Source organism: Lissotriton helveticus, chromosome 4_1, assembly GCF_964261635.1.
Source record: "Lissotriton helveticus chromosome 4_1, aLisHel1.1, whole genome shotgun sequence".
Taxonomy (NCBI): domain Eukaryota; kingdom Metazoa; phylum Chordata; class Amphibia; order Caudata; family Salamandridae; genus Lissotriton; species Lissotriton helveticus.
Window position 1 is genome coordinate 479,028,546 of NC_136063.1, and position 72,089 is coordinate 479,100,634.

The following is a 72,089-nucleotide window of genomic DNA, read 5'->3' on the forward strand; positions in this document are numbered from 1 at the left end:
TAGTCTGATTCTTATAATAAGTGCGTCGACAACACACACAAGTGAAATTAGGCCTCTCACTTGATTTCACCTGAAACGTCGCAATTTCCCTCTGGAAATTATCTGTACTGGAAACCTGTACACTATCTTCCACATTACCCTCTTCTTCTGGGTCAATTTCAACATTCTCCTCTTTACTTCCAAAGTAACAAAACTCAATTTCTTCACATATGTTCTTCACATCTATTTCAGAACCATGCAAAAGAGCAGCGCATAATTGTTTAAGCATAATTGCTGGACTCTTAGCATAATACAACATTCTAACTAATTTCCTCACTTTATTATGATGCACTGCTAGCATCCTGAAATGATGAAAAACACTCTGGCATACTCTCCTGGAAAGACAAGCCAGTGAATGACCATGCAAACCTGTCACTTCTCTCACTCTGCAAGGATCTAATTCTTGCAACAACTTCATTTTCTGCTTCAAACTTTTCTTATTAAATGACCGTACAAAATCACAAAGCAAATTGATGGAATCCTGTCGCACACTGCAAATACTACTACACTTCCAGGTGTACACAGGACCCTTAGCACGTCTTCCTAAAACCTCATTACCTAACACCTCTTCTGCCTCTGTTGTCACAAGTTTTTCTTTTTCAACTGGACAACCATCTTTCACTTCATAAGCACGACCACTGGTGTCAACTGCATGCACCAAATCATTATCCTGGAAATAACTCTCCTCATTAAAAAATGCCTCACAGCTTGAACTATGCATCCATTCTCCAGAAAAAACTTCACAAAAATTACTACGATTAACTATTCTCTTCCATCTACTATTTCTTTTGAAATCATAAATTGCCTTGTTTAGCTTCCTAATTCTATTGATTATCAAAATAAATAACTTACGTTTAATTTCAAATGCCTGATCAATAGCTTTCTCAACTTTTTTTTTTCTCTTATAAAAAACCAGTTTCTGTTGACCTTTCTTAATATTTTTTAACAAATTGCCAATTATCCTGTTGCGGAACATTCGTTTACGAATGTCCCTAAACTGTTGTTTCCTTCTACTATCATGCACAGAGTTATCTCTTGCTCTAGCAGTAACATTTTTGATTGGCCTTTCCTTTCCATTTGATTTGCTTATCTTTTTATGGACTGAAACATTTTCTGTAGTAATATTTTTTTTACTACACATATTTCTTATGAAATATTTTGTGCTCTTACCCGGTGCTTTCTTCGTGACTTGACAAATCTTTTTGTTAGAGGACTGCTGCTTATTTTGTTTCACCTGCTGTCTTTGACGTTTTGCAGCCTTTCTCTGTCTTTCTATTGTTGGCATGGTGAAATCTTGAAATGATCTGCAGTTGAATCTGTGGTAAAATATAATAAAAAATGTTAATAACCATTATTACCAAACAGTAAATCAATAACAATGATCAAAAACTTAACACACTACTTGACATTTTAAATAGAAGATTTTTTAGTCCTTGGCAAATTTACAATACAGAAATAGCAGAAAAGAAATGACATTTATATTTATGTTACCTGTGCTATTTTATATGTGAATCTGATCTAATTTTATGAGCATATTTTAATATTTTATTGAAGACACTACACATAACCTGTTTTTGAAGGTGTCTTTATTTTTAAATTAAACGGTTTACATTTTTACTTTTTATTAATTATACATTTTAAAAATAAATGTTTATATTTCCATAGGCTCAAGCAGGTCAGCTTCCCACCCTATGTCATATAATTCGGACAAATCTGCATCCTCATCACGCTCTTCTTCATCCTCAGGATTTAAATCATCCAATGGATCAACATCCACTGATGTTTCAATTACAAGTTCAATGATGAGGTCAAAATCAACTGATTGCAGATTGTCACTCATGTTGATGTTGTCTTTATCTTTAAAGAAAGATAACAACAATGAGATGTTGCAGAGTAAGAGACAAATCTCAGAGATTATAATAGTAAAATTGTTTAACAAGAGTAATATTTTGCAGCTATTATTTAGCCATGTCCAGCAATGCTGATCAGGTGAAGACTATGTCTAATTTTTCAGTGAACAGGACTCATCTCTTCTTAACCTTGGATAAGCCTCACCGACTCTGTGTGTCCTGCACATACTTAAAGTAAAGGGGCAGATTTATGTTAAATGGCACATCCCCAGGCATGCACCAGTTAACGTGCACCGCTGCTCTGCCACCCATGGTGTGCCGTATTTACAATCAGATAGGAGAAAACTGCGTCAAAACCCTGCGCCTGCTTTAAGCAGGCATAGGTCTTGACGCAACATTGTGGAGATGGGGCACCCCTGAGCCTTGCTTGAGCTGCATCGCACTTGCGATACAACTCCAGCAATCACTACCTTTACATCACAGATACATCACGCATCTGTGCCATTTTTGCCCCATGATGCCCCGCATTGTAAATGCAGCACACCATGGGTGGCGGAACAGCGGCACAGGATGACTGACACATCCCTGGTGATGCACCAGTCATCATAAATCTATCCCTAATCTTCTTATCTTGTTACAGATGAACCTCCATATGTACCATCAAACTATTTTGCATTTCCTAAATAGCGAATTTTAAGGAATAAATAGCAATTCTTTACCATTCCTAATTTGCAATGAGCAAATTGCTAATTGCAAGTTACCCATTCATTTCCATGGGCTAGGAGCCTCATAGGAATGAAGGTTTAATTTGCGATTAGCAATTTGCTCATCACAAATTAGGAATTTTTCCAAGGGTGCAGGGGTGTCTCAAGAACACCCTGCTGCACCCCTGAAAAAGAGATTTGGGGGCATATGGCACACATACATGCCCTAAGGGCATGTGTTGGTGTCATATGGGACCTTTTGTTTTTTTGAAAAAAAGCTTTTTGAAAAGAATTCACAAATTACCACCAATTTACCACAATAGTTTCCAAATCCTTAATGTCATTTTTTACATATTTTTTGTTTGATACATTGCATTTAAGTAATCGCAAAATTTGCAAATCCTTCAGTGCAATCGCAAAATAAGGAATAGCAAATTTTGCTATTCCTTATTTTGCATCAAACTTGTTTGATACATACCATTTGTCTAATTAGCATTCGCAAAGGCCGAAATTCGCAGAATTTTGATCTTTGCGAATGCTAATTAGCTTGATACATATGGCCCCAAGTGAGGCCTGTCTTGCAACATGGTGCATCTTTTGCATCCCTGCTGCATCGGTTTCATGTGGTACGTTTTTTTTACACCATGACATATCTGCCTAAAAGCATCAATTTGTAATTTTGTCGCCTCATAGCAAATCTTTTGCACCGCCGCTGCATCATAAAAGTGACGCACAGTGGCGCAAAAGAGGCATACACCTATCATAAATCTGTCCCTAGCATTTTAAATGATTAATCCAGGATGACGATAAGGTGTGGCCTATCCAGAGGTTTGTTTAAGGTGAGGCCTACTCAGGATTGCAGATTAAAGTTACGCTTGATGAAGAATACAGAAGAGATAATACATGTAAAGGCCTACCAATGAAGTAAGTGATTTGCACTTTATTTCGCCAGTCATCATAAATGTATCCCTAAGCTTCTTATCTTGTTACAGATGAACCACCATATGTACCATCAAACTATTTTGCATTTCCTAAATAGCGAATTTTAAGGAATAAATAGCAATTCTTTACCATTCCTAATTTGCAATGAGCAATTTGCTAATTGCAAATTACCCATTCATTTCCATGGGCTAGGAGGCTCATAGGAATGAAGGTGCAATTTGCGATTAGCAATTAGCTCATCACAAAATAGGAATTTTTCCAAGGGTGCAGGGGTGTCTCAAGAACACCCTGCTGCACCCCCTGAAAAAGAAATTTGGGGGCATATGGCGCACATACATGCCCTAAGGGCATGTATGGGCGTCATATGGCACCTTTTGTTTTTTGGAAAAAAAGCTTTTTGAAAAGAATTCGCAAATTACCACCAACTAGAAGTTGATGGTAGTTTCCAAATCCTTAATGTCATTTTTTTACATATTTTTTGTTTGATACATTGCATTTAAGTAATCGCAAAATTTGCAAATCCTTCAGTGCAATCGCAAAATAAGGAATAGCAAATTTTGCTATTCCTTATTTTGCATCAAACTTGTTTGATACATACCATTTGTCTAATTAGCATTCACAAAGGCTGAAATTCGCAGAATTTTGATCTTTGCGAATGCTAATTAGCTTGATACATATGGCCCCAAGTGAGGCCTGTCTTGCAACATGGTGCATCTTTTGCATCCCTGCTGCATCGGTTTCATGTGGTACGTTTTTTTTACACCATGACATATCTGCCTAAAAGCATCAATTTGTAATTTTGTCGCCTCATAGCAAATCTTTTGCACCGCCGCTGCATCATAAAAGTGACGCACAGTGGCGCAAAAGAGGCATACACCTATCATAAATCTGTCCCTAGCATTTTAAATGATTAATCCAGGATGACGATAAGGTGTGGCCTATCCAGAGGTTTGTTTAAGGTGAGGCCTACTCAGGATTGCAGATTAAAGTTACGCTTGATGAAGAATACAGAAGAGATAATACATGTAAAGGCCTACCAATGAAGTAAGTGATTTGCACTTTATTTCGCCAGTCATCATAAATGTATCCCTAAGCTTCTTATCTTGTTACAGATGAACCACCATATGTACCATCAAACTATTTTGCATTTCCTAAATAGCGAATTTTAAGGAATAAATAGCAATTCTTTACCATTCCTAATTTGCAATGAGCAATTTGCTAATTGCAAATTACCCATTCATTTCCATGGGCTAGGAGGCTCATAGGAATGAAGGTGCAATTTGCGATTAGCAAATTAGCTCATCACAAAATAGGAATTTTTCCAAGGGTGCAGGGGTGTCTCAAGAACACCCTGCTGCACCCCCTGAAAAAGAAATTTGGGGGCATATGGCGCACATACATGCCCTAAGGGCATGTATGGGCGTCATATGGCACCTTTTGTTTTTTGGAAAAAAAGCTTTTTGAAAAGAATTCACAAATTACCACCAACTAGAAGTTGGTGGTAGTTTCCAAATCCTTAATGTCATTTTTTTACATATTTTTTGTTTGATACATTGCATTTAAGTAATCGCAAAATTTGCAAATCCTTCAGTGCAATCGCAAAATAAGGAATAGCAAATTTTGCTATTCCTTATTTTGCATCAAACTTGTTTGATACATACCATTTGTCTAATTAGCATTCGCAAAGGCCGAAATTCGCAGAATTTTGATCTTTGCGAATGCTAATTAGCTTGATACATATGGCCCCAAGTGAGGCCTGTCTTGCAACATGGTGCATCTTTTGCATCACTGCTGCATCGGTTTCATGTGGTACGTTTTTTTTTACACCATGACATATCTGCCTAAAAGCATCAATTTGTAATTTTGTCGCCTCTTAGCAAATCTTTTGCACCGCCGCTGCATCATAAAAGTGACGCACAGTGGCGCAAAAGAGGCATACACCTATCATAAATCTGTCCCTAGCATTTTAAATGATTAATCCAGGATGACGATAAGGTGTGGCCTATCCAGAGGTTTGTTTAAGGTGAGGCCTACTCAGGATTGCAGATTAAAGTTACGCTTGATGAAGAATACAGAAGAGATAATACATGTAAAGGCCTACCAATGAAGTAAGTGATTTGCACTTTATTTCGCCAGTCATCATAAATGTATCCCTAAGCTTCTTATCTTGTTACAGATGAACCACCATATGTACCATCAAACTATTTTGCATTTCCTAAATAGCGAATTTTAAGGAATAAATAGCAATTCTTTACCATTCCTAATTTGCAATGAGCAATTTGCTAATTGCAAATTACCCATTCATTTCCATGGGCTAGGAGGCTCATAGGAATGAAGGTGCAATTTGCGATTAGCAATTAGCTCATCACAAAATAGGAATTTTTCCAAGGGTGCAGGGGTGTCTCAAGAACACCCTGCTGCACCCCCTGAAAAAGAAATTTGGGGGCATATGGCGCACATACATGCCCTAAGGGCATGTATGGGCGTCATATGGCACCTTTTGTTTTTTGGAAAAAAAGCTTTTTTAAAAGAATTCACAAATTACCACCAACTAGAAGTTGGTGGTAGTTTCCAAATCCTTAATGTCATTTTTTACATATTTTTTGTTTGATACATTGCATTTAAGGAATCGCAAAATTTGCAAATCCTTCAGTGCAATCGCAAAATAAGGAATAGCAAATTTTGAATTAAGGACATTTTAAGTCATTTCCACATGTGCAGTGTTTTCAAATTATGATTTGAAAATCGTTTTTGGGGAAAAGTAATGGTTTGCAAATTTATGACAAGGACATAATGGTGTATGCTTCTCTATAAGGCATTTCAGTGTCTCTGATGTCATTTTTCCCATATTACATTATAAGACCTTTCCCCATGGAGCACATTCCTTGTAAATATGCTCCCACCTGTGCATGGTGAATTTAGATTTTGACTGTTTGAGTCACATAGCCATGTTAAAAGTGACCCAAAAAAATTGCAAACGCTTTAAAAAAACACATTCATGTGTCTTAAGGACATTTTAAGTCATTTCCCCATGGACAGTGTTTTGTAAGTGGCGCAAAAGAGGCATACACCTATCATAAATCTGTCCCTAGCATTTTAAATGATTAATTCAGGATGACGATAAGATGTGGCCTATCCAGAGGTTTGTTTAAGGTGAGGCCTACTCAGGATTGCAGATTAAAGTTACGCTTGATGAAGAATACAGAGGACATAATACATGTAAAGCTCTACCAATGAAGTAAGTGATGTCCACTTCATTGCGCCAGTCATCATAAATCTATCCCTAAGCTTCTTATCTTGTTAGACATCAACCGCCATATGTATCATATAACTATTTTGCATTTCCAAAATAGCGAATTTTAAGGAATAAATAGCGATTCTTTACCATTCCAAATTTGCGATGAGCAAATTGCTAATTGCAAATTACCCATTCATTTCCATGCGCCAGGATGCCCATATGAAAGAAGGTGCAATTTGCAATTAGCAATTAGCTCATCGCAAATTAGGAATTTTTCCAAAGGTGTAGGGGTGTCTCAATAACACCCTGCTGCACCCCTGAAAAAGAAATTTGGGGGCATATGGCGCACATAAATTTTAACAACATTCCTTTACCTCAAAAACGATTTTCAATTCATAATTTGAAAACACTGCCCACAGGGAAATTACTTAAAATGTCCTTAAGACACATGAAAGTGTTTTTTTATTGCCTTTCCAGCATGGTTGGGTCACTTTTAACATGGCTATGTAACACAAACATTTAAAATCTAAATTTGCCATGCACAGGTGGGAGCATATTTACAAGCAATTTGCGCCACAGAGAAAGGTCTTACATTAAAATGGGAAAAATAACATCAGGGACAGTCAATTGCCTTATAAAGAAGCATACACCATTATGTCCTTGTCATAAATTTAAAAACAATTCCTTTTCCCCAAAAACGATTTTCAAATCATAATTTCAAAACACTGCACATGGGAAAATTACTTAAAATGTCCTTAAGACACATAAAAGCGTTTTTTAATTGCCTTTGCAGCATGTTTGTATCACTTTTAACATGGCTATGTAACACAAACATTAAAAATCTAAATTTTCCTTGCACAGGTGGGAGCATATTTACAAGCAATTTGCGCCACATAATTCATAATTTTCTCCTTAAAGCACACTATTCTCTATCTAAATTAAAGAAATATTTTCTTACCTTAGCAAATATTTTGAGTTTGAAAACAGTCTCAGAAACACACCAATTTGTCTTCAGCAGAGCAAAAGGTATGCACTCCAGAGTCTGCAGCTATCAAAAGCACAGAAATGCTGTAATTCTTCACACATATCTCTCATGTCACCCAATCAAAACTCTTCCCTCACTTTTTTTCAAATGAAAACCCTTCCCCCCTCTGCCCTTTCTGCCTTTTCTGCATGGCAACCACCTCTTGGAAGACTTCTGGTGTTTGCAAGTTCACACAACAATGTTGCAATTGAACTCTGAACTCTCAGTGCACCTGCATATCCAGTGCATTCTTTCATTTAATGATTTATTATTGACCATTCAAAATACATCTTTCAAATAACTCATCCGTGCACCCTAACTTTCTGTTTTCAGCAATCAAAATCCACCAATCACTGTTACTGCTTCATGAACACAGAAACTCCACAGTTTTTTTCATTTTAAACTCTCATTTTTTCAACTGCCATTTCATTGCCACACTTCATCTGACTGCAGGAGAACCTTCTCTCACCATGTTTTGTCGTGTATTTCTATAGGTTCTGAATCAGTCCCCCTATTCCTGACCCTATTCTGGTTAAACTAACTATCAAGTTAACTAACAGTCAGCCCATGAGGCAAGGAAACCCCCATGATGCAGATACCGTTATCTGACGCAGTCACACTACGGCACAGGAACGTGTTATCTGATTAGGTCATAACGCTTGAGATCTAATTAGACAAGCGACATTCCTCCAGCCCCTGATAAGGCATACGACGTTCTCATAACAAATCAAACCTATGACAACCTGGATAATCCGTGCGGCCATTGTTTTGATTTCACAGAGAACTTTAGTAAAGAATGTGCTAACGAGCAAGTCGTATGACATCTTTATTGACGTATCTATGTCCATCCTTACGTCAATCTCGGCACCTTTAAGGCATAAATATTGCCGACCTTGCCCTATGCAAACACACGCGTGGTGACAAGACGGAGCAGCCATACTTGCCGAAGCCGAGAGCAGAAGCAGACCCCGCTGGCAGCAGCCCCGCCTTCCTGACGCGCTGAGAGACGCGCTGCTATCTCAAGCCGAGAGACCCAGCACCGGCGTTTCTGGGCAGCCCTCGCAGGCAGCCTGGAATATCGAGAGCAGAGAAAGAGATACTATTCCTCATCCATCCTAAATTCCAGGTACAGAACTGAATAACCCCTCACAGAGAATTCTTTAGTTATTCACTTGGCAAAAACAAACTTAACTTAAACTGTAACTTTCTATTCCCGCCCACGCATTAGACTTAGGTCAGGTACACGGGGTAGGTGTATTTAGAAACACCAGTTGAGTACGTTTAGTCAAATGTATATGTGTATGTAAATATATTTTAATCATTTTAAACATCATATGGCTCAGAAACCATATCAATGTTTTTACAGTATTATTTTATACTATTGCTTTTAATGTATGCACTTTACTTAACTATAAGTATTGCAATAATATCGATCCATTTCTCATGTATGAGAAAAGAGACTGATCAATAAATAACACCTTTTTATTGAACACGCCCGTCTCTTCCTTTTCTTTACATTCTGATGAGACTAAGAATGCACGTACTGACTGAGTAAAATAATTGCCTTGTGCTCACACGACTCTCGAGATTGACTCTTGATTAGGGGAGAGCAAAGTTGTCATGTTCTATGGTTGTCAGAAACTAAATCCCTTCTTGTCTAATCAGGGGAGTTAATTCCTTCCTTGAACATTCGAAAAAGTTTCTAGCGAACTCTGAGCTTAGCTGGCAAACCCAAAAATTAAGTCTAGTATCGACAGTAGTAGACCTAGTTAACGTCTGGTCTAGGCCTTTACTGCTGTAGGTACTATTCCAATGCGCAGAGCCTATCGGGAAAATAGGAGCTACACTACATGGCGCCCAATGCGTTTGGAAAGGGCGATAAAACTAACGTAAGACATTTAGAGTAACTCAGTCGTGCTTTCTCACTCAGACCCCTTTTCCCAAATACTCCAAAGACGTCTGGAGTGGGTGAAAGGTTATATCCTCCAAAACCTCGCAGGAGGGAACTCCTATGTATGGTTCTTGGTCAAGTCAACGTTGAAGGATAAACAGTTCCAAAATATTGTGCATCTAATCTTTGTTCCATAAAGAAACCTGATCTGCAAATAGACATAATACCATCCTGTCTGTAAAATGGGAGACAGTGATGAAGAAAGAGAGGCAGTTAGATTAGCTACTGAACTCGCAGATGCTGATGCTACCATGCAAGCAGCAGACCCGAATATAACACTCATTCCGGTCATTAAAAGGAGATCTATAACCTTAAAACTTATAGAAAATGGACTGACACCTAGAGGTGGCACAGTCATATTCGTAATTGAGGCACACGAATATCGGCAGACAGAGGTATACTATTCATGGATACATTTTCCGGCAGCAAATGCTGTAACAAAGTACTTCCACTATTACAAAGTAGAGGAACCTCCTGAAACATACACTCCTTTCGAGGAGGTGGAAGTACCACTCAAATTCCAAGAGCATTTGCTCTTATTTGATGGCGCCCTAATACATAACAATCACATTACAAGGCTCGGTCCTTTAGGAAGACCAGGAGCAACGTGGCCGGTCTTAGCCGGATACACACCACATCCAGACATCGAAAGAATGCCTGCAGCAGAGCTGTTAATACAGCTAAAACAACTACTAAAAATTCATAGACAATTAGTTCAGTATGTAATGCAGACTTCAACAATTCAGCCAGCGATTAAACTTCCACAGCTGACCCCTCACCAGGGGAACACAAATAAAATTACACCACAGAACATCCAATCCTGCCTAGGTAAAGTTCCAGCTAAACGGGAACAAATACCATTCTGGTTGGCACAGAAAATCACCCAAATAGAGGCGGTGTTTCCTGACACCACCCCATTAGAAAAACACAGGATTCTGACTATATGTCTCCCAATGGGAATCGCACCACACATTGAGGACTGTGACACTTGGGGTACAGTCTTTGCTTCCATCTACACAAAAACGCACGGTGTTCCATCCATTTCGGTAATACCAGATGTGCTAAAACAAATTCAAGATGAATACGGTCCAGAACCTGCTTTAACTCTTGGCATGAAATTACTAAAAGACTTCAAGCAGGTCTCGGCTATATTATTAGCCAACATAAAAGGTGAAGCAGCAAACGTGGCGATCCGCCAGAGGTTAAAAGAGACAGATATAGCAGACCAACCAGCTGAAATTGCAAGAATCATAGAAAAATCCTATGAAGAACTAGGCAGAGATAGTCTAGGTGGAATACCAGTAAAACCGCAACTGACTATAAGTCCAGAAAAAATATTTTTTAATAATAATAATTCACCAAAAAAGAACTGGGATGGAAACAAACAATCCAATCCTAAAGAAACCTAAAGAAAAGAAATTCCAGTCCCGAGGAACGTCTCCTAGGCGAAGAGAGAAATCTCCAAACCAAAGACAGAGGTCACCGCAGAGTGACCCCTCGGGGAATAGATATAACCTTAGAAATAGGGATAATATTAAAAAACCTGATAGATATCAAGACATTGATACACGTCCCTCTTAATCTTTTCAGAATTCCTCGCAGAAATCGGAAAGAAGAGGACGATCAGAAGAGCACGCCAAGTCCAAAGACAAGGAACCTGCTCAACAAAAAAAGAAATTACAATTTCCAAAAAAGAAGGTAGCCAGTATCAAGGTAGTTAAAAATGCCGAGAATACTGAGGACACAACTGAAAAACGGAGAGTGGGCTCAGACAATGCTAGACAGCGCAGCAGAGGTGAGCATAGCTCGCAAAGTCCTTATGAATCATCTGGAGACAGTGGACACGAATGAATACCTTCAAGTGGAAACTGCAGACACCAGAGTTAGCAAGCCCCACAAGATATACGAGATAACATTACGTATAGAGGGAGATAAGACTAGGAAAATAAGGGGACTATTTTGGGATAACCTCTCCAAAGGCTATGACATCCTTCTAGCTGAAAAAGACTGGCCACCAGAGTTTGTCAGGGAGTGCCCTCATGGCGAAGAAGTAATTATGCCTGCCTTCTCGAATCAAATACCGATTCATAAAAAATACACACTTGCTAGAAAGTGGGCAGTGGCCTTAGCACCTGCTTTATATAAAAATCATGTAGGATGGGATGAGGATTCTCCTCCTCACAAAATCCAGTTAAAATCACAACCTACTGCACAAAGGCAGTACCCAATTAAGTAAGAAGCTAAAAAACAGGTAAATGAAATACTAGATCAGCTAGAATACCAGGGGGTGATTGAACTTGCACCTCACAAATGAACAATCCTTTGTTTCCGGTCTCCAAACCAGACAATTCATATCGTCTAGTTTTGGATTACCGACACCTTAACACATGTTGCAAAACCTTTGCAGTGCAAAACTCACACAGTGCTGCACTAATGAATAACATAGTGCGCAAAAAATACAAAACAACCCTGGACATCTCCAATGGATTCTTTTGTCAAAACATAGCACCAGAGAGCAGATATTTAACTGCATTCTCAGTAAATGGCACTCAAAAACAATTCTGTCGGTTAGCCCAGGGGTACAAGAACAGCCCGGGGGTATTCTCAGCGAGAGTAACAGAATTACTACAACTATATGATGATGAAGCATTATCTTATGTCGATGACATTTACTTAACAGATGATGACTTGGAGACTCACTTGAAAAGGGTGAACACCATAATACTTGGGTTCGCTGCAGAGGGTTACAAATTCAACTTTAAAAAATCCAGAATTGCCCATCTGACGGTCCTATTCTTAGGATATGAGTTATCAAGTGAAGGCAAAAGCCTGGCAGACAATTTCCTAGAGAAATGTGCCGTAATCCAAGCTCCTAAAACACTAAAAAACCTACAGTCAATTCTAGGCTTCCTAAATTTCGGAAGAACATACATTGCAAATTACGCAGAAAGGGTCAAACCCCTTTATGATCTAATTAAACCAGACTTTAAAAGATCCAATTGGACTCAAACACACACAGAAATTTTGAGATCCTTACAAACAGACATGCTAATTAAAACAAAATTAGAAACACGTGATAACACACGCAACCTTGTGATCCGAGTCATCCCAGGGAGATGCGGATTCACATACCTGACCTCTAATGAGGGAGAAAAGGTACCAATTGCATTTAAATCACACTTGTACACTAAGGCTGAAATGAAATTTAGCCCAACGGAAAAAATTCTTACAGCAACACAGACAGCTATAGCAAAAGAACGAGCCCTGGCACAAGGTAAACGAATAGTAATCGTGACACCAATACCAGCCTTAGAGGCGGTAACAAAGGCAAGCATTCCAAATGCTAAAGCACTCCATCCGAGATGGATACAATGGGCTAACTCTCTTGCTGCAACAGACGTGGTGTACGAATTTGATCCTTACTTAAAAACACAAGAATTTCTCCAATATGAATTTGAATGTCCTCCGCCAACCGAAATTCTGCCTCTAGATCACTACAGCTGTATAATATATACAGACGGATCAGCACAACCCGCAGTAGGGGGTAAACAAGCTTACAGTGCTGCGTGCGCGATTGTTAAAGGTCGTTGGCACGAAGGGAAATTTAAACCAACCCTCACTAAAACACAATCCCTAGGAGATTGTACAGCTCAGCGAGCTGAACTACTAGCATTCAAGATGGCGCTTGAAAATACCGATCGAGAATTCCCCACACTCATAGTGTGCGATTCGTATTATTGCGTTCAATCTTATAATGAATACTTGCAGATCTGGCTTCAGAACGGATTCAGGGATGCGAAAGGTGGCACAATCAAGCATAAAATGCTCTGGGAACAAGTAGCTCTTTTACAAAAAGAACTACCAAAGACTCACGTGATACATACACTGAGTCATCAACGTGATGGCGTTCACGTTGCAGGGAATTCATTGGCTGATGAGGCCGCGAAGGCAGCTGTGCAAACGGCTTCCGTAGCTGCCGTCACCCGGTCAAAAACAAAAATAGACAACGAAATTTTACAAGCTGTCAGCGCTTCAGAAAAGGATTCGATAGAACCACTCCCTAAAGGCTTTCCAGTAAAATACTCATACATAACTGATGCAAACAATGTTCCTTTTGCTCGAATCCCTGGAGTGGGGGATAGGGCAATTCCAAACATGGAACATAGGTTAGGACTAATAATAGCGGCACACGAAGGGCTTGCTTCTATTCATGCTGGCGTCTCAGCCACAGTATCATTATTAAAACAGAGATACTGGTGGCCACAAATGAGAAGACAAACAAGGAACTATGTTCTAGCATGTGAAATATGTCAAAAAACGAAAGTATCAACGGTGAGACGTCCAGCACAGACGCCCCTTCTAATCTCGGATAAACCATTAGCCTGTGTTTATCTAGACCACTGCGGTCCCTTACAAAGGCATGGTAACTATAAATATATCTTGGTCGCAGTGGATTCATGCACGAGATTCATATGGATGTGGCCCCAGCGAACGGCTGACGCCAGAACTGTTATAAAAGATTTGCGAGTCTTTATCGGCACATACGCAATTGGCATGCTGCATTCGGACAATGGTCCTGCTTTTAGCTCTCGGGCTTATAAGGAGGACATGGTCAGCATGGGCGTGCAATTGCGGTACTCTTGTCCATTTCACCCTGAGGGGAACGGAATTGTTGAAAGAAAAAACCGTGACATAAAGCAATCTATAACGGCAAAGGTATTAGGTTCGGGAGCTGGGTGGGTCAAACATCTAATAAGTGTCCAACGTAGTCTAAATAACTTGCCAAGAAATTCTCTTAAGGGATTCAGTCCGTACGAATTATTATTCGGAACTAGGATGTTGATCTCTGACCTTGATAGTCAGACTTCAGTGGTAATAGAAAAAACCTTTGATGTCAAAGACCGTTTGGCTATTTTGCAGGACTTAAACAAAACAAGAAAAGACCTGAGCAACATACAGTTGAAACAACAGCCAACGACCACTGAAGAATCACCACCTGTCCCAGCAAGACCTGTCTGGATTCCAAAAGTCGGGGATCTAGTCAGGGAGAAGATCGCGGTAAAGAAGGAATTTGGGCCTTCTTACAGAAAAGCAGTTCCTGTCTTGTCTGTCAACGGGACAAGATCAGTTGTACTACCGCCACTTGCTGGAAAAAAGGAGAACCGAGTTGTATCCATCGACCTGGTAAAACCACAACATGTGGCCAATAACAAACAGTAGGCCAAGTGGACTCCCAATAAGTAGCAGAACACCAAGGTTTGCTACCAGCACAGAGGTCCTAACAAAAAGGCTCATCACATTTGAAACGCCTAAAGAAGAACAAGAAGGACTATGCAACAATGCAATAGAACTCAGACCTCTGAAAACCCAAATAAAGACATTTAGCAGAGACACACCAATCTATACTGAAGTACCAAGTGAAAATGCAAAAAACAGAAATCCTGAACCAATTGGAACAATTGACAGAACTGCATCCGGTTACTTCATCAACTTCGATGATTCCTCTGACGGCTTCAGTGAATCAAAGACACAGCCATCATCAAAATCCTTTAAAGACAAAGCTAAGGAACTTTTGAAACATCTGAAAGAAACATATCTGGTTTCTCCATGGATTGAATTTTGGGTGGGTTTTGGTGCATTTATCCTCATACTTTGGCTCATCATGGTATTTACTTTGGGACGCTTCATTGAGGGAAAATATGCTAAAATGGACACAGCAAGTCAGAACATCAACTTGATCCTCAAACCACACACATCTTCACACGTCGAGAAAAGAGAACTTTCTTCAGAACTTTCTTCAGCCAACTTCACAGCCAATCCGATACCTGGTGGGGTAGCCTGGGACAACACTGACTATGAAATTTATGGTCCGGTCGAGATCCTGAAATATCCACACCAAATCAAGATCTCATTGAGTGATTTTGCAAAACCAAACTCAGTTGCTGATGATTGGGACTTCGAAAGCATTAACAACATGATGTCTGACTTAGTAATGTCTGCTAAATTTACAAAACATGATTATTTGCAAGGTTCTACAAATTATGATAGTATGTATTGCTATAACCATTATGGTAACCATTTTTTGCATAAATCTGCACAACCTAGAAATGTTTTAAATTATAATCAATGGGAACATTGTGCTACACCTCCAAAAGGAAGCTCAAGAACCATTTATGACAAATATTCATATTTTTCAGGTTTTAACACAAGTAATGCTGAAACTTTTTATTTTAAATTGTCAAACAAGACAGGGATGAAAACCATGATAACCAACACAAAATTGATATATTCAGATTCATTCTTTGAAAAAATGAATACCTTTGGATTTGATTATTGGGACAAAAATGTTGATTTGAAAAGTGTTTGGGGTACAAAAGAATGGCAAGTACAGGGTTTAGAAGCTTTGTTTAGAGCCTGCATGATCCCAGAACAAATGATATTTTTAAATGACACTGTTCAACAAACCACCTGTCTTGGTTTAGCCAAAATCAAAGATTTAAATAACCCGTCTATTCCAAAGCCAACAATGTTTAGCAATAGCTCTGATACAGATGAAGAGATAGACGTAAACCATATATTAAACCAAAACAGAACACATCCTGATTGGAAACAATGGTTGATCTGGCCCACAGATACAAATAACTGTCAAGATAGATTCCTGAATAAAACACAGGGTTTCAAAATGGCCAGGCCAGACCCTAGATATCCCCAAAGACATCACCCAGGGATAATAACAACCTACAGTGTGGGCAAATTATGCCTTCAATGGCTACAGACTTCCACACTGCCTGAAATTAAGCAACACCTAACTTTACTTACTGATGGTGCTGACTTGCGTGATTTCATACTGGGACCACGCAAACAGCGTCAAAAGCGTTTCATAGCAGCCTCTGTATATGCAGCATACAATGAGGCCTGGAAGGTTACTCAAATTGAGACAGCAGAAAGAATACGGGAAATTGACCGTATTAATTTGGAAAAATCACTTTCTGTAGTGTACAATGGGTTAATGACTCTGTCCTCCAGAATTTTTTCATTGGACAGCATTGTGTCTTCAGCAATCGATATATTATCGCAAGACTTACTGTTATTACAACATGGTCAGTCACAATTGCGTTCCATTGTACAGCTTGGCTGGACGTTACAAAATCTGCGTTCAGGCTATGTGCCTTGGCGTTTAATCAACACAACGTCACTATTCCAAATCTTTAACCTTACTGATAGACAAATCGGTATGGCGCAAAAGGGTGCTGATTATACAATCTTGAGCATTGAAAAACTAGAAAGATTACCGTTGACAATGTCAGAACGACCTGTCAGTGAATGGATAATCCACGGAATCATAAATATTCCAATCTCAACCTTCAGGTTTCAATACTGCCAAAAATATATACAGGCTGGCATGTACGAGAAATTGGGAAAAGGGTACCTTAAAACAACTTGGAACCTGCCCTATTCACATGCATGTGTCAGTAATAAAGGACAGAAAGTGTTTCTTAGTGGCAACAATTGTGCTATGTCACTAAGCGGCACGCTTCTGTGTAACGGAATTAGTTTGCATGGAGCCTGTGAAGGGAATTCATACAACCTTTCATGTCACCAGCAAGGCGCACCTGCAACTGAAATAGAACCATTCTTTCAAAGACTCTATAATGGGAGTTACATTCTTATTGTAGACCGCAGATGTTGCAGTCTTATGCCCGGGACTCCTTATCTAGTAACTACAACGGCGAAGGTCAAGTGCTGTGGACGTTCTTTATTCCCCAGCTCCTTTCCAGACAGGGAGGCAAGGGCATGGCCCAGTTTGAAAATTACTTCTATTCGAATAGATACTTTAAGCAGAATGAAAACAGTGCTTCTTCAGACGCCTACAAGGCTCACGTCATCAAAAGAAACATATGATCTACAAGTCGCAAGGACGACTGCAGAGATACATACATTATTATCGACTAATTCCCCCGTACATTTCGCGGAAATCCTGAGCGAAATCTTAAATATTTCTGATACCACTGGGGTCTCAAAGGTATTTAAGACAGTATTTTCGATGGCATTAACACCATTCAAAGCCATACTGGGTATTTTTCCAGATTTCGTCCATTCGATTTTTGGCGGACTTCCCCTGATCCTGGGACTAATTGCAGGAATCCTATTCCTAGTCCTTATTTTTCGTTATGGCAACCCATGTCACAGATCAAACTCTCGCGACAATGGAAGATACGATCCTAGCCATTGGATACCGGGACCGGATATCAAAAATCCTGGGACTCTCCCGGCTTAGAGACCTGAACATGACTTGGTTTCTATCATTTCGACCAATGTGGCAAAGGTGTGTTTTACCTGTACTAAGGTGTCTGCTATGCGGAGAAGAATGCGTGTTAGACACCTGTCTGACGCTACAATCGGATGCGCCAGTGGATGCAGATACACTGTTGGTTCCTACCAAGGTTCACGCTTTGTGCTGCCCTCAAAGGCTGCCAATCCTGATGACGGCATTCCTGGAATCTTCACCACTACGATTGAAGAGTAGTGAAGTTCAAGATGAAAGCAACATCGAACAGGTACGACCTTCTGTCAGCAATGCGAATCAGAATGTCAATGGAGACAATCATGCGCACGAATGCATGGTTACCCCTATTTCCGACTTAGTGGAACTTTCCCATGAAGCTGTTGACAGTTTTTTCGAAAGCCTGAATGATATGATGTTCTCTCCAGAACAGAAACAGAGACTTTTGAGTAAACTCGCACACGGCGTTCCCTGAATTCGGCCTTCAACTTTAAAAAGAAAGTTACATGAACAATTTCACTCCAGCTCACGGACAGCAATATTTTTCAGCAAGCCCCTTAAAATATTTTTCTACATATTTTTTTCCCGGGACACTGATCTTCTGCTTAAAGTAAGAAACTATTCTAAGAGAACTAAAATTTCTATTTTTAGATACTTTATAGACTTTAGCTGCTCGCTGGTATGTTCACAAATATTTTATTATGTGATGAAATGGTCTCGAACTTCCTTTCTGTATAGCCATATTAAGAACCATTTCATGTGTATTTCTCATATACCAATAAGCAATAATGCATAAAAATGCGTGTTTACTTTTGCATTTAATTCATAGCTTAAGTGCATACAATATATATGACTGCAATTTTTCAGTATATTTGAAAATTTCGAAATGCATTTATGTATTTTGGGGTGGTAAGGTATACACTATACTCTATAGTATGTTGTACTATGTTATACTATGCATAGATTAGATATGACCATAGTTAGCGTGGAGTGGGTGTCGTGTATTTCTATAGGTTCTGAATCAGTCCCCCTATTCCTGACCCTATTCTGGTTAAACTAACTATCAAGTTAACTAACAGTCAGCCCATGAGGCAAGGAAACCCCCATGATGCAGATACCGTTATCTGACGCAGTCACACTACGGCACAGGAACGTGTTATCTGATTAGGTCATAACGCTTGAGATCTAATTAGACAAGCGACATTCCTCCAGCCCCTGATAAGGCATACGACGTTCTCATAACAAATCAAACCTATGACAACCTGGATAATCCGTGCGGCCATTGTTTTGATTTCACAGAGAACTTTAGTAAAGAATTTGCTAACGAGCAAGTCGTATGACATCTTTATTGACGTATCTATGTCCATCCTTACGTCAATCTCGGCACCTTTAAGGTATAAATATTGCCGACCTTGCCCTATGCAAACACACGCGTGGTGACAAGACGGAGCAGCCATACTTGCCGAAGCCGAGAGCAGAAGCAGACCCCGCTGGCAGCAGCCCCGCCTTCCTGACGCGCTGAGAGACGCGCTGCTATCTCAAGCCGAGAGACCCAGCACCGGCGTTTCTGGGCAGCCCTCGCAGGCAGCCTGGAATATCGAGAGCAGAGAAAGAGATACTATTCCTCATCCATCCTAAATTCCAGGTACAGAACTGAATAACCCCTCACAGAGAATTCTTTAGTTATTCACTTGGCAAAAACAAACTTAACTTAAACTGTAACTTTCTATTCCCGCCCACGCATTAGACTTAGGTCAGGTACACGGGGTAGGCGTATTTAGAAACACCAGTTGAGTACGTTTAGTCAAATGTATATGTGTATGTAAATATATTTTAATCATTTTAAACATCATATGGCTCAGAAACCATATCAATGTTTTTACAGTATTATTTTATACTATTGCTTTTAATGTATGCACTTTACTTAACTATAAGTATTGCAATAATATCGATCCATTTCTCATGTATGAGAAAAGAGACTGATCAATAAATAACACCTTTTTATTGAACACGCCCGTCTCTTCCTTTTCTCTACATTCTGATGAGACTAAGAATGCACGTACTGACTGAGTAAAATAATTGCCTTGTGCTCACACGACTCTCGAGATTGACTCTTGATTAGGGGAGAGCAAAGTTGTCATGTTCTATGGTTGTCAGAAACAAAATCCCTTCTTGTCTAATCAGGGGAGTTAATTCCTTCCTTGAACATTCGAGAAAGTTTCTAGCGAACTCTGAGCTTAGCTGGCAAACCCAAAAATTAAGTCTAGTATCGACAGTAGTAGACCTAGTTAACGTCTGGTCTAGGCCTTTACTGCTGTAGGTACTATTCCAATGCGCAGAGCCTATTGGGAAAATAGGAGCTACACTACAGTTTTCTGTCTGGATTGTTGGACATAGTTATATTCACTGGGCTCAAAGGTACACTGAAAACAGGAATTTACCTAACCTCAATTTACAAGATGTGGAAATTAAGTGGTTTGGCCACAGAGGATTAAAATGTCACCAATTGATACCATTGGTGAAAACCTTTATGCATTTGCCCAAACCTGACCTGTTAATTGTGCACTGTGGAGGTAATGACTTGGGCACTTTGACTGGTGTAGGTCTGGAAATGCTTTTAAAGGACACCTTTGAGCAATTAATGGCACTTTTTCCTCAGACTGCCTTGGTATATTCAAATATATGCCAAAGACAGAAATGGAGGTGGTCAAACCAATTTTGTCCACAAATTGAGAAGTCGAGGAAGCATGTAAACAAATCTGTTTCAGCTTACATGAGAGACCATGGAATGGGCTCCCTGTACAACAATAACTTGCGTTACTACATGCAAGATATCTACAGAGGAGATGGAGTTCACTTCTCAGATGAGGGCAACAGAATTTTCACTCTGAATTTAAGAATGTGCATTGGTACCTACTTATAAGTACCTAAATGTACCATAAACCCAAAAGCTCTTCTCAGAGCTACCCTACATCTGATCACTCACAATTATTATTTTACTCTAACATTTTTCACTAATTTTCAACAAAGTACGCTCCCTGGGGCGCTACCCGGTACGCGAACCGGGAGCTAACCTCGCGAAATTTTTAAGAATTTTTTTTTTTTTCTCGCACATATGGGCCTCCTCAGCCACCCTCACAAAACCTAGGGGGTCAAGATAAGTCTACCGTGCCCCCTTCTACCCATTCTGAACATTATTTGCCCTCCATCTTGTATCTTAATTCGACCGAAACACAAAATGGTGGACTCCCGTTACGCTTAAGGTTCGCGAACCGGGGCGCTCAACGGTTCGCGTACCGGGTCGCTCCCTGGGAAGCGCACCATCAAAAAAGGTGGGAAAGTAGTTCACAGAAAAGCCACTGGAGACAATTTCACCAAATATAGACTAGCTCATACTACATACCAATCCCTACCATTTTCACAAATTTGATTGGAATTCCATTTAGCCATTTAGCCTGTAGACCTCTCTAAATACCGTGAGGTAAATTACTTCACAAAACACATCTGAAGTGTTGGAATTGACAACCAATTAAAATGTTACTTTCATTTTCTACTTTTTTTACCTGACATTTGATTGGTTATATACCTGAATATATATAAAGGAAGAGAAGAAAACACAGCCATTTTGACTACTACTTCTTGGTGTACATTTCAATAGGATTTTCACTAATTCCTTCAACTTCTATCTAAAGGTAAGTTTTTATTTTTAAAACTGAAGTATATTGTGCACTATAAGTTAATATGGTAAACTTTTTCTGATAGTTATATACTATCCCTCTGTAGTAGTTATAGATTTAGATAGACTTCTCTGTTATAGTTATGGATGGAGTTAGGCTTCTCTTGTATAATTATGAATTTACTTACGCTAAATCCCATACACTTTTTTATATTCCTACTTCCACTCTGATACTAAACACTGCCCAAAATTAATCCCAACAGTGCCCTATCTCTACTAATATATATTTTTTTAATCTAAATTTCAGGCAAAATGGAAGGCGAACAGAAAGTTGAATTTCAAATTGTCCTGCAAGAGAGCAGCCAAGAAATCAATGATGAAAATGATATTGAATTTTTCGATGAAACTTTAGACAAAGAACTACTGCAATGTGTACAAGCAGTAGATAACCTCCTTGAAAATGAGGACATTTTACACCCTCAGAGACTACAATGTATATTCAATGATAATTATGTAATTTCTGACAATGAAATGTTACAAAGTTTAATAAATTATGAAACACAATCACAATAAAAAAAATGCTTAAAAAATAAAGAAAATAAAAAATAATCAACAAAACCAACAATCAATTAACATACAGCATTTGAAAAGTCTATCATTCATTTTTCATTGCAGTACGCTGCCCAGAACGCTTCCCGGTTCGCGGACCGGGCGCTCCCCACGCAAAAAAAACAAAAACATTTTTTTGTTTTTTTTGCCCCGCGGGGCCCTTTTAAAACCTCCACATTAAACCTAGGGGGTCAGGGAGGATCTAGTATGCCCCCTTATGGTTATTTCCCCCTTTGTTTTGGCCTCCTCTTGTCTCTCAATCCTACCGAGAGACAAGATGGCGGCCGCTCCGGACTGTTTAGAATGTTGACAGACACCGGAGAGCCAATCAGCTTAGCTACGCGAAGTTCCGGTACGCTTAAGGTCCGCGGACCGGAGCGCTGCCCAGAGCGCGCTTACAGATATATATCTTTTTTTAAACGTTAATTTCTCAAAATCCACTGGAGCACATATATTGAGACCTAGAAAAGGCACATCGGGCTACCAGTCCCTACAATTTTGCCAAGTTTCATGCAAATCCATTCAGCCGTTCGGGCTAAAAGTGAGGCCAACCGCCCTATGGAAAACTCAATGTTAAAAACACGTTTTGGGACCCCCCTTTTTTCTCGGCCCCCCCTTGACGAACCCCCCCCAAATTTCCAAGGGCTGCTCAGAAACAAAATGTTCCATTTTCCAGAAAATTTCAGCCAATTCCGTCCACAAACGCCAAAGTTATTAGACATAGAATTTTCAAAAATCCCATAGGGAAAAAATCCTAACTATATATACCTACTGGCGACCGCCAGTAGGTAATATATATAGGTAATATATATATATATATATATATATATATATATATATATATATTCACTGAAAAAACCATAGGTTATAGACCATATATAGTTAGGAATTAGCATTTACAAAACCTTGAAAATTCACTGAAAAAACCATAGGTTATAGACCATATATAGTTAGGAATTAGCATTTACAAAACCTTATTTTACTCACACAAAACCATTGAAATTCCATATATAGTTAGTTGCACTAACTATATATCGCGCACCCGCAATCCACTGCTGATGATGTCACATATTACATCATTCATGACATGGTCAGTGACATCACTGATGACATCACTGATGACATCTCAAATGACATCACTGATGACATCACTGACGACATCTCAAATGACATCACTGATAACATCTCAAATGACATCACTGATGACATCACTGATGACATCTCAAATGACATCACTGATGACATCACTGATGACATCATCCAGTGACTGTGTGTTTCTGTAAAGTTAAAATGTGTCTTACATATTGAAGAATGAGTGGAAGTATAAGTGTCTGGACAAAGGATTTAGTAGGTGCATGACTGAATGTATGAGTGAGTGATTAAATGTGTCTCACTGAGTGCATGGGTTAGTGACTAAACTATCTTAATTTGAGCATCATTATGTCTGTTGTTCTGTAAACTGCTGCATGTGTTGATCAGTAGCTATATGATTAACTATATGGGTTACTGATTGATTGTCCAAGTATTTGTATGGGAGACTGAGTGTGTGTGTGGCTGGCTGGCTGGGAGGTGTGTGACTCTGTGCAGATCAATGTGTACTTGTATCAATGATTCTATAAGAAGGTAAGTATGTGTTAGTATATGTTTGAAAATGTAAGGTGCTCTATGTTTAACTGTATAGACAAGAAAATGGAAGTGTCATTGATTCTTTAACAGGACTGACTACGTGTGTGAGTAACTCCATGGATGAGTGGCAGACTGTGAGTGTCTGTATAGGTGTATGAGTGCATATGATAGTGTTGTAAAGATGAGTGATTGTATGTATGAATGATTGTATGGGTGAATGAGTGAATGTGTGTGTAGACATAGGAATCAGTGAGTGCGTATGAAGTAACTAGTATTGGTGTGTCAATGGTTTCAAAAATTATACTCTGTATTTAACACTGGGTGAAACAGAGGTTATATTAAAATGTGAGGCGATGCATTGTATTGTCACATGAATGATATCATCAGTGATGTGGTCATTGATGTCAAATCAGATGTCATCAGTGATGTCATCAGTGATGTCATTTGAGATGTCATCAGTGATGTCATCAGTGATGTCACTGACCATGTCATGAATGATGTAATATGTGACATCATCAGCAGTGGATTGCGGGTGCGGGATATATAGTTAGTGCAACTAACTATATATGGAATTTCAATGGTTTTGTGTGAGTAAAATAAGGTTTTGTAAATGCTAATTCCTAACTATATATGGTCTATAACCTATGGTTTTTTCAGTGAATTTTCAAGGTTTTGTAAATGCTAATTCCTAACTATATATGGTCTATAACCTATGGTTTTTTCAGTGAATTTCATTGGTTTTTTAACAGCTAATATCTGTAGCTGTAAAATGTATTCTTCTTTAAATCCAAAAATATATTTTATATGTTTATGAATAATTTTTTTTTTAAATATTTTTTTTTCTTCGTTCCCGCTTCGCGAATCGGGAAGCTTCCCGTTAGCTGACCTTGATGCCGCGAAATAGACCGCGAGCCGGTAAACGTTTCTTTACCGCAACTGCCGCGTTAGAAAACAACATCGTGACGCCTCCCGTCCGCATGACGTTTCACGTTGTCGCGTGATACGTCATATGACGTGCTACGTTAGCGAACTGGTACGCGAAGCGAGTCGCAAAGCGCAGGTTTCTGGAAGCAAACCGGGAGGCCCTGCAAAGCGCTTAACGTAAACACAGCAGGTCATGTGACTTGGTAATAACACTTTTCATTGGTTCATTTCACTTTTGGTTTCCTAATGATGTAAGACTAGGTCATATAATCTAAAATGAACACTTTTCATTGGTTGAGAACTCTTGTTTTTCCCAAATGATGAAAATCCCTCTTTCTTTCCTCACTCTGACTTTCATCATTGTGAGAGAAAGACCCTTTGTTACCAGTGAGCAATGGCTTCTTTAGTAGCTTCAGCTGGTGCTTCCCCACCACCTCCACCACATCCAAGGAAGAGTGGACCGATGTGTGAATGTGTTCACTGTATGCAACAACTTTGACACTTACAGAAGCCTCACCTTCTCCATGCCTCCTACACAGTTCTATATGTACATCATAAATGCAAACAGAACAGAATTAATTATACATGTTAAATGGTTTATTTTTGCTGTTCTCAGAATGTATCAAATTTCACTAAAAACAGTGACTTGAAGGTATTCATCATATAACAGCGGGGAAAACAAAACACAATCAAAATGATTGTGTTTAAAAAACCCATAAAACATAACAAATCAGAATTCAGAACTCCTTAAAGTTAACTTACTTTCCATGACGGCCAAGGATGTCCTATGAACAGCTTACACTCTGTTGTGCTGTTATTACTTTCAACCCGCCACTTTCTGAAAGAAAACCTCCATCGTTTTCAAAAACATGTTACATACAATAAATGACTTCTTGCTCTCTACCACAAGTTTCCACAAGGCCAAATCTTGTCAGACCCATTTATAACTCTTGGATTTCTTGTTAGCCAATCCCGTCTTTTCGCATTTCCGCAACTTTCAGAATTAAAATGTTGAAGATCATTTACACAATCCTGGACTAGTAATATCTTCCCCTTCTTGCTCAATCATGTTCTACATTTCCTATCACACTGATACTGCTTACTATGAAGCAGACTTACACTACCTTTATGACTAGTACAATTATTTAATTCTCTACATCACTTTTAATCACAAAGCAATGTAAAACAGTAGACAGCATTGCAGACTTACATTCCCTCTACTCCATGTTTTGATTGGCTGCTTCAATTAGCTTATAAAAAGAAATAGTTTTTCTGAACTCATTCAAAGTGCACGTATTTCTCCATGACGTCCAGTGTTATGGTAAGAAGTTATGTCTCTGTACTACACTTATCCTCAAGGCCAAATAGTGTAGGAGCTATGAGAACTTCTTGAAATTCCTCAGAGCACATCCCGAGATTCTTTCCCTAAAATTTTGTTTTTAAAAACACCAGGTAAGAGTTTTTAAGGTCATATGGCAATTTTTTTTTGAAAATTAAAACAGAATCATTGCAGAATGACCAGCCATTTCTACACTTTAAATAAGCTGTATAATGTCCTGATGTTATTGAAGGACCATCATGATATATAATTGCTACAGTTACAAAAGTCCTTCCTGATATTGACAACTGTGAAGCCACAAAATTTTTAATTAAAGTTGTCAATTTTGTTCCATCAGGCCTACATCGTTGGAACATTAAAATGACATACTGGCCATATGTTCGTATAAATAATGTGGACATCATTTCAGATTTACATTGGCTACACTCCATGTTGTGATCAGCTGCTTTTACTAGCTTATTAAAAGAGACTGATTTACTGTCTGGCAAAGTTAAATATAGAAATCTTTCTGAGTCTACACTAGTAGTACTTGATACCCTACAGTTCTCGCAGTCATGCTGCCATTGATAAGAAAGCCCAAACAGGTGATCTACATCTACACCTTCATCATGCAATACATCAAGCATATACATTAAAAACTCCTGACAATCTTGCTGACTATTTTGAGAGAATTGTGTTTGGCCTGAACATCTGTCTAACAGATTTCGAATTTCAGACACACTTTCTATGTTTGTTCTATCAGTGCTACATTTCTCTAACACAGAATTTAACAAACTGCAAAATCTTTGATCAGAATTGACCACAATCTCTTCTTTTACATTTTCTAGAGAAAACAAAACATTAACCACTACATTAGCATAGCAGTTGACACCAGAACTGTTTTCAAATTGAAAACCAACAACATCTTCAACAGAATCCTTTTTGTTTCTGCTTATAATTTCAGGTTCATCGACTTTTCGTCTTTTTGCTACAACCTCCCCAGTATTGGTCACATTTCTTCGTTTCCGGCCTACCACACGTTTCTCAAACAAAGGATACTGAGGCAAATGTGGCGCATACTCTCTTCTCAACCTATTGTATTCCTTAACACAATCTAGATCCGCACAAATGTTTGTGACATCACACTCAATCAAGTACAATCCCGATAAAGTCCTAACTCGTGACAATGCCACATATGCCATACCCTCCTTGAACACAGAACTGCCAATATTCACCAATGCACAGTCTACACTTAAACCTTGCGATTTATGGATTGTCACCGCATATGCCAAGCAAACAGGAAACTGCTTACGACGAACATATAAGTCTTTTACAAGCAAAAATCTAGCAGAACAACGAGCAATTAGCTGTACTTCCTCAATGCCATCAAATTTAATTTTTAAAAATTCAATTCCATCTCTATTTCTGTATTTCACAAAATCAACAACATTACCCATTGATCCATTTACCAGACCTCTTTCAACATGTAAATTCCTTCTTAAAATTATACGGCAGTTCAAGCACACATTCAGAGTCTTTTCAAAACCCGCCGTTTTAGATATACTCTTCTCTAATGAATCCAATTATGTTTTCAGATTCTCAGACAAAATAATTGTTGATCCCATATGCTCTACTCTGTCAATAGCTTCCAGTTTCACAATCTCTTGCTTTTCTAAATGCAACATTTTGTTGTTGAATTTGGCACATTCTGCAAGAGTTGGCATCAAACATATTCCAGATTTTTTCTCAGTAACTTTCTGAAAAATATTCTCAGGCACAACATCTTCGTCTGGATATAAATTTGTCAGTAATCGTGCATGTAAAGCTTCTTTCCCATGCTCGGTCACTTTTCCAATTCTAACATCTTGTAGAACAGTCTTGTAAACTTCATCCTTTGCCTGACGCATATTTTCATGCAGTTCAGCATAATTGAAGTTTAACCATATATTGACGTTGCCAATGCTCTCTAAGCACTTCCTGGTATCTTCATGCGTGAGCATTTTGAACACAGGTTGCCCTTTCACTGGTGTCAGCTGCAGAAGATCTCCGAAAACAATGATGTGTTTGCCACCAAATAACACATCATACTCTGTTTTGAGAACTTCTTGCATTCTCAAATGCACAAAGGCAAGCATGACATTGGAAACCATGCTTACTTCGTCAATGATAAGAAGTTTCATTTTCCTCAAGACTCTTGAAACTTCAAAACAAGCATCTCCAGATAGCTTGTGATATTCTAATTTGTTGTCATGCTCCACTGGCAGCATCAGTAAACGATGTAAAGTAATCCCTTTAATGTTATGTGCTGCCAGTCCAGTTGGAGCGGTGACAACACAAGACAGCGATGACTCTGTCCTTTCCTGCAAATAACATGAAATTGCTTTAATAAGGAAACTTTTTCCAGTTCCCGCTTCTCCACTCACGTACAGTCGGACAGGCTTCAACGACGTACATGAGCACTCTTTCTTGTCAGGACTTAATCCATGATCAATTTGCATGGTAAGTTCGTCATATATTTTCCTCTGCTCAACGTTGAGTTGTCTTTCCAACTCTTCTAAGTTAACCGCATCCTCCTGAGCATGTGCCATGGCTCTTTCCACTTCATTCATAGCAGTGGCAGCTTCATTTTCGATAAGAGGTCCTCCTAGTGGATCCTGACTCAATGAAGCAGAACTCTGACTGTCCTGAGAACTGTCTCTGGCAATCTCGGCTGCAATCGTTGCTTCCTGCTCAATTTCCACATTCAACATTTCTACATATTTGGGAAAAGCAGGACATTCTATGGTCTCCTTGGCAGCATTGAATGACTCTTCGTAACAAAGGAAATCTCCAAGCAGTTCCTCTTCTGCACGCCAAGGCTTAAAAAGTTGCAAAAGTGCTAAATAGAAAAACTCATTTTTTTCAGGAGATTCGCCACTCAATTTTCGATGGTTTATCAAGTGGCATTTTCTTTGCTTGACCAGACATCCCTCACTTCCTATTACAGCATACACTCCTTTCTCAGTATCTTCTTTGATGTTCCTCTTGAATATGTAATTTTGCAGAACCTCATACAGACAAACATTCTCGAGGTGACTGCTTCGATTTGGATAATATGTATCCAACATGTTGCTCTTCAAAATGTCGGTACTGTTTGGCTCCTTTTCCGCCAAATACTCAATTTCCCGCACAGGTTTCAGAACTCGATTACGCGTTGCAGCAAGACCAACACTCACCCAAACGATACTCCTGGACTTGGCATAGAGACTTGCTGAAGACAACCGGTCAGAACATTCGTAAGCTCCGATTTCTCGATGCGACAACATCTTCAGACTGAAACTGTACAACTTCTTGCTGAGGCTCTTTTCATGGGAAATGTCCTCCCACATATCCTTCAATTCTGTCTTCTCTTTTTTGGTGATGTAAGATGTCACATACCGAGCCACAGCCATACAGTTATCAGCCACAAACTGTATATCCATGTTAGCATTCCACATGGACAAAATCACCGGGTTGTAGTCGTTGATGTACTTAGACTCTTCGTCCCTCTTCAAATTGTATGTGTTTTTAGGTGATTTCTTCATCACATTATGTCGCAGCGAAGACATCAAACGGTTCACTCTTCCTTTAGAAATCACCGGTCGTGGAAAGCCGAAACGACATTTGGTGTAGAACTTGTCTTTGTTCCGGAATTTACGACGACAGTACTTTCCACATCGATGGCTTTGGAAACGTAGAACTTTTTCTCTTAGGCTTTTTTTCTCCTTTGCGTTTGGAACAGCACACGTATAATACTGTTCTATGAAACTCATCACTGAGTCTTCTGCATCCGTTCCAAATTTAGGTGCATCCTTGATCCACAGCAACATATGTATATGAGGAGCACCTCTTGCTTGGTACTCCTTCCTCCAGAAGAAATCCAACACCTCTACAAGAGGTGGATTCTTCTTATTCATGATGAAAGACATCATACCTTCAAATCTATGATTGAAGTACCTACATACATTGACTGGATCCAAAGAGCACAGTTCTCCGGGTGTCTTGAATTCGATGTTTTCTACGTTAGCATTTGCCTCTCGTAGAAATTCAAGTAAGTCTTCCCAGCCATACTCAGCACAGCTCAAAGTGAGGAACCATGTGGGAGTTCCTAAGTTCCTCAGCATACATTTTAAATCACCATGACGACGGTACCAGTACTCATTAGTACCACGCTGACACGCCATGAGATTAATCAGGTGAGAATCCAAAATACTGTCTTGGACATTGACTTTATCCATAAAGTCACTTGCCGAGATGTTTTGCATCTGTATACCACTTTTCAAGATGTGGTTCACTGCATATGACAGTCCAGACAGATCGCTTTCAAACAGGAGATGAAACAAATAAGGAATGCATTGTCGAAACCTAGGATCTCCTGCATACAATCGCAAAGTCCGGTATTCAGAAGCAGGAATTTGATGAGGTCGCTCATCATATCTTCCTCCCTGACCTGTTGGAAAAAGCTGTGGGAAACACCGAGCTTCCAAACTTTCCTCCCAAACACTAATGGGACTCCCTTTCGCTTGTTTCATTTGAAACAACTCAATAGCATTCCCCATGACTTCCTTGGAATGCAAAGGATGAACACTATAATGTTCATATATTTCTTCACTAGTACAGGGTTCTACTTTCTCAATTTGACCAGCACACAAATCGCTATCCTCTTCCTCACTTACTTCCTCTTCTGCAACATATACATTTTTATAGTATTTATTATTTTTTTTCAAATACAATGTTGCCCTTTTGACTTTCTACTAAATCTTGCCATATTTTCTTATTCTTTGTCGGAACCCCATTAACTAAGATAACAAGAGGTTCCTCTTCCACTTTTTCTACTCCAATTGTGTTAATGTTTTTCTTCAAATCTAGAGGCAAATAAACAACTCTTCCCTTTAATCCTCACTGTAAATCTGATGGAGGCAATTTCCCTGTCTTTGGCTCCATTCTTACAATAGCCTGAAAGGGATGGATACTTTGAATCAAAATAGATTCATAAGTATTTAAATCCTTCAATTCAGAAGGAATCTCAACCAATTCCAGATTATTATGAACTGCTCTAGCAGGCATCTGGTTTTGATTTAATTTGTTACAACAATAAGTACACACACGTTGATCCAATCCCAAATCAAAACAATTTTCTACCATCAAGTATGTTGTAAAATCCTTCCATTCACTATTATTTTCCCTTTCACTTTTTCCATATAAATCCACTAACTTAGTCTGATTCTTATAATAAGTGCGTCGACAACACACACAAGTGAAATTTGGCCTCTCACTTGATTTCACCTCAAACGTCGCAATTTCCCTCTGGAAATTATCTGTACTGGAAACCTGTACACTATCTTCCACATTACTCTCTTCTTCTTGGTCAATTTCAACATTCTCCTCTTTACTTCCAAAGTAACAAAACTCAATTTCTTCACATATATTCTTCACATCTATTTCAGAACCATGCAAAAGAGCAGCGCATAATTGTTTAAGCATAATTGCTGGACTCTTAGCATAATACAACATTCTAACTAATTTCCTCACTTTATTATGATGCACTGCTAGCATCCTGAAATGATGAAAAACACTCTGGCATACTCTCCTGGAAAGACAAGCCAGTGAATGACCATGCAAACCTATCACTTCTCTCACTCTGCAAGGATCTAATTCTTGCAACAACTTCATTTTCTGCTTCAAACTTTTCTTATTAAATGACCGTATAAAATCACAAAGCAAATTGATGGAATCCTGTCGTACACTGCAAATACTACTACACTTCCAGGTGTACACAGGACCCTTAGCACGTCTCCCTAAAACCTCATTACCTAACACCTCTTCTATCTCTGTTCTCACAACTTTTTCTTTTTCAACTGGACAACCATCTTTCACTTCATAAGCTCGACCACTGGTGTCAACTGCATGCACCAAATCATTATCCTGGAAATAACTCTCCTCATTAAAAAATGCCTCAGAGCTTGAACTATGCATCCATTCTCCAGAAAAAACTTCACAAAAATTACTACGATTAACTATTCTCTTCCATCTACTATTTCTTTTGAAATCATAAATTGCCTTGTTTAGCTTCCTAATTCTATTGATTGTCAAAATAAATAACTTACGTTTAATTTCAAATGCCTGATCAATAACTTTCTCAACTATTTTTTTTCTCTTATAAAAAACCACTTTCTGTTGACCTTTCTTAATATTTTTTAACAAATTCCCAATTATCCTGTTGCGGAACATTCGTTTACGAATGTCCCTAAACTGTTGTTTCCTTCTACTTTCATGCATAGAGTTATCTCTTACTCTAGCAGTAACATTTCTCATTGGCCTTTCCTTACCATTTGAATTGTTTCTCCTTTTCTGGACTGAAACATTTTCTGTAGTAATATTTTTTTTACTAGACATATTTCTTATGACTGTTTTTGGACTCTTACCCGGTGCTTTCTTGGTGACTTGACAAATCTTTTTGTTAGAGGACTGCTGCATTATTCCATGGTCCTGCTGTCTTTGACGTTTTGCAGCCTTTCTTACTCTTTCTTTGCTTGGCATCCTAAAATCTTGAAATAATCTGCAGTTGAATCTGTGGTAAAATATAATAAAAAATGTTATTAACCACTATTACCCAACAGTAAATTAATAACAGTCATCAAAAACTTAACACACTACTTAAGTATATAATATACTGAAGCCTATCTCCAATTTTTCACTGAACAGGACTCATCTCTTCTTAACCTTGGATAAACCTCACCTACTCTGTGTCCCCTGCACATAATTAAATGTAAAGGGGCAGATTTATATTAACTAGCACATCCCCAGGGATGCACCAGTTAACGTGCACCGCTGCTCTGCCACCCACGGTGTGCCGCATTTACAATCAGATAGGACAAAGTTACATCAAAACCCTGCGCCTGCTTGAAGCAGGCATAGATCTTGACACAGGTAGGCTGAAAGCTAAAGCAACAACTAAGTGTCGTGTGCAGAAGTTACAAAAAAGGAAAAATGGCGTTTAAACCAGTAATGAGCCCATGCTAACTTAACACAGAGTAAAAATATCCAGGATCTACATCAGTTTGGGGTTCACGAACCTGGCAGGTACAAGGCACTGAGGCTTTCCACCGTGCATGTCTCATCCCAAATCATATGTTGTTTGTGAATGAAACAATTTCCCAGACCAAATGCTTTGGATTGGCTACTTCTAAAAAATTAAACACCCCTACTATCCCGGAGTTAGAGGAATATGATGGTTGGAGTAATTTTACTCGTTGTCCATTAAAGATTTACAGGCCCTACTCCGTAATTCTTCCTTTAACATTTCCAGTATAAATCCAAAAGGTTGACTGCTTTGGCAACGTGCCTTATCCACGGTTTAATAACGCTGCCTTTTGCTTTATATAAGTTTTCAAATTGTATGAAATATATACCAATAGGTCGTTATTAACCTTTAGGTAGTGGTTTTCTTCATGAGGTCTGGTCGCTTCCATACACATACAGATTTTCAAAGATGATCAAGAAGTTTATCTGAATGGAGAGGAATGCACTGAGACGCCAGATCATTCACTAATGTGTAGGCACATACAGTTACACGGTTCATGCAACAAACACCGACCAAATATGGCTTGCGTGTTGCAAGGCACACCAGTTCCTGCTATCATCCCCACGTTCAAGTTCTTGGAAAATGGTAGTTATTTGATGCTCAATAATGAACATTGTTCTGGGTTAATTAAAAGTATTCATTTTATCGTAACAGTAAATGAACGGGTTATTTGCTGCAGAAATGTTCTATTTCCTCCCACACATGAACATAGGGAGTTTTCAATCTGGCCACAAATACCAACCTTGGGAGCACATTTCAACGGCATGACAAGAATAAGAGCTCTTTTGTCTCAGAGAGAGGTGGCCTTGACTTCGGCCCGTGAAACTTTCGTGCTTCACATAGCGAACACCCGTGCAGAGGTGCAGACCCTTTTAAATACAGATTCGCCTTTCCATTTCAGCAAGATGGTTCGGACTATCTCTAACGCGACCTCCACAAAGGGCCTGGCGCACTTTTTTAAAGTTGTTACCAGTGGTCTCGTGACTTCATTTGAGAAAATCTTTGGAGTCATCCCTGCTTTCTTTCATTCTATTTTTTCCACTCTGCTTCATGGATTCCCATTTTTACTTGCATTACCAGCGGACGCTCTTGTGCTTTTTTACATTTTTAAATATGGATGTCACTCCTGTGCAAGCTCCCGCCCTGCAGCTGCTGACACTGTTCCGCAATCGCATGCTAGAATATTATGGCACAATGCCGTTGGCGATATTAAGCACGGCATATGGATTATCTTTTCGATTCTCCTACTTCACCTGTGTCCAGCCTGTATTTCACTGCCTGACCTGTGATTTCGATTGGGCCATTGATTTGTGTCTCTGCGGACCGGTTTCTCCTGACGTCGACTTTAATCAGCTGATGACTCCTATCATTACTCACGAGTTGGTTTGTCCTGGCGAAAGGATTATGGCTGTGGCATTGATGCATGGACTAATTGGTCCCTGGAATTTACTGGCGGCAACACAGTCTTTCTTGGAACAGAGCTTTCTTGAAAACCCACCGAGCTGTCCTCTGATATTGATAGAGGATCCGGTGCTGGGAGAGCACGTATGTTCTTTTCCGCTTTTAAATTGGATGGCTGAACTCTTTTCGGATGAAGACGGTGACTTCCTATTGGAGGCTGTTGCAGCTTATTTTGCATACACAGTTATGTCATAGACCTTTTTCATGTTTGATATGCTGAGTACTAGCATTTCATTGACAATTCATTGACTTATTTGTCAAGTTTTTATTATTTAGCTTACCTATTGGCTTAAGACTCGATAAAGTACTTGGCTGTTTTATTTTTCTTTAGCATTAAATTTTCCTAGTTTTTAATGTTTTACCTTGCGGACCGTCCACATATAAACTTGCAATCTGCTCTCATGAGATGGCACTTCTATTATCTTATTCAGTTCGTTTCCGGATCATGGGGAGGTGTCATCTAGGTCCTGGATATCTTTACACCGTGTTAAGTTAGCATGGACTCATTACCGGTTTAAACGCCATTTTTTCCTTTTTTGCAACTTCTGCACACGACACTTAGTTGTTGCTTTAGCTTTCAACCTAATAGTTCATCGTGATTTACATGACAATAATATGTTATTGCTCTACTATCTGCTTTACTTGTTAAACTATATCTGTACAGCGAGTGCTGAAGTTTCAAGAACAACACGATACAGAATTGTTATGAGGTCTGATCTCCACGACTTCATACTCATAACATAAGTGCAGCTTCTGCCAATTCTGGGCATGAGGCGGGTTTTATATTGCTTTGCCGAACACACATACACAACACTTGATGCGGTTCACATGAAGAGAGAGCTGGTGTATGCTGATGTGATTCCTTCAAATCTAAGACACTAAAGTATCGGCACGCCCTAAACCAACACAAAGAGACCTTCTTAGCAAATAATATATTATGTGTATTAGGGAGGGTGAGATATAAGCAGCCGCGGGCCGTGGAGGGAGTTACGGTGGGGCAGGGAGGCGGGGAGGGGGAGGGGCAGGGTGGAGCCCTCTACACCATGCCCCTCCGCCTCCCCGCCTCCCTGCCCCACCGTAACTCCCTCCACGGCCCGCGGCTGCTTATAAGTGTTGCTAACTCTTATTCATTTACAGCATGTTAACATACTGTCACCATTCGCTTTTTATGTACTACTAACTATGCTGGTAATTTTGCTACTGATAATATGTGTAGTTGTATAATCTAAGATACTACGCCTGAGAAGACGGCATTAGTAAATAAACATTTCAAATACACATGTGTTCTTCTTAACTCCATGTTCTGGTTTCTAAGAAATATATAACGACCGACTGTTCATGAGTTCCACGTATCCTGAGGTACTATAAGTTCATATTCTGGATTGTCTAAACATTGAGAGTTTGTTATATCCAATGTGACACTGTACCTAGCTTGCTAAGGGGTTTTGATTACTAAGGTGAGTTTTGGGACACCCTAATTCGCCGAGGTTCCAATCCTCTGTCCACAGTTCTGTCTGAGAACAGAAACCCTGCAACAGGGGCACCCCCGACCCTTGCTGGAGCTTCATCACACTTGCGATACAACTCCAGCAATGCGCCACCTTTACGGCACAGATACGTCACGCATCTGTGCTGTTTTTGCCCCATGATGCGCCGCATTGTAAATGCAGCACACCATAGGTGACGGAACAGCGGCACAGAATGACTAACACATCCCTGGTGATGCGCCAGTCATCATAAATCTATCCCTATGCTTCTTATCTTGTTAGAGATGAACCGCCATATGTATCATCAAAGTTTTTTGCATTTCCTAAATAGCGAACTTTAAGGAATAAATAGCGATTCTTTACCATTCCTAGTTTGCGATGACCTATTTGCTAATTACAAATTACCCATTCATTTCCATGCAGCAGGAGGCCCATAGGAATGAAGGTGCAATTTGCGATTAGCAATTACCTCATCGCAAATTACGAATTTTTCCGAGGGTGCAGGGGTGTCTCAAGAACACCCTGCTGCACCCCTGAAAAAGAAATTTGGGGGCATATGGCGCACATAAATTTTGAAAACATTCCTTTACCTCAAAAACGATTTTCAACTCATAATTTGAAAACACTGCACATGGGGAAATGACTTAAAATGTCCTTAAGACACATAAAAGCGTTTTTTGATTGCCTTTGCAGCATGTTTCAGTCACCTTTAACATGCCTATGTAACGCAAACATTCAAAATCTAAATTTGCCATGCACAGGTGGGAGCATATTTACAAGCAATTTGCTCCACAGACAAACTTCTTACATTGAAATGGGAAAAATAACATCAGAGACTCTCAATTACCTTATAAAGAAGCAGACACCATTATGTCCTTCTCATCAATATTAAAACCATTGCTTTTTCTCAAAAACGATTTACAAGTCATAATTTGAAAACACTCCACAGCTCCTATGCACATAAAAGCCCTGTCAGTACTAATACTTCACATTTTCTCCAATTACAATTTCTCAAAGAAACAAAATCTATTTGTAAAACACTTGAGACAAAGCAACATTTGAAAAACACAACTTTCTTCATAATTTTCTCCTTAAAGCACACTATTTTCTATCTAAATTAAAGAAATCTTTTCTCACCTTAGCAAATACTTTGAGTTTCAAAACAGTCTCAGAAACACACCAATTTGTCTTCAGCAGAGCAAAAGGTATGCACTCCAGAGTCTGCAGCTATCAAAAGCACAGAAATGCTGTAATTCCTCACACATATCTCTCATGTCACCCAATCAAAACTCTTCCCTCACTTTTTTCAAATGAAAACCCTTCCCCCCTCTGCCATTTCATGCCTTTTCTGCATAGCAACCACCTCTTGCAAGACCTCTGGTGTTTGCAAGTTCACACAACAATGTTGCAATTGAACTCTGAACTCTCAGTGCACCTGCATATCCAGAGCATTCTTTCATTTAATGATTTTTTCTTCGCCACTCAAAATACATCTTTCAACGAACTCATCCATGCACACTAACTTTCTGTTTTCAGCAATCAAAATCCACCAATCACTCTTACTGCTTCATTAACACAGAAACTCCTCAGTTTTTTTCATTTTACACTCTCATTTTTTCAACTGCCATTTCATTGCCACACTTCATCTGACTGCAGGAGAACCTTCTCTCGCCATGTTTTCTGTCTGGATTGTTGGACATAGTTATATCTATTGGGCTCAAAGGTACGCTGAAAACAGGAATTTACCTAACCTCAATTTACAAGATGTGGAAATTAAGTGGTTTGGCCACAGAGGATTAAAATGTCACCAATTGATACCATTGGTGAAAACCTTTATGCATTTGCCAAAACCTGACCTGTTAATTGTGCACTGTGGAGGTAATGATTTGGGCACTTTGACTGGGGTAGGTCTGGAAATGCTTTTAAAGGACACCTTTGAGCAATTGATGGCACTTTTTCCTCAGACTGCCTTGGTATATTCAAATATATGCCAAAGACAGAAATGGAGGTGGTCGAACCAATTTTGTCCACAAATTGAGAAATCGAGGAAGCATGTAAACAAATCTGTTTCAGCTTACATGAGAGACCATGGAATGGGCTCCCTGTACAAAAATAACTTGCGTTACTACATGCAAGATATCTACAGAGGAGATGGAGTTCACTTCTCAGATGAGGGCAACAGAATTTTCACTCTGAATTTAAGACTGTGCATTGGTACCTACTTATAAGTACCTAAATGTACCATAAACCCAAAAGCTCTTCTCAGAGCTACCCTACATCTGATCACTCACAATTATTATTTTACTCTAACTTTTTTCACTAATTTTCAAGAAAGTACGCTCCCCAGAACGCTTCCCGGTTCGCGAACCGGGCGCACTCCACGCAAAAAAACAAAAAAAACGGTATATATTTTTTTTGCCCTGCGAGACCCTTTCAAAGCCTCCACATCAAACCTAGGGGGTCAGGGACGATCTACTATGCCCCCTTATGGTCATTTGCCCCTTCGCTTTGGCCTCCTCTTGTCTCTCGATCCTACCGAGAGACAAGATGGCGGCCGCTACGGACTGTTTGGAATGTTTACAGACGCCAAAGAACCAATCAGCTTCGCAAACCTCCGTAACGCGAAAAATACGCGAAGCGGAGCGCTGTTACAGATATATATCTTTTTTTGAACGTTAATTTCTCAAAATCCACTGGAGCACATATATTGAGACCTAGCAAAGGCACATCGGGCTACCAGTCCCTACAATTTTGCCAAGTTTCGTGCAAATCCATTCAGCCGTTCGATTATTATTATTTTATTTTTTTTTGCCCCGCGGGGCCCTTTTAAAACCTCCACATCAAACCTAGGGGGTCAGCGACAATCTACTATGCCCCCTTATGATCATTTGCCCCTTCGCTTTGGCCTCCTCTTGTCTCTCGATCCTACTGAGAGACAAGATGGCGGCCGCTACGGACTGTTTGGAATGTTTACAGACGCCGGAGAACCAATCAGCTTCGCTTCACAAAGCTCCGTTGCGCGAAAAGTACGCGTACTGGAGCGCTGCCCGGTCCGCTGTTACAGATATATATCTTTTTTTAAACGTTAATTTCTCAAAATCCACTGGAGCACATATATTGAGACCTACAAAAGGCACATCGGGCTACCAGTCCCTACAATTTTGCCAAGTTTCGTGCAAATCCATTCAGCCGTTCGGGCTAAAAGTGAGGCCAACCGCTCTATGGAAATTAACATGGGAAAAACGCGTTTTGGGACCCCCCTTTTTTCTCGGCCCCCCCTTGACGAACCCCCCCAAAATTTTCAGGGGCTGCTCAGAAACAAAATGTGCCATTTTCCTGAAAATTTCAGCCAATTCCGTCCACAAACGCCAAAGTTATTAGACATAGAATTTTCAAAAATCCCATAGAGAAAAAATCCTAACTATATATACCTACTGGCGACCGCCAGTAGGTAATATATATATATATATATATATTACCTACTGGCGCCACGTTTTTTTGGTGGGGTGCGCCCGGTTAGCGTAACGGGAAGCGGACTGGGGAGCGTACTACAAGGAATGAAGAATGATTGACTTTTAACTTATTGTATGTTAATAGACTTTTTTTTTACTTTTTTTTCTGCTGAGTGACGTCTCGGCCTATCTTCACGGGATGCAGTCCCTACCATCTCGGCGTTTAAGCCCAGGGGGACCGGTAGTGTGGGAGAGATAACGGGGCATATTATCAAGGGGGTTTATCTCCGCTTTTTTGGCTTTAAAAGCCAAGAAAGCGGAGATAAAATTATCTCCGTATTACCTAGCTGTGGCTAACACCAGTTAGCGACCGCTAGTAGGAGATAGCGACCATCTTGGGCCCCACTTTACATGTCAGTGATATTTATCACTAATGACATGCAAAGTGGGCATGCCAAGATGTTAGCGACTGGAAACAGTCGCTAACATCGCTATCTCCTATTACCAACTTTTGGAGATATTCGCGCTAAGCGCGAATATCTCCAAAAAGTAACACCTGCCCTGAGCAGTTCTTAGCCATGTTATCCAATGGGAGGTGGATAACTTGGCTAAGAGCATTAGCTCGGTAATGCATGAATATCGCTGACTTTTCAGCGATATTAATGCATTGCGGCCGTTTTTTATCGCATTTGCGATAAACCTTGATAATAGCAAGGTTTATCTGCGATAATTTCTGACGATGCTTAGCGGTAAAAAATTCGTTGCTAAGCATCGTTAGGGATAAATATCGCTTAACTTTGGTAATATGCCCCAACGTCTGTTAACGTTCGATTCGAAGGAAATCAGGAAGTGTTGAAAAACATTGTCTGCGCCATCTTGCCTTTTTTCAAATGCCACACTTTTGTCGTGCACGGCAGCCATTTTAGATGACTTGACCAGACCCACTCTCTGCACGCTGTCGATCCTTAGCATGGCTCCCCACCCTCGCAAGCATCTCCCCCAGGCACTGGTCACCCCCGCTCTCTGTCTTATGCATGGGCAATAAACCTCCCCCCATCTGCGCTGCTCTTCCCTGAGAATCACACCCTGTGCCCGCCCGACACCTCCCTTTCGCCCTATTCACTACCGCACCCTCTGACACTCCTCTTCCTCTGTGTCCGATTGTCCAGGCCGGTCCCAGGCTATCAGCTAGCCCTGCAGATGTAGTTTATGGCCCCAGCTGTAAAGAATTACCCCTCTTCAAAGGAGTTATAGTAGATCAAGGCCCACACCCGATGAGATCCGTCACACCACACGCGTTCCTACTATCTGAAAACCATCCTGTATTGTGATTGGGGAGGGGACCGAGCCTGAAGCTGAAGATTCCAGGGATGACTCTTTGTACATCAAAGTTTTTACAATTATGTGTCACATTAAAAATATATAGCACTCCAACAAAGTAGTAGGATTATAAAACTTTAATAACTTATAAATATATACAACAAAACAAAAACAGTAAAAACATTTAAACATTTTTAGGGAAAAAGAAGGAGTAGCGGTCGGTTGTGCGAATAGTCCCAAGGCAGCACAACGTCCAGATTTCTGGATGGCACCCAGGTGATGTTGCCTGGGTGCCGCACCGATTTCAGTATCCGGCGTGGGGCGTCGCGGGGGGTGGGTCATCAGTAGCGGTCTGTTGTGTGAATAGTTCCAAGGCAGCAGAACGATGGCACCAAGGTGATGTCCAGTAAGTTGCCGCCCTCCGAATAACGGCGTGGGGTGCCCCGGGGGGGGGGGGGAGGCGGCGTGAACGGGCCTCCCCAGGTGGAGCCTCGTATGCTGTAGTGGGGCGCCCCTTTACCGTTTCAGTTGCCATTCCGTCCGCTTTTGGTCCACTGTGTCAAAATCCGCAATTCAGCTGAGTTGCCGCCCTCCGAATAACGGCATGGGGTGCCCCGGGGGGGGGGGGAGGCGGCGTGAACGGGCCTCCCCAGGTGGAGCCTCGTCTGCTGTAGTGGGGCGCCCCTTTACCGTTTCAGTTGCCATTCCGTCCGCTTTTGGTCCACTGTGTCAAAATCCGCAATTCAGCTGAGTTGCGCCCACTCTTGCGGTGCAGCGATAGGCGGCTGTCACAGGACTCTCAAAATGGCGGCAGGCTCTTTCCTTTTTGGGCCTGGTCCACTGAAATGGCCCTGGGACACCTTGGAAATCGGACGCTTGTCTGCTAGGTCTTGGACCCCATTCTCGAAAGCGTCCCCTCCGCCTTGAGGATTCTACAAAAGTCTTGGGGGCCCCCGACTCCTGTAGGCTTCCGGTGGGGAGCGGCTGCCATGATTGCTCGTGGAATGACCACGACGGAGCCACGAGATGGTGGTGCTTTCATGCTGACGCCAGCTTCAGTCTGAAACATCCAGAAACAAGGTGGGGCTTTCATCGTTTCGGAAAAAAAAATAGTTTTCATCCAATGAAAAGTGTTATTTTTAGGTCATATGATCAAGCCTTCCATCATTAGGAAACCAAAAGTAAAATGAACCAATGAAAAGTTTTATAAACAAGTCACATGACCTGTTATGCGGCATAGGGTATAAAAAGCGTAGAAAATCCGTTGGCACGTGAGGCGGCGTCAGTAGCGGACCGATGTGCGAATAGGCCGAAGGCAGCACAACGCGCCAAGATCCGGATGGCACCGAGGTGGTGTCCAGCAAGTTGTCGCACTGGTGTGGCCATCCTACAATGCTGAAAGTCGGCGTGGGGCGCCCCGTTGGCCTGTGAGATGGCGGCAGTAGCGGACCGATGTGCGAATGGGGCCAAAGGCAGCGCAACAATATTTTCTGAACAGAAGACACCACAAGGCGCTGAGATGCCAAGATCCGGATGGCACCGAGGTGGTGTCCAGCAAGTTGTCGCACTGGTGTGGCCATCCTACAATGCTGAAAGTCGGCGTGGGGCGCCCCGTTGGCCTGTGAGATGGCGGCAGTAGCGGACCGATGTGCGAATGGGGCCAAAGGCAGCGCAACAATATTTTCTGAATAGAAGACACCACAAGGCGCTGAGATGCCAAGATACGGATGGCACCGAGGTGGTGTCTAGTAAGTTGCACTGGTGTGGCCATCCTACAATGCTGAAAGTCGGCGTGGGGCGCCCCGTTGGCCTGTGAGATGGCGTCAGTAGCGGACCGATGTGCGAATGGGGCCAAAGGCAGCGCAACAATATTTTCTGAATAGAAGACACCACAAGGCGCTGAGATGCCAAGATCCGGATGGCACCGAGGTGGTGTCTAGTAAGTTGTCGCACTGGTGTGGCCATCCTACAATGCTGAAAGTCGGCGTGGGGTGCCCCGTTGGCCTGTGAGATGGCGTCAGTAGCGGACCGATGTGCGAATGGGGCCAAAGGCAGCGCAACAATATTTTCGGAATAGAAGACACCACAAGGCGCTGAGATTCGGTTAGCACCGAGGTGGTGTCTAGCAAGCTATGCAGCTGAGTTGCGTGCGCACTTGCGGCGAATAGGTCGAAGGCAGCACAACAATGTTTTCTGAATAGAAGACACCACAAGGCGCTGAGATTCGGTAGGCACCGAGGTGGTGTCTAGCAAGTTGCCGTACTGGTGTGGCCATCCTACAATCCTGCTCTGAATAACGGCGTGGGGTGCCCGAAGGGGGGGGGAAGGCGGCGTGAACGGGCCTTCCTAGGTGGAGGCTCGTCTGCTGTAGTGGGGCGCCCCTTTACCGTTTCAGTTGCCATTCAGCTGAGTTTCGGCCGCTCTTGATGCTACAGCGACAGGCGGCTGCAAGAGGACTCTCAAAATGGCGTCCTGTTCTTTGGATTTGGGCCTGGTCCACTAAAATGGCCCTGGGACACCTTAGAACTCGGACGCTCGTTTTTTTTTTCCTTTCCTCTACATGCAAAAAAAGGTAAATGCCCGGTACTTTACACGCTTCATCTGCCACGATGTACTCTCCAGAGGAACCGAAAAAAAATATAGTTATGGTAACTATACCATGCATCGTCATATGGAGAGGTGGCACCGATTAATTATAGTGCTGCATAAAAGAGAGATTTGGAGGAGAACCCCCGACCTGCCAGTACATTCATCAAAGAAGTGGCACTGACAGCATCAGAGGCAAGGGAAACGGTCCCAAATATTTAGAAGAACTTTGGAAAGATTAAAATGACATGTTTAGATTGTGGCAAATTAATTTCATGTGGACAGATGAGTGTTACTCTAATAAATACAGCATATGAACATCATCATAGTCGATGGTTGGTAGAGACATTTTGACTATATCCTGGACCTGCCCGTCCTCGCCCAAAATGGCGCCGGAATAAATGGGACTCGTAACTCCTTGTTGTGTACTGGTTGCACAACCTTGATATCACGAGATACGTATGCAGTTTTGAAGCACATGGCGGGCGGGGACGAGAATAGATTGAATATTTCGATATCCCTATTGATATTAAGTTCTGATGTGTTATTGATTACTGTACTATTGAAAGTTCGAATTAACGTCACCCATGGTACTTGCCCGCAAATGTATATCTAGATAATTTTATTGTAAGTGGCCCTGTCGTATTTTAATTATAAAATGTACGTCCACCGATTCCGCAACTGTTAGACACTTTAGTTCTTGCAACCTAATGGCCCGCCCGTTACGTTCCTCTACAGTGTAAATGTCTACTCATCATATACGATTACAGTTTGCTCCGTGGCCGGCCCACGTGGTTATAGGCCCGTATTTGTATAATGACATTTTCACAATAAAGGTTTTTAAAAGAAAACATGGTAGTAGTATATACATTGGTAAAGTTTTTAATAATAGTCACTGTTTTCGAATCAGTAAAAGGCAAGTGAAATAAAGCAGTCCAATTACATGAAGGGTAAAAGGTATAATATGCAGGAACGCAGTAAAGATAAATGGTCAAGGGCTGTTTTGTTTTCTACTCCTGCAACATAAAGTGATGGATAAGAATCTGATATTCAGGCGTATCGGCGACTAAGACAGCAGGCCAACCCTCTTTTGCTCAACGGCTCCGTCATGGGACGAAGAAACGCCCTTTTTCTCGAAAAAGGAATATATTTTACTTGCAGGACAGTTGTAAATTTTCCGGGAAAGTACATTAGCCTGGAACATTATAACATATATTTAAGAAAAAATAATGTTCGAAAGCATCATTAGAATAAGAAAAGTAACATGAACCAATGAAAAGTTTTATTAACAAGTCATATGACCTGTTATGCTTACGTTACGCGCTGCGCGTCGCGCCCCGGATCACTTCCGGATGCGCTAACGCGGCGCGTCATACGACGCATTACGCGACAACGCAGGTCTAGAATATAGTCAAAATGTCTCCACCAACCAGCGGTCGGAACACAACCCCTTTCAGCAGGCTAAATAGTTCTGTTAAATGACAACAGAAGGGACAGGCAACAAGAACCATCAGTGAAAGAGGGGAGGGCTAGTTCTTCTCTACCGGGTCACGTTGGGGCGCTACCGGAACTGATCGAATTGGTAGTCTACAGTGTTTCTGGATGTTTCAGACTGAAGCTGGCGTTAGCATGAGAGCACCACCATTTCGTAGCTCCGTCGTGGCCATTCGACGAGCAATAATGCTAGCCGCTCTCCACCAGAAGCCTGCGGGAGTCGGGGGCCCCCAAGACTTTTGTAGAATCTTCAAGGCTGAGGGGACGCTTTCGAGAATGGAGCCCAATCTCTAGCAGACAAGCGTCCGAGTTCCAAGGTGTCGCAGGGCAATTTTAGTGGACCACGCCCAAATCTGAAGAGCCGGCCGCCATTTTGAGAGTACTGTGGCAGCCGGCTATCGCTGCACCGCAAGAGCGGGAGCAACTCAACTACATGGTGAGCGAGACGCTGTAGTCGAAAGAGCGGGCGGTAAACAGCTGAATAGCGGAAGAGGCACAGTGTAGCAAAAGCGGGCGGAATGGCAACTGAAATGGTAAAGGGGCGCCCCACTACAGCGTGTCTTTAGGTGAAACGGATTGTGGGACAAGGTCAAGAATGGAAGAGTTACCAAAAGGCAAAAAGTTCCGCTTGATCCCGGGAGCCGGCCACCTATGTCGGGGGCGATCTCAGGCTACACCAGGAGAACACGACTTGGGGAGGGAGCCGGAGCCAAGCGCCCCCTCCGAGTCCGCGCCATCACACCGTCCCTCGGGGGCCTCCGTCAAGCGGTTCAGGGTGGCACCGCATTACATTGTTCACAAATGCAGTCACGTCCTCAAACAGTCCCCACTTTACTTTGACAATAGTGAAGCTGAAGCAAGTGCAAATAGGCTTCAGACAGTGTTACAAGCACTCCTCAAAACTTTGAACCATCAGAGTGCATGAGTTTCATGCTCGATCGATTGAGCTAGCCGGATCGGGCAACAAAAAGTATAAAATAGTTATGTAAATAGTTGTTTAATAAAATGTTTTACCCTGTTACTTTGCTGGTGTGTTGTATATATTTGTAATATTTGCATAGAGTTTATCGTTATTTTGGGCGGGGTGGGTGGCGGAGCCGAGCTGTATTGCAGCCATCATGGTGTGGAGTTCAGTTCATCTCAATAGTTTCGTGTTTGTCATGAGGGGTTGTTCCTAATGTTTCTATTTTAGCGAGGTCAAAAAGAGATCCCATTAGTGGCCTACTGATTTTGCTCGATTCCTTTTGTTTTTTTACACGATTTTTCGCTATCTGCAAAGACTAAACAGAGTATTGCGACTCTGTGCTTGTTTGTAAATAGAGAATGAACCAAAGAGAACCAATTCTAAAACAGTAAATGCTTGGATAACAATCAATCAAATGGAGAGAGAAGCAGGCACGACGGATTACAACGGGGGCAAAGGCCTGCGTTAACTACCCTTCACTATCTGCAAAGAGAGAGTACTCCTAATAGAAATGAGGGGGAGGGGGGGGCAGCATTCAAAGCAGATCAGTGTGCATAAACACGAAAATGTTTTTACTTACCACGTACTTGACATTCGACAGCTTATGATATTTGCTATTAAAAAACCATTGAAATTCACTGAAAAAACCATAGCTTAGAGACCATATATAGTTAGCAATTAGCATTTAAAAAACCTTGAAAATTCACTGAAAAAACCATAGGTTATAGACCATATATAGTTAGGGCTTAGCATTTAAAAAACCTTATTTTACTCACACAAAACCATTGAAATTCCATATATAGTTAGTTGCACTAACTATATATCGCGCACCCGCAATCCACTGCTGATGATGTCACATATTACATCATTCATGACATGGTCAGTGACATCACTGATGACATCACTGATGACATCTCAAATGACATCACTGATGACATCACTGATGACATCTCATTTGACATCAATGATCACATCACTTATGATATCATTTATGTGACAATAAAATGCATCTCCTCACACTTTAATATAACCTCTGTTACACCCAGTGTTAAATACAGAGTATAATTTTTGAAACCATTGACACACCAATACTAGTTACTACATACGCACTCACTGATTCCTACTTCTACACACACATTCACTCATTCACCCATACAATCATTCATACATACAATGACTCATCTTTACAACACTATCATATGCACTCATACACCTATACAGACAATCACACTCTGCCACTCACCCATGGAGTTACTTACACACCTAGTCAGTCCTGGAAAGAATCAATCACACTTCCATTTTCTAATCTATACAGTTAAACATAGAGCACATAACATTTTCAAACATATACTAACACATACTTACTCTCTTATACAATCATTGATACAAGTACACATTGATCTGCACAGAGTCACACACCTCCCAGCCAGCCACACACACACTCAGTCTCCCATACAAATAATTGGGCAACTAATCAATAACCCATATAGTTACTCATATAGCTACTGATCAACACATGCAGCAGTTTACAGAACAATAGAAATAATGATGCACAAATTAAGACAGTTTAGTCACTAACCCATGCACTCAGTGAGACACATTTAATCACTCACTCATACAGTCAGTCATGCACCTACTAAATCCTTCATCCAGACACTTATTCATCCACTCATTCGTCAATATGTAAGACATATTTAAAGTTTACAGAAACATACAGACACTGGATGTTGTCATCAGTGATGTCATCAGTGATGTCATTTGAGATGTCATCAGTGATGTCATCAGTGATGTCACTGACCATGTCATGAATGATGTAATATGTGACATCATCAGCAGTGGATTGCGGGTGCGCGATATATAGTTAGTGCAACTAACTATATATGGAATTTCAATGGTTTTGTGTGAGTAAAATAAGGTTTTTTAAATGCTAAGCCCTAACTATATATGGTCTATAACCTATGTTTTTTTCAGTGAATTTTCAAGGTTTTTTAAATGCTAATTCCTAACTATATATGGTCTCTAACCTATGGTTTTTTCAGTGAATATATATATATATAGATGTATGTATGTATATACATACACATATATATATATGGAATATGAGTGGATGTGTGAGTGGGTGTGTGAGAGGTTGTATGAGAGTGTGAGTGGGTATGTGAGTGGGTCTGTGGATGATGTCATCAGTGATTTCATCTGTGATGTTATGTTAGATTTCAACAATGATGTATTCAGTGATGTCATTGACCATGTCTAGAGTAATGTAATTTGTGGTGTCATAAACAATGCATTGCAGGAGGGTTAGTTATAGTTAGCTCAAGTAACTATAACTGCTGCATTTCTATGGTTTTGTATGAATGAAATCTGAGCCTAACTACAACGTCCCTTTTACCTTTGTTTTCTTCAGTGAATTTCTAAGGATTTTTTTACTTCTTTTTCTCAACTATACAGTCCCTGTAACCTTTGTTTTTATAGTGAAAAAAAAACAATTATATATATATATGTCTATATATATATATATATATTCACTGAAGAAAAACATAGGTTTCAGGCCTGATATAGTTAGGAATTAGAATTTAAAAAACCTTAGAAATTCACTGAAAAAATTGTAGGTTTTAGGGGTGTTATAGTTAGCTGGACATTTCACTTGTACAAAACCATTGAAATTCCTCCGATATAGTTAGTTGTACTAACTATATCTCGCGCGCCCGCAAACTACTGCTGATGATGTCACATATTACATCATTCATGACATGGTCAGTGACATCACTGATGACATCTGAAATGACATCACTGTTGACATCATCCAGTGAATGTGGTTTGCTTCGTTATTTAAATATGTCTTATATATATATAGCAATTTACATTGAAGAATTAGTGGATATAATAAATATAAATATCTGGATGGAGGATTTAGTAGCAGTGTGATCGACTGTTTACTTGACTAAGTTAAAGTGTCTCTCTAAATATATTGGATAGTGACTAAACTGTGTGAACATCTGTATCACTTTGTCAGTTGTAAAAACTACTTCTCCAGTTGGTTACTAGCTATTTGAAAGTCTATATTAGTTATTGATTAGTTAACTGAGAATTTGTATGGCAGTTCGGTGGGAGGTGTGTGACTGCCCAAAGATGTGTGAATAGTTGATTTAGTAGGTATATGGCATTAAGACTACATGTTATAATAGTTGTTTGGGTGAGTGAATATCTTTATGGGTGTGGTGATGAGCAAATATCTCTCCTAATGGTACATGTCCAACAAAGTAGAAACATAAAAGGCAATGTATGTGTCAGTTGTTGTTTATAAATAAGTATACATAAGACTCAGTGATTGTATGCGTGACTGTATGGATCACTGTATACTTGTAATAGTGATTTTATAATACACTAAGTATAATTTACTATCTATATGAATAGATAAAGTGGTGTTTGTATAAGTTTATAGCTAAGTAAATATAAGTATGATCCATTGTTTGCATAAGTGAATAGGATGACTTTATAAGTGAATAGGATGTGTGCTGGTGTGTAATGTCGATATAGGTGTTTAAGTATATTTGATAGTGTTCTATTGATCATTGACTGCATGTATGAGTGAATCTGTAGCTAAGTGATTAGATGTGTGTATAGATCTAGGGATCACTGAGTGGGTTTTTAGAAACTTGTATTGGTCTGTCAATGGATTCAAATATGGTACTCTGTATTTTACAGTGAGTGACGAAAGTTTATACTAGTCTATGATGAGGTGTATCACCACATGGATGATATCATCAGTGATGTCATCAGTGATGTCATTTGAGATGTCATCAGTGATGTCACTGACCATGTCATGAATGATGTAATATGTGACATCATCAGCAGTAGATTGCGGGCGCGCGAGATATAGTCAGTACAACTAACTATATTGGAGGAATTTCAATGGTTTTGTACAAGTGAAATGTCCAGCTAACTATAACACCCCTAAAACCTACAGTTTTTTCAGTGAATTTCTAAGGTTTTTTAAATGCTAATTCCTAACTATATCAGGCCTGAAACCTATGTTGTTTTCAGTAAATTTCAAAGGTTTTTTAAATGCTAATTCCTAACTATATCAGGCCTGAAACCTATGGTTTTTTCAGTGAATTTCAAACGTTTTTTAAATGCTAATTCCTAACTATATCAGGCCTGAAACCTTTGGTTTTTACAGTGAATTTCGAAGTTTTGTAAATTAAAATTGTTAAATGTATTAATTGTTATATTTTTTTATACTGATTTACTATATTTTTTAAACTATTTATTTTTAAATATTTTATTTTTTAAATTACATTGCAATTACATTATACAGTACATTACAAAATATACTTTCTCAGAATGAACTACTTGAGTTTAAATACTTTGCAAATAGGCAATAGACTATTAAGTACAGTAGTTACAGTTGTTGCAATGGGCAACACAATTTCAAACACAGAGCAACATTGGCTTCAATGTGTTTTTCTAGTTAAATGCAATTAGTTACTTTATGGATTACTTTTCTAACAACAGGAGTGGATCGTAGATTCAGTCCTTTGGACACCTCCTGTAAATGGTTGAGTAAAACTGTTTTAGTTACAGTAGTGATTTTTAAGGAATATTATTGTATTTTAAAAGTTGACAGAATTTTTTTCACATAGAATCACCAATGTTATCCTATGGGAGGAAATTCCCTTAGCAGGTAAGTAGTGTTATCATTACTTTTTCTTACTCAGTCGTGGATCCTGGTTCCAGCACTGGTGCATCTCCTGTAAACAGTTGAAAGAATGTGTTTAAGTCATACAGGCGATTTTTTAGAAATATTTTTAGTTTGTGAAAATGGACACAGAAACATTTCTGGTGAAAAGTGAAAACGCGACAATGGATTCCTATGGTAGGAAATTCAAGTTACTGGTAAGTGAGGTTAGAATTACTTTTCAGGATCAGTACTAGGCTCAAAGATGCAGCCCTGAGGTCTCTCCTGATAACAGGTGAGTAAATCGGAATTCAGAGTTCGGCTGATTTTACAGGACTATTTGTATGTTTCAAAAACAGACACTTGGAAACTTTTCTGGTGAAAACCACACAATAGATTCCTATGGAAGGAAATACACGTTACTGGTAAGTACACTTAGATTTACTTTTCAGGGTCTGTACTGGGCTCAAAGATGCAGCACTGACATCTCTCATGATAACAGGTGAGTAAATCGGAATTTGTAGTTCCGATGATTTTAGGGGAATATTGTGCTCAATAGTGAAGGAAGGGGGCGGGCCTGAGGTGACATGTGTGCAAACACGCCCTGTGGCACATTTTAGGTTGGGGAATTAATTCCTCTTCAATCCTGAGGTACCCTGTGAGCAAAGTAGCCCACCAGGTACCTCCAGTATGCGCCAGGGAGCTGCGTTGCAGAGAGGTGTTCAGAGGGCACGCCCCCTTTTTACAACACTCTGCAATGCAGCTATGTGGTGCTTACTGGAGGTACCTGTTGGACTAGTTGGCCCCAAGGGGACCTATGGATTGAAGAGGAATTAATTCCGCAACTTAAAACGCGCCACAGGGCATGTTTGCACACATATCACCTCAAGACCCGCCCCCTACCTTCCCCACTGTGCAAACGCGCCCCTTAGCATGTTCTAAGTTGGGGGATTAAGTCCCCTTGCATACCGGGTGTCCCTGGGGGCCAACTAGCCCACCATGAACCTCCAGTATGCGCCAGGGGGCTGCCTTGCAGAGAGGTGTAAAAAGGGGCGTAGCCTCTATACACGTCTCTGCAAGGCAGCCCCCTGGCGCGTTTGCTAGGGGGAACTAATTACCCTTGAATACTGGGGGTCCCTGGGGGCCAACTAGTCCACCAGGAACCTCCAGTATGTGCCAGGGGCTGCGTTGCAGAGAGGTGTCAAAGGGGCGTGGCCTCTTTACACGTCTCTGCAAGGCAGCCCCCTGGCACATACTGGAGGTTCAAGGTGGGCTACTTGGCCCCCAGGGACCCCCAGTATTCAAGGGGAATTATTTCCCCCTCTGCAAATGCGCCGGCGGGCGCGTTTGCAGAGTGGTGCCGTAATTTGTTTTGGGGGATCGGCAAGGTACGCGTACCCTGTGATTTTTAAAAAAAAATAAAAAATTGGGGGGACCTTTGGGGTCCTTTAGGGACCCCCTAAGCAGGCCTAGGGGGTCAGGGTGTTTCTACCTTGCCCCCTTTTCGCGTTTTTTCGCGTTTCTTTTTCTGTTTTCTTGTGCCTCGGTTCTACCGAGGCACAAGATGGCTGCCAACACTTCCTGGTTTGGAGTGTTGACAGACAGTTGACAGCCAATCAGCATGCAGCTCGTGCTCGGGAAGCTACGCTTACTGTACAGACTTCTGAAATCTGTGCCTAGATATCGCTATGATTTTACTTTTGATTTTCTCAGGAACGGATTTACACCATTTAACAAAAAGCACACTCTGCGAACCGAACTCTACCTCTCTGCCAAATTTGGTGTAATTCCGTTCCGCCGTTCGGGCTGTAGCCCTGGCTAAAGGTCCCTATGGAAAACTGCATGGGGAAAACATGTTTTGGGACCCCCCTTTGTTCTCGGCCCCCACTTGGCGAATCACCCCCAAACTTTCAGGGAAGGAGCGGAGCCGAGCAGGCCATTTTCTTGGAGAAATTCACGAAGATTCGTCCACCGGTGCCAAAGTTATTCCAAATAGAATGTTGCAGATTTCCTATGGAAACTAGGTCCTAACTATATCTACCTACAGGCGACCGCCAGTAGGTAATGTATATATATATATTCACTGAAAAAACCATAGGTTATAGACCATATATAGTTAGGAATTAGCATTTACAAAACCTTGAAAATTCACTGAAAAAACCATAGGTTATAGACCATATATAGTTAGGAATTAGCATTTAAAAAACCTTATTTTACTCACACAAAACCATTGAAATTCCATATATAGTTAGTTGCACTAACTATATATCGCGCACCTGCAATCCACTGCTGATGATGTCACATATTACATCATTCATGACATGGTCAGTGACATCACTGATGACATCACTGATGACATCTCAAATGACATCACTGATGACATCACTGATGACATCTCATTTGACATCAATGACCACATCACTGATGATATCATTCATGTGACAATACAATGCATCTCCTCACATTTTAATATAACCTCTGTTTCACCCAGTGTTAAATACAGAATATAATTTTTGAAACCATTGACACACCAATACTAGTTACTACATACGCACTCACTGATTCCTACGTCTACACACACCTTCACTCATTCACCCATACTATCATTCATACATACAATCACTCATCTTTACAACACTATCATATGCACTCATACACCTATACAGACACTCACAGTCTGCCACTCATCCATGGAGTTACTCACACACCTAGTCAGTCCTGTAAAGAATCAATGACACTTCCATTTTCTTGTCTATACAGTTAAACATAGAGCACCTTACATTTTCAAACATATACTAACACATACTTACCTTGTTATACAATCATTGATACAAGTACACATTGATCTGCACAGAGTCACACACCTCCCAGCCAGCCACACACACACTCAGTCTCCCATACAAATACTTGGACAATCAATCAGTAACCCATATAGTTAATCATATAGCTACTGATCAAAACATGCAGCAGTTTACAGAACAACAGACATAATGATGCACAAATTAAGACACTTTAGTCACTAACCCATGCACTCAGTGAGACACATTTAATCACTCACTCATGCATTCAGTCATGCACCTACTAAATCCTTTGTCCAGACACTTATACTTCCACTCATTCTTCAATATGTAAGACACATTTTAACTTTACAGAAACATACAGTCACTGGATGTTGTCATCAGTGATGTCATCAGTGATGTCATTTGAGATGTCATCAGTGATGTCATCAGTGATGTCACTGACCATGTCATGAATGATGTAATATGTGACATCATCAGCAGTGGATTGCAGGTGCGCGATATATAGTTAGTGCAACTAACTATATATGGAATTTCAATGGTTTTGTGTGAGTAAAATAAGGTTTTTTAAATGCTAATTCCTAACTATATATGGTCTATAACCTATGGTTTTTTCAGTGAATTTTCAAGGTTTTGTAAATGCTAATTCCTAACTATATATGGTCTATAACCTATGGTTTTTTCAGTGAATTTCAATGGTTTTTTAATAGCAAATATCATAAGCTGTCGAATGTCAAGTACGTGGTAAGTGAAAACATTTTCGTGTTTATGCACACTGATCTGCTTTGAATGGTGCCCCCCCCCCTCATTTCTATTAGGAGTACTCTCTCTTTGCAGATAGTGAAAGGTAGTTAACGCAGGTCTTTGCCCCCATTGTAATCCGTCGTGCCTGCTTCTCTCTCCATTTGATTCATTGTTATCCAAGTATTTACTGTTTTAGAATTAGTTCTCTTTGGTTCATTCTCTATTTACAAACAAACACAGAGTCGCAATACTCTGTTTAGTCTTTGCAGATAACGAAAAATCGTGTAAAAAAAAAGAAAAGGAATCGAGCAAAATCAGTAGGCCACTAATGGGATCTCTTTTTGACCTCGCTAAAATAGAAACATTAGGAACAACCCCTCATGACAAATACAAAACTAGTGAGATGAACTGAACTCCACACAATGATGGCTGCAAAACAGCTCTGCTCCGCCACCCACCCCGCCCAAAATAACGATAAAGAACGGCTGCCATGATTGGTTGCGGAATGACCACGACGGAGCTACGAAATGGTGCTGCTCTCATGCTAACCCCAGCTTCAGTCTGAAACATCCAGAAACACTGTAGACTACCAATTCGATCAGTTCCGGTAGCGCCCCAATGTAACCCGGTAGAGAAGAACTAGCCCTCCCCTCTTTGACTGATGGTTCTTGTTGCCTGTCCCTTCTGTTGTCATTTAACAGAACTATTTAGCCTGCTGAAAGGGGTTGTGTTCCGACCGCTGGTTGGTGGAGACATTTTGACTATATTCTGTACCTGCGTTGTCGCGTAATGCGTCATATGACGCGCCGCGTTAGCGCATCCGGAAGTCATCCGGGGCGCGCAGCGCGTAACGTAAGCATAACAAGTCATGTGACTTGTTAATAAAACTTTTCATTGGTTCATTTTACTTTTCTTATTGTAATGATGAAAGGCTTGATCATATGACCTAAAAATTACGCTTTTCATTACTTCCGAACATTATTTTTTCTTAAATATATGTTATAATGTTCCAGGCTAATGTACTTTCCCGGAAATTTTACAACTGTCCTGCAAGTAAAATATATTCTTTTTTCGAGAAAAAGAGCGTTTCTTCGTCCCATGACGGAGCCGTTGAGCAAAAGAGGGTCGACCTGCTGTCTTAGTCGCCGATACGCCTGAATATGAGATTCTTATCGATCACTTTATGTTGCAGGAATAGAAAACACAACAGCCCTTGACCATTTATCTTTACTGCGTTCCTTCGTATTATACCTTTTACCCTTCATGTAATTGGTCTGCTTTATTTCACTTGCCTTTTAATGATTCTAAAACAGTGACTATTATTAAAAACTTTACCAATGTATATACTACTACCATGTTTTCTTTTAAAAACCTTTATTGTGAAAATTTCATTATACAAATACGAGCCTATAACCACGTGGGCCGGCCACGGAGCAAACTGTAATCGTATATGATAAATAGACATTTACACTGTAGAGGAACGTAACGGGCGGGCCATTAGGTTGCAAGAACTAAGGTGTCTAACAGTTACGGAATCGGTGGACGTACATTTTATAATTAAAATACGACAGGGCCAGTTACAATAAAATTATCTAGATATACATTTGCGGGCAAGTACCATGGGTGACGTTAATTCGAACTTTCAACAGTACAGTAATCAATAACACATCAGAACTTAATATCAATAGGGATGTCGAAATATTCAATCAATTCTCGTCCCCGCCCGCCATGTGCTTCAAAACTGCATACGTATCTCGTGATTTCAAGGTTCTGCAACCAGTACACAACAAGGAGTTACGAGTCCCATTTATTCTGGCGCCATTTTGGGCGAGGACGGGCAGGTCCAGGATATAGTCAAAATGTCTCTACCAACCATCGACTATGATGATGTTCATATGCTGTATTTATTAGAGTAACACTCAGATGTCCACATGAAATAAATTTGCCACAATCTAAACATGTCATTTTAATCTTTCCAAAGTTCTTCTAAATATTTGGGACCGTTTCCCTTGCCTCTGAAGCTCTCAGTGCCACTTCTTTGATGAATGTACTAGCAGGTCAGGGGTTCTCCTCCAAATCTCTCTTTTATGCAGCACTATAATTAATTGTTGCCACCTCTCCATATGACGATGCATGGTATAGTTACCACAACTATATTTTTTTTCGGTTCCTCTAGAGAGTTCATCGTGGCAGATGAAGCGTGTAACGTACCGGGCATTTACCTTTTTTTGCATGTACAGGAAAGGAAAAAAAAATCGAGCGTCCGAGTTCTAAGGTGTCCCAGGGCCATTTTAGTGGACCAGGCCCAAATCCAAAGAACAGGCCGCCATTTTGAGAGTCCTGTTGCAGCCGCCTGTCGCTGTAGCATCAAGAGCAGCCGAAACTCAGCTGAATGGCAACTGAAACGGTAAAGGGGCGCCCCACTACAGCAGACGAGCCAGGCCCAAATCCAAAGAACTGCTATCTCACAGGCTAATGGGGCGACCCACGCCGAGTTTCAGCATTGTAGGATGACCACACAAGTACAGCAACTTGCTAGACATCACCTCGGTGCCATCCGGATCTCGGCGCCCCACTGCAGATGAAGTGCCTCTCAACTATGAAACCACCACGGTGACATCCGGATCTTGGCGCGTTGTGCTGCCTTCGGCCTATTCGCACATCGGTCCGCTACTGACGCCATCTCACAGGCTAATGGGGTGACCCACGCCGAGTTTCAGCATTGTAGGATGACCACACCAACTTGCTAGACATCACCTCAGTGCCATCCGAATCTTGGCATCTCAACGCCTAGTGGTATCTTCCATACAAAAAATATTGTTACGCTGCCTTTGGCCCCATTCGCACACCAGTCCGCAACTTAGACATCACCTCGGTGCCATCCGGATCTTGGCATCTCAGCGCCTTGTGGTGTCAGTCAGAAAATATTGTTGTGCTGCCTTCGGCCTATTCGCACATCGGTCCGCTACTGACGCCATCTCACAGGCCAACGGGGCGCCCCACGCCGACTTTCAGCATTGTAGGATGGCCACACCAGTACCACAACTTGCAAGACACCACCTCGGTGCCATCCGGATCTTGGCATCTCAGCGCCTTGTGGTCTCTTCTACACCGGAAATATAGTAGAAAATATTGTTGCGCTGCCTTTGGCCCCATTCACACATCAGTCCGCTACTGACACCATCTCACAGGCCAACGGGGCGCCCCACGCCGACTTTCAACATTGTAGGATGGCCACAGAAGTGCGACAACTTACTAGACACCACCTCGGTGCCATCCGGATCTTGGCGCGTTGTGCTGCCTTCGGCCTATTCGCACATCGGTCCGCTACTGACGCAAACTCACAGGCCAACGGGGCGCCCCACGCCGACTTTCAGCATTGTAGGATGGCCACACCAGTGCGGCAACTTCCTACACACCACCTCGGTGCCATCCGGATCTTCGCGCGTAGTGAAGCTGCAGCAGCTGCAAATAAGCTTCAGACAGTGTTACAACCGCTGCTCAGAACTCTCAACTATGACACCACCTCGATGCCATCCGGATCTTGGCGCGTTGTATTGCCTTCGGCCTATTCGCACATCGGTCCGCTACTGACACCGCCTCACGTGCCAACGTATTTTCTCCGCATTTTATACCCTATGCCGCATAACAGGTCATGTGACTTGTTTATAAAACTTTTCATTGGTTCATTTTACTTTTGGTTTCCTAATGATGGAAGGCTTGATCATATGACCTAAAAACAACACTTTTCATTGGATGAAAACTTTTTTTTCCCCCCAAACGATGAAAGCCCCACCTTGTTTCTGGATGTTTCAGACTGAAGCTGGCGTCACCATGAGAGCACCACCATCTCGTAGCTCCGTCGTGGTCATTCCGCGAGCAATCATGGCAGCCGCTCCCCACCAGAAGCCTGCAGGAGTCGGGGCCCCCAAAACTTTTGATGAATTCTCAAGGCGGAGGGGACGCTTTCGAGAATGGGGTCCAAGACCTAGCAGACAAGCGTCCGATTTCCAAGGTGTCCCAGGGCCATTTCAGTGGACCAGGCCCAAAAAGGAAACAGCCTGCCGCCATTTTGAGAGTCCTGTGACAGCCGCCTATCGCTGCACCGCAAGAGTGGGCGCAACTCAGCTGAATGGCGGATTTTGACACAGTGGACCAAAAGCGGACGGAATGGCAACTGAAACGGTAAAGGGGCGCCCCACTACAACAGACGAGACTCCACCTGGAGAGGCCCGTTCACGCCGCCTCCCCCGGGGCGCTCCACGCCGTTATTCGGAGCAGCATTGTAGGATACCAAAACCAGTGCGGCAACTTACTGGACATCACCTTGGTGCCATCGTTCTGCTGCCTTGGAACTATTCGCACAACAGTTTGCTACTGATGACCCACCCCCCGCGACGCCCCACGCCGTTATTTGCTGGGTGGCAACTTACTAGACATCACTTTTGTGTCATCTAGATTTCGGCGCGTTCTGCTGCCTTGGAACTATTCGCACAACAGTTTGCTACTGATCACCCACCCCCCGCGACGCCCCACGCCGGAAATCTGGACGTTGTGCTGCGTTGGGACTATTCGCACAGCCGACCGCTACTTCGTTGTTTTTCTCTAAAAATGTTTATATGTTATTACTATTTTTGTTTTCTTGTATATATTTATAAATTATTAAAGTTTTATAATCTTACTACTTTGTCGGAGTGCTATATATTTTTAATGTGACACATAATTGTAAAAACTTTGATGTACAAAGAGTCATCCCTGGAATCTTCCGCTTCACGCTCGGTCCCCTCCCCAATCACAATACAGGATGGTTTTCAGATAATAGCAACGCTTCTGCTGTGACGGATCTCATCGAGTGTGGGCCTTGATCTACTATAACTCCTTTGAAGACGGGTGATTCTTTACAGCTGTGGCCATAAACTACATCTGCAGGGCTAGCTGATAGCCTAGGACCAGCCTGGACAATCGGACACAGAGGAAAAGGAGTGTCAGAGGGTGCGGTAGTGAATAGGGCGAAAGGGAGGTGTCGGGCGGGCACAGGGTGTGATTCTCAGGGAAGAACAGCGCAGATGGGGGGAGGTTTATTACCCATGCATAAAACAGAGAGCGGGGGTGACCACTGCCTGGGGGAGATGCTTGCGAGGGTGGGGAGCCATGGTAAGGATCGACAGCGTTCACAGAGTGGATCTGGTCAAGGCATCTAAAATGGCTGCCGTGCACGACAAAAGTGTGGCATTTGAAAAAAGACAAGATGGCGCACACAATGTTTTTCAACAATTCCTGATTTCCTTCGAATCGAACGTTAACAGACGTTGGGGCATATTACCAAAGTTAAGCGATATTTATCCCTAACGATGCATTGCAAAGATTTTTTTACCGTCAGAAATTATCGCAGATAAACCTTGCTATTATCAAGGTTTATCGCAAATACGATAAAAAACGAGCGCAATGCATTAATGTCGCTGAAAACTCCGCGATATTCATGCATTACCGAGCTAATGCTCTTAGCCATGTTATCCACCTCCCATTGGATAACATGGCTAAGAACTGCTCAGGGCAGCTGTTACTTTTTGGAGATATTCGCGCTTATCTCGAATATTTCAAAAAGTTGATAATAGGAGATAGCGATGTTAGCGACTGTTTCCAGTCGCTAACATCTTGGCATGCCCACTTTGCATGTCATTAGTGATAAATATCACTCACATGCAAAGTGGGACCCAAGATGGTCGCTATCTCCTACTAGCCGTCGCTAACTGGTGTTAGCAACAGCTAGGTAATACACATATAATTTTATCTCCGCGAAGCGGAGCGCTGTTACAGATATATATCTTGTTTTTGAACGTTAATTTCTCAAAATGCACTGAAGCACATATATTGAGACATAGCAAAGGCACATCGGGCTACCAGTCCCTAATATTTTACCAAGTTTCGTGCAAATCCATTCAGCCGTTCGATTATTATTATTATTATTTTTTTTTGCCCCGCGGGGCCCTTTTAAAACCTCCACATCAAACCTAGGGGGTCAGCGAGGATCTACTATGCCCCCTTATGGTCATCAGCCGTTCGATTATTATTATTATTTTTTTTTTTGCCCCGCGGGGCCCTTTTAAAACCTCCACATCAAACCTAGGGGGTCAGCGAGGATCTACTATGCCCCCTTATGGTCATTTGCCCCTTCGCTTTGGCCTCCTCTTGTCTCTCGATCCTACCGAGAGACAAGATGGCGGCCGCTACGTACTGTTTGGAATGTTTACAGACACCGGAGAGCCAATCAGCTTCGCTTCGCAAAGCTCCGTAACGCGAAAAGTACGCGAAGCGGTGCGCTGTTACAGATATATATCTTTTTTTGAACGTTAATTTCTCAAAATCCACTGAAGCACATATATTGAGACCTAGCAAAGGCACATCGGGCTACCAGTCCCTACAATTTTGCCAAGTTTCGTGCAAATCCATTCAGCCGTTCGATTATTATTATTATTATTTTTTTTTGCCCCGCGGGGCCCTTTTAAAACCTCCACATCAAACCTAGGGGGTCAGCGAGGATCTACTATGCCCCCTTATAGTTATTTCCCCCTTTGTTTTGACCTCCTCTTGTCTCTCGATCCTACCGAGAGACAAGATGGCGGCCGCTACGGACTGTTTGGAATGTTGACAGACGCCGGAGAACCAATCAGCTTCGCTTCACAAAGCTCCGTTGCGCGAAAAGTACGCGTCCTGGGACGCTGCCCGGTCCGCTGTTACAGATATATATCTTTTTTTAAACGTTAATTTCTCAAAATCCACTGGAGCACATATATTGAGACCTACAAAAGGCACATCGGGCTACCAGTCCCTACAATTTTGCCAAGTTTCGTGCAAATCCATTCAGCCGTTCGGGCTAAAAGTGAGGCCAACCGCCCTATGGAAAACTCAATGTTAAAAACACGTTTTGGGACCCCCCTTTTTTCTCGACCCCCCCTGGACGAAACCCCCCCCAATTTTCAGGAGCTGCTCAGAAACAAAATGTGCCATTTTCCTGAAAATTTCAGCCAATTCCGTCCACAAACGCCAAAGTTATTAGACATAGAATTTTCAAAAATCCCATAGAGAAAAAATCCTAACTATATATACCTACTGGCGACCGCCAGTAGGTAATATATATATATATATATATATATATATATATATATATATATATATATATATATATATATATATATATATATATATTCACTGAAAAAACCATAGGTTATAGACCATATATAGTTAGGAATTTGCATTTACAAAACCTTGAAACTTCACTGAAAAAACCATAGGTTATAGACCATATATAGTTAGGAATTAGCATTTAAGAAACCTTTTTTTACTCACACAAAACCATTGAAATTCCATATATAGTTAGTTGTACTAACTATATATCGCGCACCTGCAATCCACTGCTGATCATGTCACATATTACATCATTCATGACATGGTCAGTGACATCACTGATGACATCACTGATGACATCTCAAATGACATCACTGATGACATCACTGATGACAACATCCAGTGACTGTATGTTTCTGTAAAGTTAAAATATGTCTTACATATTGAAGAATGAGTGGATGTATAAGTGTCTGGATGAAGGATTTAGTAGGTGCACGACTGACTGTATGAGTGAGTGATTAAATGTGTCTCACTGAGTGCATGGGTTAGTGACTAAACTGTCTTAATTTGTGCATCATTATGTCTGTTGTTCTGTAAACCGCTGCATGTGTTGATCAGTAGCTATATGAGTAACTATATGGGTTATTGATTGGTTGCCCGAGTATTTGTATGGGAGACTGAGTGTGTGTGTGGGTGGCTGGGAGGTGTATGACTCTGTGCATAGATGTGTGAGCAGTTGATTCACTAGATGTATGGGTTCAAAAGTGCATGTGGAAACAGCTGTATGGGCGGTTGACTGTGTGCATGAGTGTATTGGTGAGTGAATGGATATCTCAGTGCTACATGTCAAAGTAAGTACATATGTAAAACACAGTACATGTGAGAGTTGACATATATAAATAACTGTGCAAAAAAGCCAGTGAATGTGTGAGTGGCTGTATGGATCATTGTGAACTTGTATCAGGGATGGTATAAGAGAGTAAATATGTGTTAGTATATGTTTGAATAAGTAAGGTGTGTATAACTGTATAGTTGAGGAAATGGAGGTGTGATTGATTCTTTGCATGACTGACTAGGTGTGTGAGTAACTCCATGGATGAGTGACAGTCTGTGAGTGTCTGTTTGCACTGATTGTATCTAAGGTTATATTAGAGTCTGAAGAGGTTCATCGTATTATCACATGAATGATGTCATCAGTGATGTGATCAGTAATGTCAAATGAGATGTCATCAGTGATGTCATTTGAGATGTCATCAGTGATGTCATCAGTGATGTCATCAGTGATGTCATCAGTGATGTCATTTGAGATGTCATCAGTGATGTCATCAGTGATGTCTTTTGAGATGTGATCAGTGATGTCATCAGTGATGTCATCGGTGATGTCATTTCAGATGTCATCAATGATGTCATCAGTGATGTCATCAGAGATATCATCAATGATGTCATTTGAGATGTCATCAGTGATGTCATCAGTGATGTCATTTGAGATGTCATCAGTGATGTCATCAGTGATGTCATTTGAGATGTCATCAGTGATGTCATCAGTGATGTCACTGACCATGTCATGAATGATGTAATATGTGACATGATCAGCAGTGGATTGCGGGTGCGCGATATATAGTTAGTACAACTAACTATATATGGAATTTCAATGGTTTTGTGTGAGTAAAAAAAAGGTTTCTTAAATGCTAATTCCTAACTATATATGGTCTATAACCTATGGTTTTTTCAGTGAATTTTCAAGGTTTTGTAAATGCTAATTCCTAACTATATATGGTATATAACCTATGGTTTTTTCAGTGAATTTCATTGGTTTTTTAAAAGCTAATATCTATAGCTGTAAAATGTATTCTTCTTTAAATCAAAAAATATATTTTATATGTTTATTAATAATTTTTTTTATTAATATTTTTTTTTGTTCACTCCCGGTTCGCGAACCGGGAAGCTTCCCGTTAGCTCAATTTGGTGCCGCGACCCGGTCCGCGAACCAGTAAACGTTCCGTTTGCGCAACTGCCGCGTTAGAAATCAACATCGTGACGCGTCGCGGAAGCGCGACGTATCACGTTGTCGCGTAATGCGTCTTATGACGCGCCGAGTTAGCGCACCTGGAAGTGCTCCGGTACGCGAACTGAGACGCGAAGCGCAGCTCCCCGGAAGCGATCCGGGGCGCGTCGCGAAAGCGCGACGTATCGCGTTGCCGCGTAATGCGTCTTATGACGCGCCGCGTTAGCGCACCCGGAAGTGCTCCGGAGCGCGAACCGAGGCGCGAAGCCCAGCTCCCCGGAAGCGATCCGGGGCGCGTTCCGCAGCGCGTAACATAAGCGTAACAGGTCATGTGACTTGTTAATAAAACTTTTCATTGGTTCATTTCACTTTTGGTTTCCTAATGATGTAAGGCTAGGTCATGTGACCTAAAAATAACACTTTTCATTGGTTTAGACCTATTTTTTTTCCAAAATGATGAAAACCCCTCCTTCTTTCCTCACTCTGACTTTCATCTTTGTGAGAGGAAGACCCTTTGTGATCACTGAGCAATGGCTTCATTAGTAGCTTCAGCTGGTGCACCCCCACCACCACCACCTCCTCATAGGAAGAGAAGACCACCTCCACAGTTCATTACCAACACAGAGGAGGAAGAGGATGAAGAAGAGGAAGAGGAAATACAGGCACCACAGTTTTTACAAGAGGAGCCCCGGGTATTTCATCATAAAACTAGTTTCATTTGGCAGTTTTTTTCTTTTCCTGAAGGACAGAAAAAAGTTAATGCTCGATATGTGACGTGCCTGATATGTAAAGAGGACTTATCTAGAGGCACAGAAAAGAAGTATAGTTACGGCAACTATACTATGCACCGTCACATGCAGAGGTGGCATCCACTAAATTACAGCCGGGCAGAGATGCGTGACCTTCAGGACAACCCACCAACTCCTGTGGCCAGGACATCGGCACAGATATCTCTGTCGGGGCCAGAGGCACGGGAAACAGTGCCAAACATTCAGGAAAACTTTGTCCACATAAAGATGGTCTGTTTATATTGCGGTACATTACTCTCATGTGCCAATATGAGCATTAACTAAATAAACAGAGCATTTGAAAACCACAAGTGCTCTAAACGCCCCAGAAAATAAAAAAAAAATTTGCTCCTGTTGAGCCCTTTCCAATGCCTGTTTTTTGTTGTTTCCCCTCCAAAAAAAACAAAAAAAACATAAAACTGTTCAAAAAATACAAAAAAAACAAAAAATGTTCAGAAAAAAATATATATATATAAAACAACAAAAACATTAAAAAAAAAGTTATTTTCAGAACTACCTCCCCTTTATAAAAAAATTGCTAGAATGTTTAGCACTCTGGCAAGCTCTATTTCTTTTGGTTCGCTTCCCGGTTCGCTTGCCGGTACGCGAACCGGGAGCGAACCCAAAAAATAAAAAAAAATAAAAAGAAGAGTAAGTATAAGGGAAGTAAACAGAGAGTAATGTTAAAAGAAAGACAGCTATAGGGACTAAACCAGAGATACTGTTTAATAGATTTATTTACCGAAGAAAAGAGGGAAGAGGATGTAATTCTGAAAAACAAAATAGATAAGGAAGTGAAAGAAAAAAAGGAGAGTAGAAGAATAACAAAGAAGAGTTTGTTAGAGAATGTGAGTGAATGTTCAAAATAAGATTAAAACATGTGGAATAACAGAGAGAAAAAACAGAAAGCAGAAAAGAAGAAGTAACAGAAAAAGAATAATTGAAACAGCAAAGAAATGTAAATAACATAGGGGCATATTATCAACATAGGCGATAAAAGTTTTGCAGCTTTTATCGGCAGAAATGTGTCGCTCAAGCCGCTTTTGCGGCAGAAAACTGCCGCTAAAACCGCTTTTGCAGCAGTTTTCTGCCGATAAAAACAGCAATAATTTTATTGGCTGTGTTCATAATATGCCCCTTAGTGTGCTTCAACTACACAGAGAAAGCATAATGAACAAGTAGTGAAAGAGTGATCAGTCAAAGACACTAAGAGTAATAGAGACAGAGTGAGTGAACAAGAGTGAGGAACTATGAGAAGAGAGGGACTGAGAAAATGAGTGGAAGGAGTAGAGTAAGTAAGTAATAGAGAAAGGAATGAGGGAAGTAGCAAAGGCAGGAAAGTGAGGGTTAAAGAAATGAAGCAGTGGAACTAATAGTAGTTAAATGTGATAGAAATGTAATGAAAAGAGTACAAAACATTTACCTTATAATTGTCGTTAACTTAGTCACTTGTTATTTTTATACTTTCAATCTGTGAAAGAGAGAACAAACATTTGAAAAATATTAAAACATGTATTTAAAAATTAGAAAAGACAAGGGAAAAGATTGAAGGACAAACAGTTTTTCAACAACTTTGACACTTACAGAAGCTCGGTAAGGAGACACCTGCATTTTTTATCGTGCCTCATTTTCTATGCTGCAGTAGGCGCGCAGCGCTTATGTATTTTAAAAATCTCCGTTTTGTGTATCTTGGTTAAAATTGTTTTCTTAGCCCCTGTTTTTAATATTGGTCCCACGCCCACAGACTCGCACCATAATTGGGCCCCCCACCGCTTGTAGAGCGGAGTTCTTTGTGCCGGTATTATCTACTCGGGGAGACTGGCCACCATATTGGGGCTGCTGTCTTTCCAGCGCGCCACCTGACCCAGCGCTCTAGTGCTCCGTTTGGAGACCAGGGGAGGCTGTATTTAAGGCGAGCTTTCTAAGCAGCTCGACCTTCGGTAAGGAGACACCTGCATTTTTTATCGTGCCTCATTTTCTATGCTGCAGTAGGCGCGCAGCGCTTATGTATTTTAAAAATCTCCGATTTGTGTATCTTGGTTAAAATTGTTTTCTTAGCCCCTGTTTTTAATATTGGTCCCACGCCCACAGACTCGCACCATAATTGGGCCCCCCACCGCTTGTAGAGCGGAGTTCTTTGTGCCGGTATTATCTACTCGGGGAGACTGGCCGCCATATTCGGGCTGCTGTCTTTCCAGCGCGCCACCTGACCCAGCGCTCTAGTGCCTCGTTTGGAGACCAGGGGAGGCTGTATTCAAGGCGAGCTTTCTAAGCAGCTCGACCTTCGGTAAGGAGACACCTGCATTTTTTATCGTGCCTCATTTTCTATGCTGCAGTAGGCGCGCAGCGCTTATGTATTTTAAAAATCTCCGTTTTGTGTATCTTGGTTAAAATTGTTTTCTTAGCCCCTGTTTTTAATATTGGTCCCACGCCCACAGACTCGCACCATAATTGGGCCCCCCACCGCTTGTAGAGCGGAGTTCTTTGTGCCGGTATTATCTACTCGGGGAGACTGGACGCCATATTGGGGCTGCTGTCTTTCCAGCGCGCCACCTGACCCAGCGCTCTAGTGCTCCGTTTGGAGACCAGGGGAGGCTGTATTTAAGGCGAGCTTTCTAAGCAGCTCGACCTTCGGTAAGGAGACACCTGCATTTTTTATCGTGCCTCATTTTCTATGCTGCAGTAGGCGTGCAGCGCTTATGTATTTAAAAAATCTCCGTTTTGTGTATCTTGGTTAAAATTGTTTTCTTAGCCCCTGTTTTTAATATTGGTCCCACGCCCACAGACTCGCACCATAATTGGGCCCCCCACCGCTTGTAGAGCGGAGTTCTTTGTGCCGGTATTATCTACTCGGGGAGACTGGCCGCCATATTTGGGCTGCTGTCTTTCCAGCGCGCCACCTGACCCAGCGCTCTAGTGCTCCGTTTGGAGACCAGGGGAGGCTGTATTTAAAGCTCACATTCCTTCGCGCAGCGGAGACGCGCAGCGGTAGCGCCTGACTCGCGCCGGAGTCAAGCCAGAATCCTGCCCGTCTGCGCCCGTCAGCGTCCCGGAGGCGTTCGGGGCGGCGGGTGGGGCTCTGGTGCCTGGCATGTGTATATCTGGCCTACCAATGCTGCGATATACTTCCGAGGAGCTTCGTTCTCTCCTCAATCTAGACAGTGGTTGCTGCCCTGTCTTTCCTGGCCGCCACAGAGGTAAGGCATGTTGCCCTGGCTGTGGTTGGCGCCCCAACCGCGCTTTATCATCATCTCCCAACAGTACCATCACTTGGGCTGGGTACCCCTGCATGCTGTTAAATACCAGATCGGCGTGCAGACACACACAAGACATTTTTGAGCTTCTTGATACAGAGAAGCCACTCTGTCTTATGCTTACTGAGACGTGGTGGGGAGAAGCTTCTAATCCGGACGTCGCTATGGCAGTTCCGCCTGATTATAATATCTTCAGAAAGGATAGAGCTAAGGGTAGGGGCGGCGGAGTTGCACTGGTGGTGAGGAAAGGCACGGCGTGTGCTATCTTGCCTGTGGATGACATCCGCGGCTCCGAAACCCTCGCTTTTTCGATCACTTTGGCTCCTCACCAATCAGTGAAAGGATTATTAGTGTACCGACCTCCTGGCCCACCAGGAACGTTCTTTGAAGACCTTGATTTGGTTTTGCTGGGACTGGCCCTGAAAGCAGAACACTGTATAGTAGCCGGGGATTTTAACTTTCGGATGGATGACCCGTCTGACCCGGCCGCTATCAAGCTATCAGAGGCTATGGCCCCGTTGGGCCTTATTCCTTACCTTCAGGGGCCCACGCATGACAAGGGGCATACTCTGGACCAGGTCTTTTCTACATCCCCTCTTGAGGTACTTGCCAAATTTTCGATCAGAGGCACAGCTAAATTATCTATTTCTGCGCCACAGCAGCAGGGCCGAGTGTCTAGAGCTTACCATCAAGTGACCCCTGCGATGCTGGCTCAGGCCGCCCTGGATCACCCCTGCTCCCTCTCAGGCGACCTGGAGAAGGACTTGGAGTCCTTGCAAACATGGCTTTTAGATAGGCTTAACGATCTTGCCCCGGTGTTGACCCCCCGCTTGACATCGAAACGGGTCTCGGCCCCCTGGTTCACCGCTGCACTGCTGGCTATGCGGCAGCAGTGTAAGGTAGCCGAAAGAGCCTGGCGGGCACAATATGATGCGGGGGACAGGCTGACCTATAAGACGGCGGTTAAGGCCTGTCACCGGGACATCCGCCTTGGAAAAAAGGCCTACCTTGCAGGGAGGATTGAAGCCGCCTCCAACTCCTGCAAGGAGATCTTCACCATAGTGAGAGAATTTATGACCCCACAGTCCATTACATCTGAAGAGATGCCCTCTGAATCCTGGGCCTCGGATCTTGCTAATTTTTTTACCAGCAAGATCAAACTCATACAGGACTCTTTTCCATCGGGAGCATCTGTGGGGCTGTTCAACCCTGAGGCTGACATGCTCCCTCGGGCATCGCCAGGTGTGACGTTGGCTGTGTTTCCATCCATTTCAGCCCCTGCTTCCTTAGCGCTTATGGGCAATCTTAAATCTGGGTCGCCTCTGGACCCGTGCCCGGCTAAATTTCTGGGGAAAATCGCGGAAGTGATCAATCTGCTGGCGAACCCTCTCCTGAATCTCTCGCTGAGCCAGGGAGTGGTCCCACAAGCCTGGAAGCAGGCAATGGTCATCCCTTTGCTTAAGAAGCCTGGTCTTGATCCGAAGGCCCCAGTCAACTATAGGCCTATTTCATTGCTGCCGGCTCTCGCGAAAATTTTGGAGAAGCACGTTCAGACGGTGCTCTCCAATTTTTTAGAGACACACGAGATCCTGCATGCCACCCAGTCTGGCTTTCGCCCAAATCTCAGCACAGAGACTGCGCTCCTAGAGGTCTCTGAAACCATTAAAGGGGTTTTGGATACTGGGGCCAAAGCCATGCTGGTGATGTTAGACTTGTCGGCTGCTTTCGACACCGTCCCCCATGATGGCCTTCTCGCAAGACTCTATGAGATAGGCTTACGGGGGACGGTGCTCAGCTGGTTTTCCTCTTTTCTAGCTGGCCGCCGGCAAACGGTCTGGGCCTCCCCCGATTCCGCCGTGATGCCGCCTTTGGGAGTCGGGGTTCCACAGGGCTCTATTTTGAGCCCGTCCCTTTTCAACATCTTTATGACCCCTCTGGCGGTGTTGGCGGAGTCATTCGGGGCCCAGATCGTATCCTACGCAGACGACACCCAGCTCCTCTTCTCCTGTAAGAGAGGAGGAGACTTTGATGGGGAGAGTATCCGGGATTGCCTTGGGGCTGTTTTTAAATGGTTCCAACTGAACAGCCTCAAGTGCAATTCCGATAAGTCCGAGGTACTCTTCTTTGGGTGCGATACGGAGCCAGACTGGCAGGCCTGGTGGCCCATTAATATGTTCCCCCCGTCTTGCTCTTCCCAAATTGCTAAGAACTTAGGGGTTAAGATGGATAAGGGGTTAACGCTGAAAGCCCAGATCCTCGGTGTGACTGGCACCTGTTTCGGCCTCCTAAAGATGCTGCGGAGGTTTTTGCCCCTTCTGTCTGAGGAGCATAGGAAGTGGACTGTGCAGGTTTTGATCGGCTCTAGGCTAGATTATTCGAACGTTCTCTACCTGGGACTTCCAGAGTATTTGCTACAGCGGCTTCAAGTCGCGCAGAACGCTGCTGCCAGGGCCATTTTTGGTCTGAACAGACGAGCTAGTGCTGCGGGTTTGTTGCAGATGTTACACTGGCTTCCTATCCGCAAACGGATTGCTTTTAAGGCTTTGACTCTGGCCTATAAGGCTCTCCATGCGGTGGGAGCGAAGTACCTCCAAAAGAGACTTGCCTTTTACCATCCGGCTCGTTCCCTGAGGTCAGAATCCCTATTCCTGGCGGCTGTCCCGCGAGTGAAGAGAGCCCGCCTGGGTGGCCGCTCCTTCGGACTGCTGGCGCCACAGATGTGGAACTCACTGCCGCTCACACTTCGGGGAGCCACCAGTCTTCTCGCTTTTAGGAAAGGCCTCAAAACCTGGCTGTTTACCCAGTAGGCCATCCAATTGTTTGTTCTCTCTGTGTACTCTTCTTCCCCTTATTTTTACTGTGTTATGTTATTCTGCTGTAGTTCTCCTTACCTAAAGCGCTGGGACACTCTTTTTGAGTAGCCGTGCACTATATAAAAACCAATATAACATAACATAACATAACAGCTTCTGCTTCTCCAGGCCCCCTACACAGTCCTAAAGATATACATTTTAAACTAACAGTATCTTGATGCAGATGAAGTGAGGCCTATCTTGGAACATGGTGCATCTTTTGCACTGCTGTTGTCTCACAAAAGTGACGCAATGGCAGCGCAAAAGAGGTGCACAATCATCATAAAACGGTTCCTAACATTTTATTTTATTTTTTTTTTTTTTCAAAAACCTTTATTGACATTTGCATAGGTACAATCAAAATCCGGCATACGATACCGTGAATCAAGGTACAGAGGTAGCACATCAAAACAATGTAAATCAGGATCTAAGCCATGGTACCCCTCACAATATCAATGTATAAATCAGGAGAGCCGAATAAAACATGTTCACAGAATCAGAAAGGTTTGGTTTTTCTGTTTTGAAAGGAGGAAAAACAGGATCGCATCGCACATCATTAAACATCGCCAACACTAAGGTAGTACTATTAACAGGATATGCATGGCAGGACCATCATAGGTGGGGCATATATAACGAAACGGAGAATCAGGATAATCAACAAACAGGTCAGACCCCCTCCCAAACAATACCCGCCCGCTATCAAGTTAAGCCATAAAACAAAGACCCCCGTACTAAACCCGGGAGAGACCCAGAGATGTGCAGAAAACCCGACCCCGAATAAGGAAAAAGAGGGAAAAAAGGAAGAAAAGCAAGAGAACAATATAAAAAGGCCATGGAACTAAAAGGGAAAAAACAAAACCCCACCTCCACCCCCCCACCCTGCACCACTGCACATGGCCACGGCCCACCCCCCAGCAGCGTGCCTGTCGCCCAAAGCTTAAACCCGAAATATAGAAAGAAGAGAGGCAAGAGGAAAGAGAAAAACAATATCCAACACGAAGAAAGGGAAAAAGGAAAAGAAGAAAAAGAGAAACGAAAAACCCCACAGAAGGGGACGAAAACTAAGTGGGGGGCCCTCCAACAAGGGACCCGACCCTCCCCCCCAAGTCCCGCATCCCTGCAATAATTCCGTTGCAAACTTGAGATACAAAAAACCACACGCAGGGACACGATCGATCAATCAGCCCACCCTCGCAAGCTTATCAAGCAATACGCAAAACTCTTCATGTCAGGGGGTAGGGCGCCAAGCGTCATTGTTGTACATACGATTCGTCGGCCTGAATAAAAACAGGGCAGAAAGTGTCAAGCAGGAAAAACAGATGGAGCAGCATAACAAATGAACATGTCAACACCTAGGGAACCGAAGTCCCTGCAATATTACAAGAAGCAACAGTGTCCAGGGTGTCGCCGCCATTTTGCGCCGTCCTTACCAGATGGTACAGATCGAATAAAGCTGGAGATGGCGGGGTTCCTAACATTTTAAATGATTGTTTCAGGATGGCAATAAGGTGTGTCCTATCCAGACGTTTGTTTCAGGTGAGGCCTACTCAGGGTTGCAGATGAAATTTAGGCTTGTTGAAGAGTATAGAGGACATAATACATGTGCAGGCCTACTAACGAAGTGAGTCATGCCCACTGCACTCTTGACAAATGTCAGACCTCCTCTGTCTCCTGGAACAGGCCTAAACCTCATCTACACAATGTGATGTGTAATGTTAGGAAACACAGATAATATAATAGAAAAACGTGCAATTTTTTTTGCTCATTCCACAATCACATCACCTGTGTTTCCTT